The sequence below is a fragment of the Primulina eburnea genome, chromosome 12, assembly GCF_022965805.1.
Source record: "Primulina eburnea isolate SZY01 chromosome 12, ASM2296580v1, whole genome shotgun sequence".
Taxonomy (NCBI): domain Eukaryota; kingdom Viridiplantae; phylum Streptophyta; class Magnoliopsida; order Lamiales; family Gesneriaceae; genus Primulina; species Primulina eburnea.
The window spans coordinates 28,811,628-28,883,716 of NC_133112.1; the positions used below are offsets into that span (position 1 = coordinate 28,811,628).

General features: G+C 34.7%; 2 protein-coding genes across 5 annotated transcripts; one reads left to right on the forward strand and one right to left on the reverse strand.

The window, feature by feature from the left end:
• Positions 1-28,472: 28,472 nt before the first annotated feature.
• LOC140806754 (uncharacterized) lies at positions 28,473-29,754 on the forward strand. Its single transcript, XM_073163293.1, has 3 exons — positions 28,473-28,736; positions 29,205-29,300; positions 29,404-29,754. The coding sequence occupies exons 1-3, from the start codon at positions 28,473-28,475 to the stop codon at positions 29,752-29,754; spliced, it is 711 nt and encodes a 236-aa protein (XP_073019394.1).
• A 681-nt stretch (positions 29,755-30,435) lies between these two features.
• Positions 30,436-37,908, reverse strand: LOC140806896 (importin subunit alpha-4-like). 4 transcript variants are annotated; one of them, XM_073163423.1, is made up of 5 exons: positions 37,524-37,908; positions 37,314-37,418; positions 36,428-36,471; positions 36,081-36,207; positions 30,436-35,993 (listed from the first exon to the last, which is right to left on the reverse strand). In XM_073163423.1, the coding sequence occupies exons 1-4, from the start codon at positions 37,723-37,725 to the stop codon at positions 36,121-36,123; spliced, it is 438 nt and encodes a 145-aa protein (XP_073019524.1). In that variant the 5' UTR covers positions 37,726-37,908; the 3' UTR covers positions 30,436-35,993; positions 36,081-36,120. The 4 variants fall into 4 exon arrangements, 3 of the variants coding, with proteins under 3 accessions (XP_073019524.1, XP_073019523.1, XP_073019525.1); XR_012112597.1 differs by lacking the exon at positions 37,314-37,418; XM_073163422.1 differs by lacking the exon at positions 36,081-36,207.
• Positions 37,909-72,089: the final 34,181 nt, after the last annotated feature.

Sequence of the window (72,089 nt, forward strand, 5' to 3'; positions counted from 1 at the left end):
TCAAATAACATATGACACCAAATGATAAAATATCACTAAGGATCACAAATATCAGATTCCTCCCCTTCTTAGACCTAGTTAGCAACATAACGAAATCCATACACGTGTTCGACCATATCTCACTAGGAATAAGATGTAACTGATTCAAGACATATGAATACACTCGACATGTCTTTTTCTTGCATGTAATGTATGTATCCCAATCACACTCAACATATCGTATCGTACGCAACCAACACATATAATCATGCATTATATCTATCGCTCTAGTTACTTCATAGTTACCAATCAAACAAATATCATGTGCCTCCATATCAAGCAACAACTCATGCAATGGATGTAGGATGAAAAATTTATTTTCTTTAAATAGATATTCATCATGAACAAAGAAATAATCATGTTCATCCTTGCACCTCTCAAAACCATCAAACAAACATAAATCATGCAAATAGAACACCCTAAATGTACTATCCATGTAATCATTTAACACTTCATGAAGATTTAAGCATAATGCATACCATTCATGGCCATGACTAAGTTTTATCAATTTGAAAGCTTTTGAGAAATCAAAATAGTAACATTTGAACTAAACTCGATCAATGCCACACCACTCTCACCTCCATGACTCCTCGACAAAAACGCTAATTCAAAGTTAGATCCTTTGGACATCACATTTTTGACACTCACTCCAAATTCTTGAATACAACACAACAACGAATTAAAATAAAGACGAAAGTCATACCTCATGGTTTTTGCGTTGGCAACTAACCTTACATCACCTTTCTTAGTTCCAAATTCATATGGATCATCCCATTGTATTCTCACACCAATAACACTATCTCGCCTCCTCATCATGACTTCATCAGATTCCTGCAAAGAAGAATTAACATCGCTCGGGATTAGAACCGGCTATATCATCACAATGACAATAAACCACTTTGTACAAAGGTACTTTAAAGGGTTTATTCAAAAATACATAAGTTTCAACCTCACTCTTTTTAATCTTTTGGGCCTTTAATTCATTTTTCTTTTCTTTTTCTTTGGCCTCTTTTTCTTTTATCTTTTTTTTTTTATTTTCTATGGCCATCTCACTCTTTTCATCTATCTTTCTATCGGCCATTTTAATTTCTTTTTCACTCAATTCAAGAAAAATTTTCAATTGATCCTCAAGAACACTTGGATTCAATTGAACCAATGAAACATTTGGTTCCTCAACAAATTTGTGTACAATAACTTCTCCTTGCCTACTTTCCTCCTCCATAGTAGGCAAATTAAGCATTTCTTCTCCACTTAATGATTCATTCTCCGTTGTATATCGTTCAACAATATTCAACTCACCAACTAGTGGAATAACATAATCTTCAACTATATTCATCACCAACTCAAATTTATGTTCAAGTTCACCAAAAATCTCAACTTCAGATACAGATTCAACAACAACCTCAACATCCAATTGAGATTCAATCTCAACAGAAGAATCTAATATTGTTAGCTCCTTACGTTGACATTGGCTAGTATCATGCCCAAATTTTAAACACCAACAACATATAATATCACGAGTACTAGAATTTGAGTTTTTACTTGTACCTTGATAATCATATTTGCTAGCTTCACATCTCGACTCCTCCATTGGCCTAGCGATCATTTTCTCTTTCAATCTCGTCCTACACGTTGATGCCAACGACTCCCGATGCACACCACGTTCACCTCTCCGGCCAACTCCTCTATCCTCCTTACATCGCCTATCATCATCCCGATCCAAATACAATGATCTATTCCCTCCAAATCTTCTACGTCGCATATCCTCATCATATTGCCTATCATGTATTTCCTCTTCTTCACTCCGCCTATACCTCTCACGTAGAGGCTTAAACTCCTTCTCCCATATTTTATCCAACCCTTCTAACATTGTTGAAATTGACGATCGTCAATTATTATACCTGCAAGAAAAAGGTTAGTATAAAACAATAAAAGATAAGTTTCCTCACCACGAATCATCACTGATCACTCCAATGGAAATTCACTCGACTCACCTCTTTTTTTTTTCTCACTACAAAATACTCACCGGTCACTCCAAAGAAATAACGCTCTCACTCAAGTGTTTTCACTCGAATTTGATAGTTCTATCTAAGATGTGCTCAAGCTTTGTACTTGTATATCAAACCAATCAGACTCAACTCGTGGACACTCGCAACTGTCTCACTTGGACTGCACAAAACAAAGAACGATAAAATAACACAGATTTGAAAACAGAACACAGGATAACAAAGATCTGATAACAGAAACGAAGGAATAACACAGATCTGATAACAGAACGAAATTTATGTTTTTCTTTTCTTATATAGAAAGATTTGACAATAGAAACGAAAGGATAACACAGATCTGGGAACAGAACGAAATTTGAGACAGATCTGAAAGTAGCAACGAAAGGATAACACAAAACTGAAACAGAACAAATTTTTGCTTTTGTTTTTGATAGATATGACAATAGAAACACAAGGATAACACAGATCTGATAACAGAACGGATATTTATATTTTTATTTGATTTTTAGACAGATCTGAAAATGAAGAACAAGATACTTACTTGATTTCAATGAGCCAAAGCTCTGATACCAAATGATGAGAATCCAACTACGAATGAATAGCAAACACGATTATCGAAATCGCACCCTCAATTCAATAACAAACAAGGATCTATTATGTTGTCCCGATATTTTGAAACAAGTAAAGATTTGTGATATTCACCTCTAAGTGATTAACACTTAGCAACAAATATCAACGATGATAACAATCGAATTTCGTACGAACCTTCAAAGAACTTGTTTTGACAATCCGTGCGAAGAACAATCGACAAACGCCACAAAGATGAAAATCTTTGATAAGTTTGATTTGGTTTTCTTCTTGTGAAGAACAAAGCTAAAAGCTTTGAAAATTGAGAGAACCTCAAGTTTTTCTTATATCATTTAATTATTCGTTCATCAGTCATATACATTCAATATATAATAATCAATACATGAAAAGTAGTGCACAAAAGTCATAAAGAAAGTTGTGAAAAAATTCTACACGGAACTGGACCGCGGGTGCGCTGCAGACTGGACTGCAGGTGCGGTCTGGCTTCGGGAAAAAAAAATTTTTAAAAAAAAAAACTTTTTTTTTTAAACATGACCGCGGGTGCGGCCCTGTTTTGAGCGCGGGTGCGCTAGACCTTCAGCAATTGGACTTGAATAACATTATAATGACCTCCAATATCATTCCCATGATTCTCAACCTCCTCTAATTTAAGCATCCAACTTGTAGGACTTCCTTGATAGCTCATCATGAGTCATTGAAGTACATCTTTAAACTTCTTGCTACGTCTCTTCGTTATAGGTCCTTTGGTATACTCTTTGTTGTACTCCAGCACTTGCATGAATATGCTTGATTCATCATTATTAATCACAATCATACTTGAAATTCCAAAACAACAACGCCACTTAAATCTTCCTCCAATCATTTGCACACGGTGCCTAGCCAGATTCATATCAACATATCTTGTTTTGGTTAGACATACGATGTTTTTTCATGGATTCATAGCTTTTTTTTTATTTTCATTACTTGTTTTATGTCAGGTGGTTAATTTAAATGTCAAATATCATTGTGCACAACGTAGATGAACAAATGGAAGAAGAAGAACTGGGAGAAGAATTACATGAAACTATTGAGTATTTGTGTAGTGCCCAAATTCAGTACACGTATAACCCATGTATTTATTTAATTGTTAAATATTTATTTAAGTTTAAAATGAATTTAGTGATGCATGATTTATTTAAAATAGATTATTTCAAATTACTTATGTTTATGTGATGCACATTAAAATGTTCTTCAAGTTTCATGTTTCAGGCGATTATTCTATGCGGGACCGAGAAAAAGAGATCGATGACGAGTTTGGCAATTTCTAAATACGGTATTTTTATTTTAAGTTGAGGTTGGGGAATTTTAAATAATTTATTTAGTTTTAGCATTTTATAGTCTAATTTAATTATTAGGTGACTTTAAGATTTTAAAAGTTAAAATTAGTGTGTATTTATTTTTAATTGAGGAGTTTGGTTAGATTAGTGTGAGTTAACTTTTGTTAGCATTTTTAATTAGTTAAATTGGCACCAATTACTCCTAATTAAAACACACACACACACACGTTACACACACTCACACACACTTACACATTTTTACACACACCAAAACACACAACACACACCTACACATTTTATTTCAGATTTCTATTATTTTGAGAGGAGAGAAAAACCTAGGGTTCTTCCCCAAGTGAGCATCCACCCCTCCCCTTCAGTTCCAGCAAAGTTTTGTTGAATTTTCTTCAAAGAAAATGGCTCCACGTTCGTCCCGGATCAACCTCGCTTTTTTCTCTGCTTTGGTATCGCCGTTTCGATAAAGTTTATCATCAAAAAACACATATATTCTGTCATTTCTGCATCGATCTCGTCAAATTATGTGTTGTGTTATTTTTATGCGTAAAAATTTAAGTGTAACGTTCGTCGTTTGAGCAGAATATGGTTTGGATCAGTTTTGAGATAAATTTTAGATCTGAAAACTCGTTTTTGGTGTCTCTTTTAAATACTTCGATTTTTTGGTCGTGATTCGGAGAAAACTTTCAATTCAAAAATTGTAGAAATTTTTGATACCTTCGATATGACAGTAAATTCGAAATATTTGGGTAAAAATTGAGTGATTTATGACATTTTTCGTAGGACTGCTCAAACTATGTTTTCAAAAAATTATGTATTGATGTGTTCTTGAGATTTTATTGTTGCAAGCTTTGTTGGGGATCGACGGGTGATCTTTGCTGCGTCTAGGTATGCTTAGTTTGATGTTGGGTTGTTATTTGATATGTCGCTTAGTGTCGATAGGTGCTCGAGTACATTAGAAGTCCTAGGAAACGAGTTGGGGTCAATTGCCACGATTTTGAATTGTATGTGTCGTAGGGTGGACGTCGTTGCTTTGGGTGTTTGTACGCATTTGGTTCGAAGTTATGGCATGCTAAGATGGGTCTCGGGGTGTCGGTTCATGGTCCGTACAATCGAGTCTAGGATGATAAGCATTGCATGTACAGAAATTCGTGAGTTTCCGTCCAGCGAGGGTACACGGACCCGCACACGGACCCTTACATGGGGTCCGTGCCTTCGTTTTCTTCTTGGTGTCATCCCTGCGAGCCCACACGGACCCCCACACGGACTAGGGCACGGTGTCCGTGCCTTTGTTTTTTTTTGGTGTCCAGTTTGCTCACACACACGGACCCCCACACGGACCAGGGCACAGGGTCCGTGTCTTCCCTTTTCTTCACGACACATTTCACCGCACAGACACGGACCTGGAGCCGGACCTGGGCACGGGGTCTGTGTGTTTGTTATTTTGGGAAAAATTTTATAGTATGCTTTGAGGTTTCATGTCTTGGTTTAGTGTGATGATTTAAATGAGGTCAAGTCACGAGTGTTTTAGAATGTCATTAAGTTATTTATTGAATTCGGGGTGAGCACGAATACCTACGTCTAAGTTATGCAAGTTAAGTATGTGAATTCATGTTTGTATGTGCAGCAGCGGCCCCAAGCGAGATCCAACGAATCCCTCAACGCCAAGTAAGTATGTTGACGTGCAAGAAAATATTTTCAAGTTTTTGGGGTATGCTAAATGTCTTATGACCAATTTATGTATGGGGTTGGAAAGCGTTAGATCATGAACGGGGACCAATTTATATATGGGGTTGGAAAGCGTTAGATCATGAACGGGGACCAACCCACCCTGTTAAATTATGAAGGGTTTAGATCAGGATTGGAAAGCGTTAGATCATTAACGGGGACCAATCCGCCCATTAAAGCATGAACGGGAATCTCATGTATGTGGCAGTGGATACGTCCTTGTCATCCTAGTACTGTGGTTTAGTCTGATCAGGCGATTATGTTACAGGTCACTTGCATTGAAAATATCTCTACGCAAAATGATGAAGTTATGTATGTTCAAGTATGCAAGCATGTTTAAGAAAATTTTATGTTGATGGCACGTCTAAGTATGTATGTACGTATGTTCAAGTTTAGTGCAAGTTCAAGTTTCAAGTATGTATGTCATATTTTAAAGTTGCATGTGATCTTATTATGTATTATCTATTACTTCCAGTTTATACGTGTTGAGTCTTTAGACTCACTAGACTTGATCGATGCAGGTGAGGATATTTATGAGGAGGCTGGAGGTGGGGACCAAGGAGCATGCTTGGACTGAGCGGGAGGCTAAACCCGAGGACCGCCCATGTTTTGAAATTTTTATGAAGTGATCAAATACTCTGATTTTATGTCTTGATTTATGATATTTTGAACAAGTATTTTATTTAGCAAACTTTGTATCTGATCACAATTTGAAAGGGTATTTTATACTTAAGAAAATTTTTAATTTTTCCGCAAATTTTAAGTAGCAAAAGTACGGTACGTTACAATTTGTTGATCCAAATTTTTGAGAGCCTATATGTGCTAAATGATCACATAATTAACATACATAGAGAATGTTTCCATCCTCCCTTAACTAAACGATCAATAACTACATGTGGATACGATTATATTAATAGAATATTAAAAAGGATCCAACAAAATTTCGAGAAAGTTATAGAATGTACCCTGATATTTTTTTAAAATTATGCACCATTATTAGAGAAAGAACACCCTTACAAGACACAATATACATTTGTGTTGAAGAAATGATTGCTATCTTTTTATTTATTATTGGTCAAAATACTCGATATTGCTTGATTCGTAAAACATTTGGTCAATCACACTACAATACTAGTCAAAACTTTAACAAGATATTGAGAGCATTAAATATCATTGCATTAGATATGATGACTAAACCTGGATCAACTTTACCAGAAAGAATAAGAGGGAGTACAAGATTCTACCCTTACTTTAATTATTATTTTTGTTATTTTTATTGTTGTAATTATTGTTATTGCTATTCATGTTATTGGTGTAGGATTGCATTGGAGCTATTGATGGAACTCATATTCCAGCGACAGTGTCTGGGCCTGACAATAAAGTTACCATAATCGCCACAGAGTAATTTCTCAAAATGTGTTGGAAGCTTGTAACTTTGATTTCGAATTCATTTACGTACTTAACGGATGGGGTGGATCTGTTCATGATTCACACGTATTGACTGCTACTTTATCAAGAAATAATGGACTTAAAGTACCACAATGTATATATTTGTTTCCTATATATTACATGACTATTTATATTTTTTGTAATTTTCAAAGATTATGTATATTATTCATTAGTTAATTAACTTTACAAATATGATTTGATATGTAAATATTTTTTAGTGGATGATGGATATCCAAATCGACGTCAATTCTTGGCTCCTTTTCGAGGTGTACGTTATCATCTTCAAGAATTCTCATGTCAAGGTCGTCACCCTGAAGATGCTAAAGAGTTGTTCAATCATCGTCATGCTTCTTTGAGGAATGTTATAGAGCGGACATTTGGTATATTTAAATCACGGTTCAAAATATTCAAGATGGCTCCTCCATTTCCATACGACCCAAACAGAGCTTGTATTTGTTATATTTAAATCACGGTTCATATGTTATGCCTCACATTTTATATCTATATATCCACATCCATGAAAAAATATAATATGTAGCGGTTCGACCCGTATCAAATATATCATACATAACCCTAGAAATATTTTAAGTTATATAAAACTTCTTAAAACCCCACCCTCCAATATGATATATATCATAAGTTGTTTGGAAATGTTAACATTGGGGGTTATAAGTTGTTAATTAATGGGGAATAATATAAAACAATTTTCAAATTTTTGGTCTTGTTAGGTGACCGAAGTGTTGATGTTTATGAGTGAGACATTATATATATGTATATATATATATATATATATATATAATAGTAAGTTTCTGTCAAAATGATAAATTAGAAAAAAAAGAAAGATATATTGTTAATCTCGAAATAAGTGTACGACAATAAATTATTAAAAACATTTAATTTTATGAGATTTTTATTTATATTTTTTTAAAAGAAACTTCTTTATTTTTTTTCAAAAAAATTCAAATGTGAATCGAAGACATTTGAAAACATAATCTTCAATTATTGTTTGAATTGATTATATTAAGGACAACTTATTTAAAAATACCCAACCCCCCTTTCAACTTTGTTTTTACTATCCATCCCCTCAAAACTTAGTTTTAACTACCCCAACTTTTGAAAATACCAATAGTACTATTTTCCTCTAATTATGGTATGTGACATTGTTATCTCTATGGAGTGTGTTCTTAAAGGTATATAGCCCTAATTTGCATACAGTTACGCAAAGTTTCTAGCTTATACACCATACTCAAATGATCGATTTTTTTAATTATATAAAAGGTCCATCATGATTCCGTATGATAAATTGATTTGTTTACCTTTTTGACCAGAGTGTCACCAGGTTATATCCACCAATTTTTATAGACTGTTCCTCACAGTCCAACCACATAATCGCAACTAATGGTTTCTGATGCATATTCCTTCAGCAACACTTAGCACTACCCTGTTTCGTTTCCTACATCAGGGTGTAGAGTAAAATAGTTCAATTTGAAACTAATACCTGAGAGGGGCAAAGGTCTTGGTTCTTTTATTCAAACATACGAACTATTATTACATAGTGGACATATGAAAGAGAGAATATTACAATATTTGAAAAAAAAATGAAGAGATTGGTCGATGCCTTCATCTTCCTTCTGCCTGATTTTTTATAGAAGTCCCTGGGGATTTGTATTTCGGACTTCAAACTCTTACTATAATTTGATGCCTTCCAGCTGTGGTTGGCACTATCTGGTTAGTGGTTGAATGGTCCCTCGACTTTTCTTGATTTGTCTTTTTTCTAGATCATTAATCTAGAAATGACTCGTTCTTCTGATTTTATCCTCTAGCATAACTAGTAGATATGCATTTCTATTATCTCAACTGATATTTCATTTTCTGATTCCTTCATCCTTTTATGAAAATCTTTGAAATTTTTCAGCTCTCTTCTTATTGCCTTGATGTTTCTTTTTGAAACCATCAGATAAATGAAATACATTTTCTTTAGGTTCCGACTTTTTCCTTGTGTATTTTACTGGTTCCCATTTGTTCGTTATTTATAGGTGAATCTGAGTCCTATTTTTCCTATTCATTTAGTGGGTTATTCATATGTCCACTATCTCGTCGAGGAATCTTATACTTTTGTTATTCCCAAGGAAAGGTGATTAGGTTTACATGTCCATTTATTTTTGTCGAGGAATCTTAAACTTTAGATTTCTCCAAGGAAAACGTGGTTGTGGTCCTTCACCACTTGGTCATGTTTCTTCATGATGCTTCTTGTCTGACCGAGGCCTGAAGCCCTTGCCGAATTCTGGCTCTTTTTGATTTGGGCACTCTGGGCAGGTTTTTTCTGAGCATCTTCCCACATGAGACATATTGCAGAATTTTCGAGGAGTTTCTTTATTCCCCGGTAGCTTGCTATTCCACAGAAGATTTATTTTCTTTTCGAATAGATCTTCTATAAAACTTGTTTATTTTGTCGTAGTATTTAACATGAATGATGCGTTTACCGAATTATGATAAAATTTAAACGAAAACTTGACTTTGTCCATCTCAGTTAGACATACCCATAAACTCCATGCTCTTCTGGTAGAAATATTGTCTATCTTGATCAAATGAAAGGCTTTATGAGAGCCTTTTCCTACTGGTTCTGGTGCTGTAATGAAGAAGTATAGCTCCAAAATATCTCATCTGGACAAATAATCGTTATTTGCCCAAATTTCATGAACAGCTTCTTGGATCTATTTTGGTTGACCTGAAATTTATGAGAAGCTTGGTGATGTGGTATAAACTGAGGCATGAGCCCCGAATTCATACCAAGCTTTAACCTCCTTTGGATATGAATTTGGTTTCATTCATACCTTAGGATATTTTTCTGCAACATCAACCCTGATAGTAGTTGGGTTAATGCCTACTCTTGTTTTTAATTTCTCCCAGTTTTGTTGATACACTTGAAATGGAGAAATTGTAACTTCATTAGTACCAACCTTAGATTTACCCTTGTTAGTATTGGGTCTAAGGTTGATCTTTCCCTCTTCAATCCCCGAGGTGAAGGGTTGACTTGAGGGCTCGAGATAAGGATCTGGAGTCTCACTTTTTTTTGTTTCAACCGACTCATCTAGAGATGATCCCGTCTTAACACTTGTGGTAGGGGTATTTGAATCCCCTGATCTAGGTATCGATTCTTGTACTCGAAAACTCTCCATTTGGGAAACCATTGGCTTCTCAATGCCTTGGAGGATAGGCCTTTGCATTACAGCCCATAACTGAGTATAAGCATGTGAACATCCTGTGATTCGATTAGAGACAATTCTCTTATTGGCTTGTTGTAGTCTTCTCGCAACTTCTGGATTTAAGACCAGCTTGTTAAACTCGTTTTGAAGCATTTCAAGGTGTTCCCTCAACTACCTCTGCATCTTGATGATGACATCGATATCATAACTGTCCATCTCTTGTTAAAAAATCTGCAAGAATATTTTCATTAGATTTAATTATCACAATATCAAAAATATAATTTTGACATAGTCCTTGCCATCTTAATAATCTGGCCTTCTCAGATTTAGACTCAATTGTATTCCTTACGAAAGCTTTCACCTGTGTGTTATCAACTTTTAAAGTAAATTTCTTTGCAAGTAAAAATAATGGCCATTTTTCAAAAGCCCTTTTTACTTCATAGAATTTCTTTTCGTTGATATGTCATCATATGGCTTCTGCATTCGAGAAAAGTCCACTGCAATATCTGCATTGCTGTTCTCCTTCTGTTGTGAGCTTGGTTAACACTGCCGCCCACCAATGATCAGTGGCATCTGTATACAATACCAGATCATCTTCATCCTGAGGAATAGCCATTTTTGGAATATTTTGACAAATATCTTTTAGTTGAGTAAGTCCATGTGTGTGTTTTTTCGTCCATATACATTTCGTATCTTTTTTTTTTTAGTAATGGACTGAACATTTTCCTGTGTTTTTCTAGGTTTTTTATAAACATCCTAGCAAAATTAACAACTCATAAAAATTTAAATTTGTTTATTTTCTTTTAATTCGTTTGAAAAATTTTGCACTTTTTCTACTATATGATTTTGCAAAATTATTCCTGACTCATCGATTTATATTCCAAGGAATTCAATCTTTCTTGTGGAAATAACTGCTTTCTTTTCTGATAGAACCAGTCCTTTTTTTTTTTTTTGCAAACATCAGAGAAAATCTCTAAATGTTTAATATGTTCCTCCGTATTTTTAGATGCAATAGAGACAAACATAAACTTAAAATAATCTTTAAATAGATTATCCATTTACCTTGGAAATATCTGAGGTGAATTAGCCAATCTCATTGGTAATACTTCTCAAATATAGTGTCCTTGTGGGGTAGAGAATTCTTTGAATTTCTTGCTTTCCTCCTGCATCCGAATTTGATAAAATCCGGATTTGCAATCAAAATTAGAGAAATTCTTCGCATTGCGTATGCAACTAATTGGATGTTCTCTGCTAGGTATAAAGTATCCATCAAACTCCAAAATCTTATTAATTTCTTGGTAATTAATAACTAGTCTAGATTTATTTCTTTTTATCTTACCATGATTTCTTGCTAGAAATCTCGGGCTGCTATATGGGGAAATTTCTGCTTTAATTAAACCAAAGTCCAGATGTTCCTTGATTATAATCTGCATATCCCTGTGATCAATTATGTTCATTGGGATAGGCTTGCATCAAACTAATTCATACTCTTTTCCTTCCTTAATTTTAAGGCAAGCTTTGAGTTTATTTTTGTCCCACCATGCCAAATGATCTTCAATATAATTTTCTTTGATCCTTTTCTTGACATGTCTAATGATACATTTGATTCAAACCCTATCTCATTCTGTTGTACAATTATTTTAAGGCATTCTATTTCTCGTAGTTGGAGTTCTTTATCTGCTCTTAGTTGGAGCATTGTTTTTCCAAACCGTCTAGAATCCTTCATTTTCGAGTTCATAAGTTTTCCTTCATCACCACGCTTGTTACGAAATTGGATGGGCAATTTTCTGTAAAATGCCTCTCATAATCGCTGGACTATGATTTTATGATTACAGGGTGTTGTGAACACTAATCGCCTATTCTCATTTTCTTGAGTATATGACTTGAACATTTGTAGGAAATTATTTCCTAGCAATATGTCAGCTCCTACATCATGAAAATAAATCGGCGGTGTTTTTACCTTATATCAAGGCGTTTGTCCATCACTTCCAATTACGATTTCGGTGATCTTAATCCCTTTACATAAGATTAAGATTCTTCTAGAGAAATCTCTCCCAGCAATCTTTGATAGTTCTTCTTCTAAATCATTTGGAAAAAATTCTCTTTTTGCGGAACAGATTCCAGCGCCTGAATCAATATATGCAGCAAAATATTCTGCCTTATATGGTTCGTATAACATTCCTACTAGAATGTATATCGAGAAAGGATTTGTGGTTATTGGATCTTCCACATCCTATCTTCCGCCATAAATTACATTCCATATTCTAGACGTTTCCAAGGTTTATGTTCCTCGAGAAATGCTAGTCCAAGAACCAATCTACCTGGTTCTTTTCTTGGAATTCCTTTTATATGAACTTCCAATTTTCCGATATTGTCATTACTTGGTAAGTTCCTATCATAGGTTGTTCTAAATAGTATATGGTATTACAAGAGAATTGATTCATTTGTTTCGTAATATCAAATATTATTTCTACTTCCTTCCACCCTTCTAGGAATCTTATCTTTCCTATTGTGAAAAAGTTTTTGGGCTCCGGTTGGGTTTCTTGGACAAATTTTTTTCCTTACCTGTAACTTGATCGAGCAAAACTTGCACTGTAAAATCCTTAATAAAAATATGATTTTGTATGCTCAAAAATTAATCGCAAATGCACGATGTCAAGTAATAGTATAATGTACGTGAGTACGAGTATCTTTTCACTGAAGACTGTATTTGACAATTATTATTTTCAGTTATTAAATCTTTAGCAACGAAAATTGGTTGATTGATTATTACTACTATGATCAAATAAATATGCAAATAAAATTATTCAATGATTGATTAATTAAATCTAATATCTAAAATGGTTGATTAAGAATTCAATGAGAAATGTTGGGAATATCGGTTCACCTACCCCTCGTTTAATTAACTCGTTCGATAATGATTATATGTTTCCGACATGATTTCCTATTCAATTGAACACTCTCTCTCGAGCTATGCCAAATAGGGATGGCAATGGGCCGGGGCGGGAGCGGGTTTGCCATTACCATCCCCATCCCCGAATTCCATCCCCACCCTCATACCCGCCCTGATCCCTGCTTTTCCGGGTTCGGGGAATCCCCAAACCCGAAACTTCGGGGATCAAATTCCCGTCCCCATCCCCGTTTCAAAACTATTTTTATATGGTAAGACGACGACAAATTCGGAGATTTTCTCAAACCAAAAGTTATTATTATCTATTATTATTAGAGACAATATTCATATTAATATCAATATCAATATTAATAATAATAAGATTATTAATATTTTAAAAAATAATATGATTATTATTTTATTAATATTAATAATACTATTATTTTATTATTGATATTATTTTCGGGGCGGGTTCGGGGATTTCGGGGATGAAGATATTAATCCCATACCCGCCCCGAATTACATTGGGGATTTAAAAAAATCCCCGAAACCGAACCCAAACTCGAAAAAATCGGGGATCCCCATTCCCGTTTCGGTTTTTCCCCGCGGGGCCCCAAACCCGTGGGGAAAATTGTCATCCGTAATGCCAAACTAATTCTACTCAATGAAGTAATTAAATGTCTTTAATTATTCATCAAGAGTGAATAACATGTAGATCTATGAAATCCCCTAGTTTTCGCCCTACCGGACTATGACTATCGGCGTGTATCCAATTTCATATGTCTATGTAAATTGTAGTGTTACGGATTATACCACTCGTTCCTATCACAAATTATTCTCTCGAACTCACTCGCAATATAAAATTGTTATTAACGCTTTAACAACACGATAAAACAATAGTATAATCCAGAATAAATCAGAAATCGATATGTGAATTAATTTAAATCAAAGTTCGGGGTAGGATCCCCTTAAATCCCAACAAGTAATTACGTTTAGCTACTCAAATTCATAATGGACATAAACACAAAAATGTTTAAAAGGTAAAAATATATTAGAAATACTAGATTTGACAAAAATTGCGAGGAAAGACGCCCGGAAATCTTCGAATCTTCAACTCCAAGCGCAAAATTATCTCCAAAGCTTGCGGCGGCTCTCCAATGAAGTCTGAATGAATGAAAAATGTCCCAAGATCCTTTTCATATCATCCACATCCCAAGAGTAAGGTAAGGAATCAGCAAAGATTTTTTTCCAAAAATAGGTGGCGCTCGGGCGGTAGAACATTACCGCTCGAGCGCCACACTTTTTGTAAATTGTTTGGGGAATGCAGCAGTCGCGCTCGGGCGGTAGAAAATTACCGCCCGAGCGCTGAGTCTTCTGTAAGTTTTCTTCTCGGATATCATTTCTCGTGCCCGGGCGGTAGAGTATTATCGTCCGAGCGCCATCCTCTATGGAGATTTGCTGCTCGGATCACCTCCCGCGCTCGAGTGGGTATTTGACAGATCTGTCTGCTAGTTGCAAGGACATCCTTGTTGGCTTAGGTTCTCCTAATCCGAGTTTCCTGAATACAGATAACGGCATAAAATTTATACTTGCTCCAAGATCACACAAGGCTTTACAAACAACAATATAACCAATCACGCAAGGAATAGAAAAACTCCCTGGGTCTTTTAGTTTCGGTGGTATCTTGTTTTGTTCTAATGCAGAGCTTCTCAGTCAAGTTTACCGTCATGTGATCCTCCAACTTCCGCTTGTTAGATAAAATGTCTTTCAGGAATTTAGCATAGCTCGGCATTTGCATCAGAGCATCAGCAAAAGGAATATTAATGTGCAATTGTTTGAATATCTCTAAGAACTTACCGAATTGCACATCCAATTTCGTCTTTTTTAAAGCTGGAGGGAAAGGTGGGGGAATTGCAATTGTAGATTGTGCAGCGGGTGCGGGTGTAGATTTAGAAGATTTACATGTAGATGTGTCAACCGCTCCCTCTCGTTGATCTTCTTTTTCAAGCGCTTTTCTGCTCCTCAACAATATGGCTTTCACTTGCTCTTTCGGGTTGGTTTCCGTGTTGCTTGGCAAGGTGCTTGGTTCTCTGCTCGTGATCATTTTAGCCAACTGACCTATCTGATTCTCCAAGCTCTTTATTGATGCATCCTGGTTTTGCAGTCTAGTCTCGGTGGCTGAAATGAACTTAGACATCATTTGCTCCAAATTAGATTTCTCATCTCGAGGCTCATGTCGATACATCGGTTGCTTACTGTACTGCTGTCCTCCTTGTGGTCGAGTGTGACTGCCTTGACCACCCCATGAGAAGTTTGGGTGTTGTCTCCATCCAAGATTGTATGTATTTGAATAAGGATCATTCCTCCGACGTTTTGAAACCCCACTTGATTCACCGGTGCCTCCTCGTTCACATAGAAAGGACCACTGTCTTGAAGTCCTTAACATAGTGCTCTCCTCCGAATTTTTCACAAAATATCTCTTGCAGGCACATTGTTGTCCCGTTTACGTTCACGTTGTCTATTTTCCTGTTAAGCGCTTCTAATTGTGCAGTGACAGCTGAAAAATCAGTTACCTGATGTACTCCTGCATTCCTTCGCTGAGTGTTCCTCTCAGATTGAGGGTGATAGCTGCTAACAGCCATCTCCTCCAGTAACTCGTCCTCGGCCGTTTTCCTCAACAGATTTCCACTGGCCGCAGCATCTATCATGGTACGGGTAGAGGAAAGTAACCCATAGTAAAAAGTCTGGACAACTAACCTGTGAAGACCCTAAAACTGCTAGCTTGAAAATTTGCGGAAAATTAAAAATTTTCTTTTTTAAAATAACTGAAATTGCCTCGTTCATGATTAAACTTATAAACAAAGTCAAAGTTTAAAATATCGCAGCGGAAGAAAATAAAGTTGCCAAAAATCACAATTTAAAAATATCCAACGACTGATAAAAATATTGTTTGAGAAATAAAATAGCAACTGCTGCACTGAGGCCCTCGGGTGCCACTACTGCCGACCCAAGCTAGCTCACTGGTCTCCGCCCTCGGCCCTGACCTCATCAGTACCTACAACAATCAAGTCTAGTGAGCCTAAAGACTCGGCATGCATATATCGCAGGTAACGAATAAAATCTGAAGTAAAATATGCATGGGGTAAAATATCATGTCGTGAGGCATACTGAAAATGATCTGTAATCATGCTGAAATTAAACTGATCTGGGCAATTATAATACGTGCATAACTGAACTGATAATCATAGTAAAAATATTTGCTCCTTGGAGCCTGTACTGAAATAACTGGTAAAATTTTCTGTTGAGATTATGTTTTACGCCTGTGGCCACTGCACTAAGCTGAACTGATCGGTAACTGACTACCGGAGAGCCTGGAACTGAGCTGGCGGTCACTGAAGGCCCGATGGTACCATCCTGAACTGATCGGTCACTGGCGACCGGGTGGTACCAACCTGAACTGAGCGGTCACTGGCGACCGTATAAATAATGCTCCCACATAGTGAATGCACCACAAGCCATATCGCATAAATCTCAAAAATAATCATTTTCGTTTTCATGCACGTAATATAATTAAATGGCATAATTAAATATGAACAATTTCGATCTTCTTGCATTAAAATCATGTACTTGCTATATTTAAAAATACCTATATGACTTGATTGAAGAGTGAAAGAAGATATAAAATGCCTTGGTTTGTTTTGACTGAAACCAAACAAAATAATGACGCGGCTCGGCGGAGACGGAGTGCTCTTCACTACTTCACTTAATTCCTTTAAATTAAACATGCGCCATAATTATTATAATAGCGAAAAAAATCGTAAACGTGATGCATGAACATTTAAAAATATTATGATTTGTGCTTGGGGCGCTGCTATGACTAAAATCTCATCCCGGTTGCAAAATGACCATTTTGCCCCTATAACCCAAAATTACCGTTTTACCCTTGGACCTCTAAAATTGATCCGGAGCTTACCAAAACCCTTAAAATGTCCCAAAACATAATTAAATATTTCCTAGACGTAATTTCGAGCCTAAAACAAAATTTAATCGATTCATTTTAAAAACTTGGACCGATGTCTCGATTTTAATCCGATTCGACTCAAAGCTTACCCAAATTTTTCCCAACTTTTTACCATACCTTAAAAACACTATAATGTTCCCAAAACCATGTCAATAACATCCTACACACGGTTTAAAGGTTCCAGAACTCCCTAACTCTCGGCCCACCTCGTTTGCACTCTATTTCATCATCTTCTCCAAAAAAAACCAAAAAACTCACGTCCTTAGCCTACCCCGACTGCACCAACCCTGAACCAGCCTATCATGGAACTAGACCAGACCCTAGAGAACGCCCTGAAACCACGCCACTGCCCCCATGCAGCCTGTCCGCGGAAACCGAACGCAAGAACCCCAAGCCACCCCCATCGGGCCCTCTAAATGAGAATCCTCTAATCTGCCCTTCGCTTGCTGCAACCCACGACCACACTAAACCCCGATCCAAACTTTTGACACTACCAGAAGCCCCTAGACACACCAGGACCGCAGCCCCTTGCATCAAGTTCAGAAAATCGTGAGTCACACATAGAAACGAGACATACAAGCGAAAAGAGAAAAGTTCTATCATGGAGGCGTTTAAATCGAAACGTTTTATGCATGACCGACAACAACAGTAAGGTACACGGTTATGATGCAGAAAAGAGAGAAAAGAAATGGTGCAAAACGTGCCTCAAATGATGTACCCACCTACGAGGGGCCGAGATGAAGGCCGTAGAAACTTCTTTGCAAGAACAAGTGGGAAAGCTAATGGGGTCTCTAGCTATAGTTGCTAAAAGCGAGGGGTTCTTCAGCTGAAGGGAGGTGTCGGCTGAGAGAGGCAATTAGGTTTAGGTTTAATGATGTTTAGCCAATATATATATAGCTAACAATCCACTAATGGGCCTTAAATTAACAATTAAAGTTTTATAAAGATAATTAAGCCCAATAAGCTTAGAATAGGCCCATTAAATCCGAACACGCTCCCGAAAAATATATCGAGTTGAAAATGTTTTGAAAATAATAGCCGAACCAATAAAAAGTCCCCCGATTCGATAAAATTTGCGTAGCGTTAAAAATAAAGTCCTGCGGGTAAAAATGCCCAAAAAATTCTCCTTTTTGAAAAATACAGTTAAAAATGCTTTAACTTAATTTACAAAAACAAATCATGTAATAAAGTAATTTAATTTTCTGAAAATTCTCCGGTCTCTGATCCTCGCTCGAACGTGAAATGCAACTTAAAATTCTAATGCACGAACTTTTAAAGTGTAATGAAATGAACATGCTATAATACCACTTTTAATTTATCTAAATACTCCATCTCCGGTCCGGCCTCACTTATTTAACTGAAAAGGTAACAATTACTACTGCGTAAAATAAATAAATTTAAAGAAACGCAATTTAATACTCATGCAATGAAAAAAAATCATTTTAATTTAAATCCTAGGAATTATGCATGGTTTATACGTAGTCTAAGTTACAGGTTCTACATAACCCAAGAGGTAACTCATGGTGTAGGCATCTTTGTAATAAATCTTTGTAGCATCCCATAGAGTGACTGCTGCTCAAATTGAGAGAAGGTGGTTATGTTCGCTCGCAGCTTCATGGTTTTTGATGGAGGAATGTATTTCAAGAGGAATGCCTTGGCCATATCTTCCCAAGTTGTGATTGAACCTACAGGCAAACAATTCAAGCAAGATTTAGCTTTATCACGCAAAGAGAACGGAAATAAACGTAGTCTAACAGCATCATCTGAAACTCCATTAAATTTACAAGTATCGCAAATTTCTAAGAAGTCGGCGATGTGAGTGTTCGGATCATCTAGCGCATTCCCCCAAAATTGGACGTGTTTTGGATCATTTGAATTATGGCTAGCTTGATCTCAAACTGGTTTGCCCTGACGGTTGGTCGCACTATGCTTGGACGTGCTCCATCAAGCAATGGTTGCGCATACTCAAGCATGGGTATGTGCCTTGGCTCTTCGACCCTCAGATCTTCGTGATACTCCTCCTCACGCTCGTTCCTGTTCATTATGTCTTTAAGCCTCTGCTGTTGTCGTCTCCTGCGTAAGGTTCTTTCAATCTCGGGATCGAATATCTCTAGTTCAGACTCTAGATACCTTGGCATGCACAAGAGAGATACCTGTGAAGAAATCAAAGGTGTCAAACAAAGTAAAATAGAGAATGCTAAAGTAAATAATTGAAAATAAAATTGTAGATTAACAGTCCCCGGCAACGGCGCCATAATAAAAATATGATTTTGTATGCTCAAAAATTAATCGCAAGTGCACGATGTCAAGTAATAGTATAATGTACGTGAGTGCGAGTATCGTTTCACTGAAGACTGTATTTGACCATTATTATTTTCAGTTCTTAAATCTTTAGCAACGAAAATTGGTTGATTGATTATTACTACTATGATCAAATAAATATGCAAATAAAATTATTCAAGGATTGATTAATGAAATCTAATATCTAAAATAGTTGATTAAAAATTCAATGAGAAATGAATTTGTTGGGAATATCGGTTCACCTACCCCTCGTTAATATATTAATTCGTTCGATAATGATTATATGCTTCCGGCATGATTTACTTTTCAATTGAACACACTCTCTCGAGCTATGCCAAACTAATTCTACTCAATGAAGTAATTAAATGTCTTTAATTATTTATCAAGAGTGAATCGCATGTCGATCTATGAAATCTCCTAGTTTCCGCCCTACCGGACGATGACTATCGGCGCGTATACAATTTCATATGTCTATGTAAATTGTAGATCCACGGATCATACCATTCGTTACTATCACAAGTTATTCTCTCGAACTCACTCGCAATATAAAATTGTTATTAAAGTTAGCTACGCTTTAACAACACGATAAAACAATAGTATAATCAAGAATAAATCAGAAATGATATGTGAATTAATTTAAATCAAAGTTCGGTGTTGGATCCCCTTAAATCCCAACAAATAATTACGTTTAGCTACTTGAATTCATAATAGACATAAACACAACAATGTTTAAAAGATAAAACTATATTAGAAATACTAGATTTGACGAAAATTGCGAGGAACGAAGCCCGGAAATCTTCGAATCTTCAACTCCAAGTGCAAAATTCTCTCCAAAGCTTGCGGCGGCTCTCCAATGAAGTTAAAAAAATTTTAATGAGTTTTTCATATATTTTTTTTTGGAAGTAAAAGATATTAATGTAATTTTTCATAGTTGGAAAAAGTATTAGTTAAAAATGATTATTTATTAAACATTTTATTTGTGAAAATCATCAAATTTTAAAGGCTAAATTAGGTAAGTATGGACGAGTTTTACGAGTTAGTGCGAACCATAGAAAACAAACAAACATGAAATTGATAAGATTATCAGTATAATCATAAGTTTATCATAGGAAGTAAACATAACCTTAAAAAAGGATGAAATCAAAACAAGGATTCATTTACAATAATAGAGTACAATGAATAAATTAGAACCAAGTTCTCATCAGGGGCATAATTAGTATTTTATATGTAGATGGGATGAACTAGATATAAATTATAAAATTTTATATTAATAAAATTCATCCTCAAAATTTGATGTATCAAGATAATAATGAATATCACATATCATAACATGGATATAATATTTTTACTAAGTGCACGAAAAAATAAGTAGAAAATAAGAAATATACATTACATTTTTCAATCAAATAATTTCACTTATACTATATTTTATTCAAAAGTCTTCTTATGTAACTTAAAAATATCATTTAATATGTGCAATTTTTATTTTATTGAGGATATTATGTAAATTTTATTACATTTTGTACATATGTTGAAATGCTTTGATTTAGGTATTTTGTACGTGGGAAATTGGATTTATCTTAGTGCTCTGATTTGTGTGTGTATAAAAAGGGGTTTTTTGTGATAATAATGTTTGAAAAAAAGACGTATTTATACTAGTTAGTGGTAATTGCAAACCAGCTTGTGATCTATTTTAATTTAGACGCAGTTTATTGAGATATTTGTTATTCTATTTCTTGATTCTCTATTTTCTCCATAGCTTGATAATTTGCTGGAAGATGCACCAACGACCTTCATTATGCAACATTCAGCTAGGATTTCTGGCATTAGGAAAAGGGTCAGAGCTTTAAATTCTGTTTTAAAGTTTATACAACAACGGATGGACAATATGTATCGAATTATATCAGCTGGATTCATGTGTAGTGCGATTCTATTTCTTTCTTATTCCTACTATCGTTTTTAATTTTGTCCATTTAATCAAGTGGATTGGTTGAAAGTCGGTTGGTGGTTAGCAGCAACACCAACTATTAAAAGATGTGCAAATGAATAGAACCAACTTGATGAACCGGTTATTTGAATTCAAAATTTTCAGTAAAGGTGAGTTTGAATTTGAAATTATTTCAAGCCAAAATTATTTGTTTGTTACATGGTAAATGCTAACCATGACTGCCGTAAAGCTAGAACCAAAAAATTCTAACTTGAGCGAGCATGAGATCAATCTAGTTTATTTTTTTTAGCTTCGGATGTCTCTACTAAAGTAAAACATGGTATCAGAGCCCAGGAATGAACATCTGGAGCGTGGAGTTTATATATATTGTTGTAAACTACACGGTCCAGATGTTCATTCCTGGGCGTGAGAGGGGTGTGTTAAATGTCTCATATCGGTTAGATAATTAACCTTTGAGTGGTATATATGGAATTGGACAATCTCCCCCCTTGAGCTAGCTTTTGGGGTTGAGTTAGGTCCAAGTTCTAATCTTAACAAACTCGCCGAGTTATAATACTTGGCTACTGTTTTATTTCAGTTTTGCATATTGCCAACTAGTGAAAGTGTAATAAATAATCGGATTATTTTTTGTCTCAGTGAGGTGGGTGACGAGAGGGATGAGTGAGGGCGGGGAAAGGGGAGGTGATGGTGGTGGTGTGGATTTAGAATGAAAAATTATTCTAATGCTAATTAATTGCACGGCATATGGAGTACAAATCTTGAAATACTGGTTGTTGTTTATGAACTAAAGTCTGGATATTTTCATGCAGAGTTGCGGGACATTGCATTAATCATGGCTACATAAAGTTGCCTTGGAGTTTTTGGTTGACTGCGAAAATGGTGGTGTTTGATGTGGTGAAATGTATTTTTTGTCTTTGATTGCATAATTCACTTGCATTTCTGCATTCTTCTTTTGTGCTTTATAATGATTGATGATTAAGAACTGTATATTTCCTTTCCATTATCTTGTTCCCCTGGTTATTTCAGATACCTGATGAAATTGTTCCTAAAAGCACTAGGTTATGATGTGAAATTTTTCCTTGTGATATAAAATTTAAAATGTCCAGAAATTGTTTGTTTTAAGATGTGCCCAGATTCTAGATTAATAGGTTACTTTTATTAATGCTTTCTTTTGCGAACCCATAAGTAAAACATACCATCAAAATCTGATTGCCTTTTTCTTTAAGAAGAACCACTGGAGCTACCCTCCTAAAATCTACTCTCCCATACCTCTGATTCTATTGTTTTTCTTTGTTTTGTATTACACATTGTCAAAAAAATCTTTTGAGCTTGTCCAAAGTTTCTTAAGAACTATGTTATATGTCTTGTATTCGAAGAATGGTATCACAAAACAGTGGACAACAATAACAACAATAACATGACATCTTCAGTTGCCTTTTCTATTTGATCCACAACTAATAAATTTCTGCATTTCAGAAAATACTACGCATCAAATAATTCAGAAGACAAGAATGTGACATTAAGAGTCGAATTGGTCATGCCGCTCATGAAGTTGACTTCTTGCAACCTCGTTTCGTTTTTTTGTTTATCGAGTAAAATTTTTTGTTAGAGCATTCATGCTTAAACTCAATGCTATTGTGGATTGGAAGCATTGTAAGAGGAATTCATTTGTGTGATTTTCATAAAGGTCTATTTTTGTAGAATTTAGAGTCTTTGTTGAGATGAGCTTATGCGTGTTAAGTGTATATTCTTTTACCAGAATCAACTCGAAACCGGACTGTGCTCAATGGTCCTAACTAGGCATGTTACCGGATTGGATTAAACCGGTTCCAAATTACAATGCAATGGAACAAGAGCTATCATATGGTATGTTGGGTTGAGCCGATTCCAAATTTATTAAATTGAGATGTGATCTAATGCAAAACCAAAACAAAATTGGAACCAGATTATAATCATTTTTTTATTTACATGTATTATATACCAAAGAATATATTTAGTAAATAAAGAACATAAAAATTAATTATCAAGTTTAGAAGTATAACTTATACTTGTTAATTAAAGTTGTATTTGGATTTGATGAATTTGATTTAAAAGAGTATTTAAATGATTAATTTTTTTTAGTGAATTTGAAATTCATCATAATGAATGAAACAAAAAATAATAAGTTGGGGATTTCAAATCCGTTAAAAATAGATTTGCTAAAATAGATTAGTGAATTTGTTATTATATTTTTGAAATAATTATGTTTAAATCATAAATCCTAATACGAACAAAAAGTTTACTTTTGGATGTATAAGCAATTGGAGATAACAAGAAAATAATTTTGGAAAAGGTTTTTAGGATAATAAAATGATGAACTTAAAATAATAATTTAAGATAAAGATTCCCAAATTTAGGAATCATCGGGTTCTTCTCCTAAATCCTACCACGGTTCTCTCATGACAATAAATCGAAACGACAACAATATATCCCAAGCAGAAATCATTTTCCAGTTTTGATTTCAAGCTAGAATTGGAATCGAGAAATTACACTTCAGTTTGGAATCCTAAAAATAAAAACTGGAACTGTAATCAGATCTATAATTAGGATTAAATTTTGTAGTGCACATAAAAAATTAGGAAAAATTATATTTATGGTCCTACAATTTTGTTTCAATTGTGATTATGATCATCTATATTATCAAATTTCAATTTTACTCTTGCGTTTTATTATTATTTTTGGTCATGTAATTTAGCCTTTTTGCCATTTTGATATTCTATGTAATTAAATTTCAGTTTTGGTCATGTATTTTATATTTTTGACAATTTCAATTATTTTCCTCGATAGTGTTGATGTGACACAATACTCAGTACTGCATTGGTGTTTAACTAATTTATCTCATTCATTTATATGGTTTAATTAATTATTTTTTTAATAAGTTTAAATAATTAATTTTAATCCCCATTTTATAACTAATAAGAATTCTGATTATAAATGTATCAAATTATCTACATAATTGAAACCTGTAAATAGGAGTGTTCAGCTGTAAATAAAGTAGTTCCTACTCATTCCCAATTTTCTATTCTCTATCGTTAATTCAAAATTTATAATGGTCTCACTCATAAACATCAACACTTCAGTCACCTAACAAGGCCAAAATTGTGAAAATTATTTTATATTATTCCCCATTAAATTATCAACTTGTAACCCCAATGTTCACATTTCCAAACAACTTATGATATATCATATCGGATGGTCTTAAAAAGTTTCATACAACTTAAAACTTTTCTAGAGTTATGTATCATTGATGACCGAAAAAAGAGATTCATCTTACAAAATACTACCCGTGAGACCGTCTCACACACGTTTTTGCATAGAAAAAGATATGCAAAATACGTGTTTAATTATGAATATTGATATTTGACTTAAAAAATAATAAATTATGAATATTAAGTAATTAATCAAGATTCTGAAGTATCTCACAAGATTCATTCAAAAAAATGTTGGTTAGATAATAATCTACAGAATATACACCCGGCCACCTCCAACGACCTCGAAATACAATTGATTAGTATCGTCTGAGGTGATATGCTCGATCGCGGGTACGACGGAAGATGAGGAAGACTGTAAGGCATGCAGCATCGATGAACATGAAAATTATGAGAAATGCCATGATTAGTCAGATTTCTGTGAGGCTAGCTCGAGTTACCATGATGGGAATTAAGTTTGAGATTTGAGGGATGCATGATACATGTTTGTTGAAATAATTAAGAAAAGAAAAAGTGTTAAAATCATGATTCTTGAAATGTCTTAGGTTACTGTGCAGTGCCACTTTTACTTGTTAATTGTCTCAGTATTGTTTGCTATGGGCCTTTTGATGATATTATTCTTGAAATAATAAACAATGTTTAGATATGAACATCAGAAACTGAGCTTTGTTTATATTTATTGGCAGACGTGTGATGAGTATTCTGACCCGCAGAATTGTGAATGTGGTGGAACGAGAACACGTTTTATTATTGAGTCATGAGAATTGACAAATGATTATGCGAAACTAGCCTTAAATTTCTACAATCAGAAAACAGTTGGAGACAAAATATCTAATGTTCTTGACAGTCTTGATTATTTAATACGCGTAATAATTTAATGTTGGTTAATAACAAACTACTTCGAACAACAAAACTAGGATATATGACGGACTCATCGGATGTAAAAATATTTATTACCTATTTTAGCATGAAATAAATGAGAAATGCTTTGTTAATTGGTCTCACAAACGACACCGCATGACTATAGCCTGCAAAGTTTACTGCAATTGATAAGTTTTTCAAACCATCAAATTAATATATAGTGACAACAATTAAAATATTCTAGTTCTAGTGGCTATGAAAGATATGTTCGGAAACACATGACATAAAATAATATTGCCAAAGTACATTCGTCGATTTAGAATATACAATCATATAAGACATAGAACAAATTAATCGGCAACAATAACCAAGTAACTTGAAACAACCTTCAACCTACATCCCATTGCTAAATATTGACAACTAAAAACTCCATGCATGTAGTAAATGATAGAAAAATAGAGTTCATACTTCATACAGAAACCATCTGTAACTTTGATAATGTATATTCAATGAGACATGAGTTTGCAAATACAAAAAACTAATTTTTTTTCTTTGATATTAACATTTTTAAATAAAATAGGGACTTTTCATCGTTAGGACCCAATTCTACTCCAAAGTAAGAATATCGCATTTCATGAATGGTCTAAATCCGCAAAACTAAGAATTAAGGACTGCTAGCTATTAATAGTCTAGCCTTAAAATCACAGCTAAAATGTATGCCAACAAGGATTAGACAATATAAATACAACTATTCATAGATTATACCTAAGAAAAACAAAATTGTTATTTCTATATTTAATCTCCAGATCAGTAATAAATTTCTTGTCTCAAGACCAAACCTTTAACCAGATCAACAGTTGTCAATAGCGCTTGTAGCACTCGCTATAGCGTGTAGCGAGGCGTAGCGCTGCCTAGTCGCTACAGGGGGCTACGCACAAGCCACTTGCAAATAGCGAGTGCTATCGTCGCTTTCCTCGCTATTTTGGTATTGTTGTAGCAATGAAATAGCGCTCTATGTTGAAGAAAGCTTTGGCCACTTTTTTCACCCAATTTTCGGCCCATTTTATACACCCAATTTTAGGCCCATGTTGCTCAATTATTTAGGTCCATGTTGCTCAAATGTTTAGGCCCATTCTGCACAACCCTACAGATAGTTTATACATCACGTCTCTTCTCCACTTCTCCAAGCATCAACAACACGCCCAAGAAAGCTTGCCTTGCACAGCCGACCACCGGACATCCGCCGGACTTCTGGACACTGCTTTGCATCGCTGCACTTCGGTAATATTCAGCTCTTTTTATTTTCCTTCTGATTTTTGATTTTTTTGGACACCTTGTTGAGAAGAACAATCTCTATAACATATTAATTCTATTTGCTTATAGGTCGATTCTATAATATTAGTTACTGCCATTTGATTATTGGAATATTAGTTACTGCCTTTGTACTTACTGTGATTTGCTTAAGAATATTGATTCTATTTCTAAAATATTAGTTAATGCCATTTGCTTATTGGAATATTGGATTTCCACGATGTATAATCTCTATAACAGAATGATTTTATTTCTGGAATATTAGCTACTAGCCTACTGCCATTTGCTTATTGGATTTGCTCAATGTATAATCAATTTTATTTTTCTTAATTTCAGAGTTTATAAGATGGAAACCCTACAAAAAAAAATTGAGAAAAAAAAAATATTGGATGGAACTATGGCATGATGGTTAATCCAGACAAGATTTCTGATGGAATATTATGCAACTTTTGGCAAAAAGTTACAAAAGATGGGATAACAAGGCTCAAACAATATATTGCGGGAGGATTTAAAAATACAAAACTTTGTCCAAAAGCCCAGCATTTGTTAAGCAAGAAATCAAACATCGCTTTGAAGAAAAGTTAGCCCAAAAAACTGTCATGGATTTCATGCCTCACTTTGATGATATTTTTGATATAGAAGAGCAAGGAGATGATATTGATCTACACGGAGATCCATCCTCTCGTGGAAATCGGTCGACATCTATTTCTTCCTCGGGCAACTCGTCAATGTTAATGCCCAAAAAACCACAGTCATTGGGTCCTATAAATGCTTTCTTTAAGCTAGATTCAAAGAATCAAGGTAGTAAAGCACCCCAATTTAATGAAGTTCAGAAAAAGTTGAGATCTGATGCAGTTCAAAAATTTGCAATGTGGATGTATGAGGCAGGGATCGCATTCAATGCGGTCAAATCTGACAGCTTCAAGCCAATGATCAAAGCTATTGGACAATATGGTCCTGGGATGAAACCACCTATTTACCATGAGGTGAGAGAACCACTTTTAAAGGAGGAGATCAACCATACAAAGCTGATTTTGAAACAAAATGAAGAGGAGATGGCGAAGAATGGTTGTACTTTGATGGCTGATGGGTGGAGAGATAGAAAGAGGATATCACTTATCATTTTCTTGGTGAATACCCTAAAAGGCAGCATGTTTATTGAATCAGTTGATGCATCTAGCTACCCTCACACGGGTGAGAAGATGTTTGAGTTACTTGACAAGTTTGTGCAAAATGTTGGGGTGAATAATATTGTTCAAGTGGTCACCGACGGTGCATCAAATAATGTTTATGCGGGTTAGAAAATCTAATATACTAAGTTACAACGTCTTTTAACTTTCGTTGATTAGTTTCATTTTCATTAACTATCATTTTATTCTCTTGTTCTTTACAGGAAAGAAGTCGATGGATAAATATCCAAACTTGTATTGGGTCCCGTGTGTAGCACATTGTTTGGATTTGATGTTTGAGGACATATTAAAAATGCCAGATTTGAAGAGGGCACTTGAGCGGGCAATTAATGTTAACATATAGATTTACAACCGAACTATGTTGATGAACATGATGAGAGAGTTCACCGGCCAAAGAGACCTTATCAGGCCAGCTAAAACTCGTTTTGCCACCGGTTTCTTGACAATGAGAAGCTCTCAACAGCATAAGCAACATTTGAGAAAGATATTTACTTCAGAAAATTGGAGTAAAAGCAAATTTGCAAAGGAACAGACTGGTAAGCAAGCACAGAAAATTATTTTGATGCCTTCGTTTTGGAATTCTATCATTTATGCTATGAAAGTTGGTGGCCCATTATTGAAGGTACTTCGGTTGGTGGATGGGGAGAAGAAGCCTGTCATGAGTTATATATACGAGGCAGTGGATAGGGCTAAGGAGAAATAGCAAAAGCCTTTGGTAATAACGAAAATAGGTGTAAAGAGGTTTTTGAATAATCGACAATAGGTGGCAGTTGCAACTCCATCAAGATTTGCATGCAGCGGGTTATTTCTTGAACCCTCGGTTCTTTTACTCAAATTCTGAGATAGAACAAGATGAGGAAGTAGTTACGGGGTTGCACAATGCAATCAGTAGGTTGACTTTTGATACTGAGACGGAGAGAAAAATACATACAGAGTTGTTAAAATACAAACAAGCCGAAGGTCTTTTTGGGAAGGAAGTTGCAATTGAAATGAGAAAGTTTGTATCACCAGGTATGAAAATCAAGTTTTTCCTTATTTTTTTGAAATAAATTAAATGAGAAATATTATTATAACTATTGTTATTAACTAGCTGCATGGTGGAACTCATATGGAACTTCGACACCAAAATTGCAAAAACTTGCCCAAAAGATATAGTTGCGAGCGCAATTGGAGTGTGTTTGAACATGTAAGTTTTTATAATATTACAATTTTTACTTTCTATTACTGTGAAGTTTTAAGAATTTGTTCTCGTGCCACGTGCCTTGATAAACATATATAAATAAATGCAGCTTCATTCCAAGAAAAGGAATAGATTGGAGCAAAAACACCTGAATGATTTGGTGTTCATCAAATACAACAGAGCTCTGAGGCGTAGATACGATAGTCGTGATACCATCGATCCTATCATATTGACTGAAGTGGATGATGGCAATGAATGGCTGCTAGGGAGACCGGAGGATGAAGAGCCTGACTTTGTTCATGATGTTGATGATTTGACTTGGCAAGATGTTGCAGATGTTGTTGGAGTAGATGAAGTTCCTTATACATTGAGGAAATCCAAAAGGCCTCGAAGGCGACCCCTACATCTACACGAAGCTCGAAGGCGGCCACATCTAAGTCTAGAGGGAAAAGGCCAATAGAAACATCTTCCACACTTAATTTTAAAGATGATGATTAATTTGACTTTGATGATGAAAGTGAAGAAGAGAATGACGCCGAAGGTTATGCAATTTCAAATGAAGAAGATGGTCTCGATCTTGATGAAGAAGATGAATTTTAAATTATGTTTTTCTAGTTTTAAAATTGAGGTTTTATATCCTTTGACTTGTATATTTGTTATTTAACAATGAAGATTGAATTGATGTTAGTATATGCTATATATTATATATTTATATGCTTGTGGCGCTTCACTTTCAAATAGCCCTCGCTACGCGCTTCGCTATGCGCTTTAGCCACGGGCAACCTCTGCGCTACAGGGCACTACACGCGATTGACAACTATGACCAGATCATGATCACAGCAGAGGAAATGAGAAAACGATAATACAACAAGCGGAAAATTTATGACATGTGATAAATAAACACATTGTTTATAAAGGTCATGAAAAAGGAATGTAAAAAAAAATCTAGTTAACAACATAGATTCTTACATCATTCTTATATGTCCAACTGTTTCCGTTTGCGAATAACTTGTGGACATGGATTATTCTACACAAATAATATTAGATTGTATGAAAATCAGATAACTGCCGATAGATACACAAAAAAGATGAGATAATTGTTTAAAAAATAATAATTTAGATAAAGAGAAATTTCACATACCTCAATTAAATGGTCAAAGTGTGGTGAAATAATTGATAGCCAAAACTCTGTAAACAAGTTGTTGCAGTCAAAGGGCATTGCCACAGATCCCCGAAAACCATAACAAACTCCAAGGCTATTTCGAACAATTAAGTATTGGTTATCTCCGATTTCGTTTTGAAACTTCCTACTATCAAAACAATATGGCGACCCCGGAATATACATCTCACACTTTGGCCAGAGATAATAATGTAGAGCCTCAGTGTTGTTCCGAGTCATAAGGATTAATCATGTACAATCACAACTATGGACGATAACCACTTGGAAAGTCCGAAAGATTGATGTTCAGTACAATCATCGTATAATTACCCATCTGCATGATTGGACATCTTTATGTCCTTACCATGAAACACGGTACATAACATCACAGATGTTAGTTTTAATCTCAATTGACATTTATCCTTGTTTTAGGCGGCTGAATCGACTAAGAACGATTTTAGAATATACAGTGTTTACAAATGAGTTTCAATATCGAATTACGATTCATTTGTATTAAAGTATATCAAGGACTTTATCTATGCTGATTGCATGGTTATACAGATAAAGTAAAATGAAACCACAAAAGATTAAATTATATTAAAATAAAGATTGTTTATTACACTTGATTCAATAAATTCCCTAGCCAACCGTTGGCTTGCAGAGCATCTACTCTAACATTAACAACATACACAAGTGAGCAATTACCTGCAAACATTTAAGCATGTTGTCATACGCAACTATGACAGCAATAACGGGAAATGATTTCAAGCATCTAATCACCTCATGCGCTTCCAATGCTCTATGCATACTTATATCGCATCTAGTTTTACGGTATTTACGTGGCTATAAAAAATATTATTGATTAAATGCATAAATTTAAACACAATAATTTCTTACTGTCAGTGTCAAAGTTTGCTATGGCCATCAAGTTCCTTTCCTGTGGATCTCTACAAGATGAACATGGTAGCAAACTTTTTTCGACAATAAATAAAAGAACATGTAGTATTCTTGTGCATTTAAGACTCATCGTTTCGAGTTGTTTTGCTTGAGCATTTGGGAGATCTGGGTATGACTTGTATAAATGATCAAAACAATCGGTGATGTCAAAAATAACGTGTCTGACCAACCACGAACGTTTATATTTAAGATTTTATAAAGCATTTCAGTGCAATCTACTCCTTGAACATATGAGCATGCACCCAAACCTCTCTGATTTCTGACAAGAGATAAACTCTTGTGCAAAAAAAATAAATTATGTGATTTCTGTTCCAACATCTATAAAATATTACTCAATCCGAAAATACACATCATCAAATATAGTGATGCACGTAAACAAAAAACACATATCATCAAAGATAGTGCTACATATCATCATATGAAAATTTACATAAGTATCTAGCTTAGAAACTAGAAAGAACCATTGATGGCGAAGCCTTCAACCGTGTGTAGCAAGGATGGAGAATTGCTTGAACAAATTACATGCACCACTGTTTAACACACACAAAAAACCAAACTAACTTTATTGAAACTAAAAGAGAGTGAAGTATTATTTTGAAATAACATTGTAGTACCGGAGTTGGATTACCATCTTTGCAGAAGTTGACCGGTTCTGAAACGAAGGATAACAAACCAAGTTAACGACAGTGTAATAAACAAGATATGATTTAATATTATTATGAAATAATGTTGATTTTCTTAACATTTCTGCACTCAAATTATGGTGAGTGGTTTGGCCAGAGAGGTGTGAGTGTGTGTTTAGAATGTGGGTGTGTGTTTATTGAAGAAGAAGATGAAATAGTGGGGTGGGTCTGAAGGTGGTGTCGTGTAATCATCTGCAGGCAGTGGTTGCCTTTTCTGACGTACGTATGGGAACAGACCTTGCATAACAAACAAATATTTTTTAAATTTTTAATATTTGAAGAATAATTAATATTAATCTCAAACTATATACGTATAATTGGTTTTGATCTACAACATTGAGAGAAAACAAAAGAAGTTGCTAATTGGAAAATATAGAATGTCTGCCCAACATTAGTATGACAGGGACCACATCAGAGGATTTTTGTGTCTAACATTTATTATTCATACGACAAACAACTCGTTTTCTGAAAAGTTGGACTCAGGAGCAATGATCCAACGATAATTTTTATACTTCCATAAATGTAATATCAATTATAAATAATATAAGGTTTGTTTAGTTGGTTCATGACATTGTTAAGTTATAATCTGAATATTAAAATTATAACATGTTCCAGTTAATTATTATGGTACATTAAAATTCACAGTCACTCACGGAAAAATTAACATCCCTAGACGGAGCCAGATATACTAGTTGGTTCATGACATTGTTAAGATAAGTAATAATCTAAATATTAAAATTATAACATGTTCCAGTTAATTATTATGGTACATTAAAATTCACAGACAGCCACGGAAAAATTAACATCCCTAGACGGAGCCAGAAATACTCTATAATTGATAATAAAAATTATCGTTGGATCATTGCTCCAACTTTTCAGAAAACAAGTTGTTTGTCGTATGAATAATAAATGTTAGACACAAAAATCCTCTTATGTGGTCCCTGTCATACTAATTTTGGGCCGACATTCTACACTTTCCAATTAGCAAGTTCTTTTGTTTCTCCCCCAATGTTGTAGATCAAAACCAATTATAAGGTTTAAGCTTGAAATTAATATTAATTATTTTTCAAATATTAAAGATTAAAAAAATAGTTGTTTGTTATGGAAGGCCCGTTCCCGTACGTACGTCAGAAAAGGCAACCACTGCAGATGATCACACGACGCCACATTCAGACCCACCCCACTATTTCATCTTCTTCCTCAATAAACACACACTCACACTCCAAACACACACTCACACCTCTCTGACAAACCACTCACCATAATTTGAGTGCAGAAAATGGTAAGAAAATCAACATTATTTCATAATAATATCAAATCATATCTCGTTCATTACATTGTCGTTAACTTGATTTGTTCTCCTTCGTTTTAGAATCTGTCGACTTCTGCAAGGATGGCAATCCAACTCATGTACTACAATGTTATTTCAAAATAATACTTCAATCTCTTTTAGTCTCAAAAAGGTTAGTTTGGTTTTTTTGTGTGAAAAAGAGTGGTGCAGGTAATTTGTTCAAAATGTGAATTTCACCCCTCTTTTCTTGTTAGAAAGGCTGTTTATGCTACGGTCGCTAGTCACCTCGGCAGCCATTTTTGCGTTTTGTGTTTTTCAATTGGGAAAGTGGAAGATGGTTTTCAAATCTGAATGAATAATCACTAATGAAAGTTGGATGGTGAGGAAATTATGGAAGAATGGGAATCTATTTATAGGGGACGAGACGAACGTTAAAGGAGTTTATATTAAAAAAAAAAGAAAACATAGTAGTTGGTATTTGTATTTAAATAGAAGTTTTCACTAATAGAATTAATATTTGAGATCCTCTCAAAAAAATATTATATCAACTAAGGTTTGATTTAAATTAAAACTAAACCACAGTCAATATTACCGAGATTTAAATGAGAATTGAATTTTTGGTGTTGGGAATCGACTTGTTTATTATAACAAATGATTTTGATGATGTTTATTTATATTTGAAATTTTACAAATGTCAAGTTATTTGGATATTATGTATTTGATATATCAAGTAAGTAGTTAAAATAAAAATATCTTGTTCGACATATTTATATAAATATACTAGTCATTGTGCACACAAACAAAATAATCATACAAATATCATGTATTGTGTATATTTTCTTCTTAAATTTTATTATTTAAATATAATATTCTACAAAATAAATTAATTGTGATATGAGAGGATATGTAGAACTATATTTGACGATATGTGATTTTTGTTTACGTGCAGCACTATTTTTTATGATATGTACTTTCGGATCGGGGAATATTTTATAGATGTTAGAACAGAAATCACAGAATTTAATTTTTTGCACAAGAGTTTATCTCTTGTCAGAAACCAGAGAGGTTTGGGTGCATGCTCATATGTTCAAGGTGTAGCTTGAACTGAAATGCTTTATAAAATCTTAAATATAAACGTTCGTGGTTGGTCAGACACGTTCTTTTTTGACATCACCGATTGTTTTGATCATTTATACAAGTCATACCCAGACCTCCCAAATGCTCAAGCAAAACAACTCCAAACGATGGGTCTTAAAGGCACAAGAATACCATATGTTCTTTTATTTATTGCCGAAAAAGGTTTGCTACCATGTTCATCTTGTAGAGATCCACAAGGAAAGAACTTGATGGCCATAGCAAACTTTGACACTGACAGGTCATTGTCTTTTAAATTTATGCATTTAAGCAATAATCTTTTTTATAGCCACGTAAATATCGTAAAACTAGATACGGTATAAGTATGCATAGAGCATTGGAAGCGCATGAGGTGATCAGATGCTTGAAATCCTTTCCCGTTATTGGTGCATAGCATGCTTAAAAGTTTGCAGGTAATTGCTCACTTGTGTATGTTGTTAATGTTAATAATGACTTTTTTACTCGTTTTTTAAATTGCTGAAAAGATTTGCAACTAGGTCGTATATAATGGGTCAACTGCAGAAGAAATCAAAAAACGAACAACTATCTGGGATCGCCATGTTGTTTTGATAGTAGGAAGTTTCAAAACGACAATCGGAGATAACCAATACTTAATAGTTCAAAATAGCCATGGAGTTGATTATGATTTTTGGGGATATGTGGCAATGTCCTTTGACTGCAACAACTTGTTTACAGAGTTTTGGCTACCAATTATTTCACCACGCATGGATCATTTAATTGAGGTATGTGAAATTTCTCTTTATCTAAGTTTTTTTAAAAAACAATTATCTCATCTTTTTTTGTGTATCTATTGGTTATTATCTCATTTTCATACAATCTAATATTATTTGTATAGAATAAACCATATCCACAAGATATTCGCAAACAGAAACAGATGGACAGATAATGATGTAAGAATCTGTGTTGTTAACTAGATTTTTTACATTCTTTTTTCATGACCTTTATAAACAATGTGTTTATTAAAATCTTGTGTTGATGTTATTTGTGTTTATTATTGAATTAATATTGTATCACACGTCGTAAATTTTCGGCTTGTTGCATTATCGCTTTCTCATGTCCTCTATTGTGATCATGATCTGGTTAAAGGTTTGGTCTTGAGACAAAGGAAGATATTACTGATCTGGAGATTAAATATAAAAACACAATTTTGTTTTTCTCAGGGATAATCTATGAATAGTTCTATTTATATTGTCTAATCCTTGTTGGCATATATTTAACTGTGATTTTAACGCTAGACTATTAATAGCTAGCAGTCCTTAATTCTTAGTGCAAAATGGCGAGAATCGTACCTTGATCTCACAAAGCAACACTTGTGGCCAACCCACCACATAAACAGCGCCTCAAAAAAGAGAGCACTCATCACTTTCAGCATTATGTGCCTTGAATGTCATGCAGTAAAATGCAGATGTTGTGCGGTTGAGCTTCACAACCTCCTTGAGATTGAAATTCTTATGCTGTAAACCAACCAAAAAAGACACCAAAATTAAATTATCACGTGTATTATATAATCAAGACTTTCAATTTAGATAATTTGTCTCAACTGTTTTCTGATTGTAGAAATTTAAGGCTAGTTTCGCATAATCATTTGTCATTTCCCATGACTCGATAATAAACGTGTTCTTGTTCCACCACATTCACAATGCCGTGGGTCAAAATCTCATCACACATCTGCCAATAAATATAAACAGAGCTCAGTTTCTGATGTTCATATCTAAACATTGTTTATTATATGCATATTTAATAGAGTATAAGTATAGATATGTAGAAAATAAGAAGTTCTCAGTAAATTCCTCTTTCCCCGATTCTGTGCATCTCCAAAGTAAGGCAAAAAAATCTATGATATCCAAAGCATCGAATCAAATGGAGTAGAAAGCAAGAAACAACATACCATATGCAGTGTTGGCACATTGCCAAATTCCATCTGATGAAGCCCTGCAAGTTTATATACTTTAAAAAGTTATTCAAATAAAAACATAGAATGCTGACATGATGGCATATGTTCCCTAATTGTTACACCCAATCCCTAGTAGCACTGCCACTCCGCATATCCATCCCCTTCTCCACTTATCGTACGGTTTGTAACCCACACACAAAACAAAAAAAATTGCCCAACAGAGTGAGCACAAGTTCAATATAAAATGACCTAATGAACAAGTGCAAGTGTAATACATGATGCCAGTAGTATGGATAATCGACAGATGAAGATCCCAAAAAGATGTGAATACTACTTTGATCAGTATGATCGTATGGTAGTTGCAGTAAAATTTTAGTTTGCGTCTTAATATCATCAAAATGCCCATAGCAAACAATACTGAGACAATTAACAAGTAAAAGTGGCACTGCACAGTAACCTAAGACATTTCAAGAATCATGATTTTAACACTTTTTCTTTTCTTAATTATTTCAACAAACATGTATCATGCATCCCTCAAATCTCAAACTTAATTCCCATCATGGTAACTTGAGCTAGCCTCACAGAAATCTGACTAAATCATGGCATTTCTCATAAAATACCTTTCAACCATAAGCATCAAAATACCGTCTCAACAGAGCATAATATTGAAGTTGACCTCTGTTAATAGCAAGTTTCCTACAAGCTACAGTTTGTCATCCTATTACTGCTCAAGAGCATATACATGAGTGAAAATAAGGACAAAAATTAAAACCCACGTTCAACAATACATAACAAGGTTACAGAATAAAATATATCTACAAAATTAATCGTGTAGACTCGGCCAATACGAACCCGAAGAAATATTCATGGAAAAGCTTACCGGAGAGGGAAAGAGGAGATCGAAGAATACAAGGAAAACCAGAGTCGACGGGAAGCCGAGGGGAAATTCTATGGATGAATGAGGTTAGGGCAAAGCAGCGTTGGACTAAAATGAAACACAGAGAGATAGATCGGAAACCACCGAATCGATTCATAACAAAAGTACACCTATTTACAAACACAGTAACTAAAATGACGCGAAAGTAATCACCTTTTTCTCGATTGCCGCGGGGATTGGGAAGGATCAAGAGGAAAGAGCTGTTGGGGGAGACTTCCATTGGGAACACCCTCGCGCCGCTTCTTGAGAAGATTATCTTCGCGCTTGCTCTTCCTGATCTCCACCAGATTATCCTCCCTCCGCCGCCGAGCTTCCTCCACGTCGACTCCAATTTTGTAGTTCTTCTTCCGAACATCTGCCCTGCTGCCCGGCCGCAGCGACATTTTCACTTGTTTATGGCGCAATCGCACTCCTCCTCCTCGAGTGAGTGTATGCAAATTGTTCGAGGAAAGTAGGAAATAGAGGGAAATTGACGGAGCGAAAGGGGGAGAATAGAGTTAGAAAAGGTAACAGTGTGAGGCTGCTGAAGCGAAGGCTCAGGGTTATGGGGTGGGCTTTGGAACAATATTAGAGTTAAATTGTATTTTTTTACTTTTTTTAATTCGCGGTCCATTGATTATTCCAGAGTTTAGGCGCTACAATTTAAAAATCGAAAGAGATTAAAAATTAATTATCAGTTCATTTTCTACGAAATAATTAAGAGAAAATAAAAGTTAAGAATAGTTATTTTTTTACTTCACTAAATATAAATTTTAATTTTTTTAACTATTTACTTCATCAAAACTCTCTTTCAAAGTAAAATATAAGAAAAATTAAAAGTGAAGTCCGTGTTTTTTAAATTTCGAAGTAAAAAAATAATGTTTTATTTCGCCGGTATTATTACCGAAGTTGGTCGGCTATACTACTTCATAATTACTAATCGGCGAAGTAACCAGTATGAAGTAAAAACCAAAAATTCTACTAGTGAGCCATCCTCCTATTTATATTTCAATTACCTATTTTGTCCTCTTCAATCTCGGACCCGATTTATAATTCTCTTAAATTCTGTCACTATCAAAATTTAGGTGTTTCTTTTTTATAAATGTTTCTCATGATGCTCACCTATTTTGTACAGAAAGTAACAATGTTTCAAATCTTGATTAATGATGATGGGGCTGGAGTGGAAGTGCAATTTTTGAGACTCTTGAGCTAAGTGGGATGGAAACATGAGTTGCGGTTTAAGTTTATTTGCCTGCAGTGGTTGCGTGTAGCCCATGCCTATTTATTATCATCTTTGCAAATATATATTAATATCATTTGGTGATTCAAGAAGAAGGCCCGTGCTTCATGTGGAAAAAGTTAAATCCTGTGATGTAGTAGTGCATTTTGAAAATAATGATGACAATAATTTTTTGTGGGGGTGGTGGAGGAGATCATATTTTTGGATTGGTTACTAATGTAGAACACCGTAAGGAAAAAGATTGTGGGGTTGACGTTGATGTTGTTACCAATGAGGTACGTGATGAAATTTTTAGTTATATCATATTATCAAATGAATATGATCTTTCTCACGTTAGAACAGAGGATGAATTGAAGAAAAAATGATTGTGGCAATGCAAATACACTTGGAGTACAAAGTCCACATTTAGATTGCTATCATTTTGATCAAGTTAGAGATGGCATTCAAACTTTTATGTTGGATAATGGTTTTAGTGGTAATGGTGGTGACGAGACATACGTCTTCACCGATGGATCTAATTTATCAGTTGTGTTAAACAACAAGAAGATGTTGTTTCATTGATTAATCTCTGCTCAAAGAGAGAAAAATATTCGCCTCTAGGATCAAGGCACTAAAAATGAAAATGAGTTGTTCTGCTATAAAAAATATCAGAAAAAAGATTTATATCGTAGACTAAAGTATGTGTAGTGGTAAAAGCATGTTCCGCTAACATGTAATCACCAACACTCCCCTCAAGATTGATGTAGATTCAAGACACCAATCTTGGCTAACAAAAACTCATGTTGATCATGACAGAGGCTTTTGGTAAAGTTGTCTGCCAATTGGGCAGAGGTAGGAACATGAGCAATTGTAATGATCCCATTTTTAATCTTTCTCGAATCAAATGACAATTAATCTTGATATGTTTCATATGCTCATGATAGAGAAGATTAACAGCAATGTGCAATGCTGCTTTATTATCGTAATATAAGATCAGTGTTGTAAGCAATGTAATGCCCATGTCTTGGAGAAGACCAATAATGTAGACCCGAAAATCATATTACGTATAAGCCATGCATAATTGCTACTATTTAAATTAAAAATGAATATTTCATATAAATATGAAATGTTTGATTTATTTTAATAATTTTAAGTCATGATTATTTATTTTAAAAGTAGGTGTTTATTTTTATCTTTTCAGGATAAATACGCGAGGCCGGACCGGAGTTTGGAGATTAGAGATAAGATTAATAATAAGAAAAATATTCCTAAATTTAATTTAAGTCAAAGAATGATTTAATTTAAAGAAAAAGAATGTCTTTGAGATTTAATAAATTAATTAGAGCTAAGTTAGTAAATAAATTCATTTAGGTTCAATATTAATTAAAGCTTAAATTAAAATATGTGAACAAATGTGGATGAATTAATCTAGGTATAAAATATTCAAGAAATTAAATATAACATTTAAATCTTAAATTGGTAACCATGCAATGCCATACAAGAGTTTATTTTAAATTAAGGTGTAAATTCACTAAATTATATAATAGATGTATTAAACCTCAAGCATTTAAAATACAATATTTAAACAACCTTGTACCATACAATATTAGTAGAAATTCAGTCAACTCCTTAAACAAAATTCAAATGCTTAATAAACCTCATTAAAGTCACCTCCTTCATGGTGTGTTCATTTCTCACTTTTAAATTCGATAATTATGGGTAAAACAAGCACCATAATTCACCTAATAGCTCTTCAATCCATTAGACTAGTAATATAACCGTGCAGCAAGAATACAAGAATGAGAAAAGCTACAACCAAGAGTGTGAAATAATTCAAATATCCTTCAAAATTTCATTCACTTGTAACCTTCAATTAAATGCACTTCAAGACCCATTAATCCCCACTTATAACATTCACCTTCATTACTTACATATCCTACACTAATATGCTCGAAAAATCAGAAGGGAATAGCTGAGAAAAATCGTGAAAAGCAGCAACAATAAAACAAGAGAAGAAGAAACATTTCAAACCCATTCAAATTCTTGACTTGTAACCCCAAACTTAATGGGTATTATAGCACCTTTAACACCTCCTATATAATTCACTTTCATCCCTTACATTTCCTACAACCATAAGCTTCGAAACATATCAGAATTAGCAGCTTAGAAACATGATAACAGCAGCTAAAGTAAACGAGAATATCAGCAGAAAATAAGAAGAGAATCCACCTCGGTTCCACCGCTCGTATTCGTCGTATTAATTTGTTTTCTTCAAAACAAATTACAGGCATGTATATATTGTTTCTTTTCTCTTCAATCAAGTCCTATAAATATTTTTAAACATTATATGTGCAAGATTCATGATGCAAAACGAATTTATGGCAGCAACATTTTCAAAAAAATCTACACAGATTTTCTATGCTCTTTTGGTTCAACTTCACGGTTTGGTTGCTTTTCTGGATTACAGGTAGTTGCTTCGGTTCCAGGCTCTCAAGGCTGATTATATGAATGATTTAGAGTATGTTAGGGTGTTTTTGGTGCATTTGTTTCAGCTCATACAGTCAAGAACGAAACAATGACAGCAACGTTCCTTCCTTAGCAGCAAAATGAGTCACGGTTTTGGTTCTTTGAATGGTTAAGGTGTGTGTTCGAATCTTGGCTATCCTAGGGACTGTAGCCACGGTTAGAACACTCCCTTAACATGTCTAGGACGTGACCAAGGTGTCCTTTCTGAAGAACCTAAAGGGGGGGTGAATAGGTTCTTTAAGGCCCTTTAGCGTTTTAAAACGAGTTTGCAAAAATTGCAAGCGGAAGACTTGAGGGACAATCACAAATAAAAATGAATGCGTAAAGTAAGTGCGTAAAATAAATGCGTAAAGTAAAGAGGGATAGAGATGTTTATGGAAGTTCGACGAAGAATCGTCTACGTCTCCCCTTCTCGATGAGGATCGAGGTATCACTATGACGACTTGGCTTTAGGAGCTCCAAGCTAGCTTTTACAACCACGCCTCGATGCGTCTACTTGGCCTTGAGGGCTCCAAGGATAGCCACGAACTTTTCAACCCACTCGAGAGTATTACTTTCACTCTTTTTCTACAACTCTTTTGATATTACAATTCTTTTAATCAACGCACACAAGAGATAGTAGAAAGCTTTGTAAGAGACAAGAGAGAGTGGAGTGGGATGATTGAGAATGCATCCTCAAAGGCCTATTTATACTAGTCTTGGACGCCAAGGTTCGGATCTTCTGTTTATACTTCGGAACGTCCGATGTGATTGAAATCAATTTGCGTAATTTCTGGAATGACTTCGGATCTTCCGATCTTGACTTCGTAGGGTCCGAACATATGCTTCGGAGGGACCGATCAAACTCCGTTTCTTCCGAACAATTCTTTCAGACAGTGTATGAACAGCTTCGGAAGGTCCGAACTCCAGTTCGTACCGTCCGAACATTCCCGCGTTTCCGGAGATTTGAAATCTTCAACACTTCGTAGCTTCCGATCATGTCCATCGTAGCATCCGAAATCTACTCAATCAAATCAGTCAGATCAAATTGTCTCCGAATTGAAGTGATTTGATTGCTTGTGTTCGGAACGTCCGATCACGTCTTCGGACCGTCCGAACTCGCTCCTCGCAGCTTCCGAACAGCTTCTAATTTGCTTCTGATTTGCACAATTTCGGAACGTCCGAACCAAATTTCGGATCTTCCGAACGTAACCTTGTTCTTAATTTTCTGCATGCCTCAATATAAAACATTAGTACATTTTTAATCCAAGTTTTGGTATCATCAAAACAAAAACTTTGGGATATGTTACAGCATTAAAAACATTAATCTCATCCTTGAAATTTGTATGCGTTTAAGGCGTAACACTTTCTAAGATCGGTTCACGGATATTTAAAATTTCTACATAAACAAGACATGAGTCCTTCGGTTTTAAGATTTTGAAATTCTGTAGGAGTATGCTTTCGGTTTTTGGATGTTGTGTGGATTATGGTTGGCTCCTAGCCCATATTCATGGTTCATACAACACTCCATCATGTTTAGATCGAGCCACGGTCGATTAAATGGCCACTGGAATGACACAAGACAACCAAATATTCATTACATCACACTACACCCCAAAGGGTGCTCTCGGGTGGGAGCTGTGCGTGTCATAGGTAATGGCTCGGTTTGTGATTGGCTTTTAGCCCTTAGCCATGGTTCAAGCCATGCCTTAGAACGTCGGTAAGAGTCCTTGGGTGGTGGTTCAAGCCATTGGTCAATAAATTTCAGAATTACAGGACAAACACACAAGTGCCACTGCTGGATTTTTTACAGCAACTTTCATCTTCGGTTTTGGAGGTGGTTTGAGTTCTTGGTTGGCTTTTAGCCCATGGCCTTGGACTGGACAGTACCTTAATGAGTTAGGAAAGTTGTGTTTTTGTCTGTTCGTGATTTGGTCGAGTTTAGAGGTCATACGAGAATTTACGGTGAAAGGTGCCAAAATGACTTTCGAAAGAGCGTTTTATGTTTTTGGATTCCTTTCATCTATTTTCGTGTTTTACAGTTATTATGCATATTTTTCAGTATGTTTGGGGTATTTTTAATCATGGTTAAACGTCGGTTTAATGTTGGTTCGGGTTGGTACGAAGCCATGGTCAAAAATCAAGTTGTTGGTCCGAATCGTCTCGTTTTTGGTTTTATTGTTTAGTTTTAATCAAGTTAAGATTTATTGCATGTGTCACATATTAGAATTAAGTCGTAGCAAGCCTGGAATCGATCCAACTCATCCGGTAAAAATAAGGTTATGATTATATTACGTTCATAAAATATAAAATGTTTATTTTTGAGATATATGCTATATGTCTTGTGGCCACTTTATGCTTATGGGTTTGGAAGTCGGTAGGCGCAACCGAGGACCTCTCCACCCGGTGACATACGACCGGTTTATGATTACGTATGGGTACGGACATCGAGTCCAAGGGCTGTGATTGATTTCTACCGCCCAGTATACTGTGGTTTAGTCTGATCAGACGCTTACGTTATGTTATGGGTCACTTACTTAGAAACATTATCTCTACCAGAAAAATTATGATATGTTATGACAGAGCTCTATTGAGCAAAGCTTTTACGTATGATTTTCAGATATGCACGTAGTTATAATTATTCATGATACGATTTTCACCGTACGCTTTACGATACTTTATTTTTACGTTGCATGCGATTTTATGATATATTTACTTGTTATTCCCGATATATACATGTTGAGTCTTTAAACTCACTAGACTTGATTGTTGTAGGCAATGTTTTCAAAACCGGACCGGACCGGCCGGTTGGACCGGTTCAACCGCGAACCGGTCTCCAGACCGGTCCGGACATAAATAAAAACCCGGAAAACAGGTTTAACCGGAAAAAACCGGTTAAAACCCGGTTCAACCGGGAAAACCGGAAACCGGCCGGTCTTCAGGAACCGGCCGGGTCTGTGAAATTATAAAAAAAATTGCCCAGAGATCGGCGACGGTTATTTCAAAATCCGTCGCTATATAGCAACGGTTAAGAATAACCGTCGCTATTTAGCGACGGTTTTTTTCAAACCGTCGCTAAATAGCGACGGTTTTTGCAACTAGACACTTTTTTTTTTATAAGAAACTTGATGTTTACTACTTTTTTTATAATTAATCTTGATGTTTACTTGGACACTTAAACTTGGTCATCACTATTTGGTTACTTTTTTTAATAAGAAACTTGATGTTTACTACTTTTTTCATAATTAATCTTGATGTTTACTTGGGCACTTAAACTTGGTCATCACTATTTGGTTACATGTTATGTGTAATTTGGATTTTTGAATTTGAAAAGTGATGTTTATTTTGATATTTGTTGTAATTTTCATCTTAAAAATTAAATAAAAACTATAAAAATATAAATAATCAATATTTTACTATTTTATTTATTATATAAAATAAATAAAATATTAATTTTATTGATCCGGTTCGACCGTCCGGTCGAACCGGTTGAACCGGTTGAACCATTTTTTAAGGCTTGACCGGTTCGATTAACGGTCCGGTTATAAAAACACTGGTTGTAGGTATTGATGAGGTCGAGACCGCGGGCGGAGACCAGTGAGCGATCTTGGGACATCAATAGTAAACCCGAGGACCTCATGATTTAATTTATGCATCTTTTATCATTCAAACTCGATTTTAACATGTTGGATTATTTATAAATTGTTGTTTGAAATACAATGTTGACTTTCGCTGTTATTTTAAAGTTCAAATTATTTACATGTTTATTTTATAAATTGGGCAAGTTATTTATTTATTTAGAAAAATTTTAATAATTACGCAAAATTATGAATACGAAATACGGGCCTTTACAGTTGGTATCAGAGCCTATGATCTTTAATGCTCTCGAGAAGCTCATGAAGTCACGTCTTCGGTCTGTAAGTTTTACATTTACGCATTTTATTTAAAGCATGAATTATTTTAATAGCATGTTTTAATGAAATGTTTTTACGTTCAGATTTTAATTGTTCAGTGTTTATTTAAATAAAAAATAAATAAATTATGGAATTATGAATGTTGGGTATGTTTGGAATTGGACATGTATAAGAATTCGAATATTGAGCTTTAGGAGAGGTTGAAAATGATTTGACTATATTAATTTTTAGGTCAGTAGTGTTGATGTCTTCCTTATGGGTTATAAGTTAATCTTGAAAATTATGAATGCTTTTGAGACTTGTAGAATTTATAAGAAATTATTAATGGTTCTTGGTTGCTAGTCGAGTAAATTTTTGAGGATTTCATATAAGTAATAGCGATTCGAAGACTACGACAATCTTTAGGATTATAAATGTACAATTTGAGGATTTTAAGTACCTATGGAAATGTAAGATTAATTATGAGAATTTATTTAGGATACATGCTCTACCTAGTTAGATTTAAGGATGCAATTGCATGAACTGAGAATTTTAGGGACCTAATTGTAATAACTAATAATTTGAGGACCTAAGTGCAAAAAAAAAATCTAAGGGACTATTTTCGAATTTACCAAATTTTGGGATTTAATTTCGAGTTCGAGGATCTAAAAGTTTATTGAGGTAAAGATGTAAAATTTTATGGGGACAATGATGCAAATTTCGAAGAGTTGTAGGGCCAAAATGTAAATTGGGAGAACTGTAAGGGTCAGGCTGTAATTTTCAAAATTTTAAGGATTAAATGCGAACTTTTGAGGAACACTTAGGATTTTAAGTATTTATAGAAATGTAAGACGTGTTGTAACGACCATGGGCTATCCCGATCTTGGGCTCCCTCGGGGGCCTTGTCCCATCTTGGGTTCCCACTGGGGCCTTTTCCCTCACGGGCTTTCCCATGCGTCATTACTCATAGAACTCTCCAGCCCAGGAACTGGAGCTTGAGGCTCAAGCTCCAGTTCCTGGGCTGGAGAGTTCTATGAGTAATGACGCATGGGAAAGCCCGTGAGGGAAAAGGCCCCAGTGGGAACCCAAGATGGGACAAGGCCCCCGAGGGAGCCCAAGATCGGGATAGCCCATGGTCGTTACAACAAAAGGCGCCTTTTTTTTGTAACAATCATGGGCCATTAGGCTGAACCAACAAAGGCCTCGGCCCATACCCACGCACCACTACTGGTCATGGGTCGTTAGGATGGTCCAGCATGGGCCTCGGCCCATAGCCATGCACCGCCACTCACAGAATATCCCACTCCTGGAAAGTGGTTTCTTTCGCCTTCCCTAACACTTGAACCTAGGACCTCCAGGATAAGTACCTAGATTCTTAAGTGTTGGTACCAGCTGTAAAAGCCCGAAAATACTTGCTTTGAAAATTTGCGGGAAAATAAAATTTTTCTTTTTAAAAGAACTTAAATGGTCTCATTCATAAAATCCACTGATAAATCCAGTTCAAAGTTTAAAATATCGCAGCGGAAGAAAATAAAGTTTGCCAAAAATCACAATTTAAAAATATCCAACGACTGATAAAATGTTTGCGGAATAAAATAACAACTGTTGCACTGAGGTCCTCGGGTGCCACTACTGCCGACCCAAGCTAGCTCACTGGTCCCCGCCCCCGGCCCTAGCCTCACTGAAATAACTGAAATGCTAAAGAAAATCAAACTACTGAACTGAAATAATAAAATAATTAACTTCAAAGAAATGCATTTAAAATAATCATGCAATGAAGTCAATTAAATTTAAAAATATAGAATTATGCATGGCTTATACGTAGACTGATTTACGGGTTCTACAATCAACTGGTACCAGGATTGCTGCCAAGATTTATATAAGTCCAGGAGGTCTTGGGTTCTAATCCTGGGGAAGGAAAAAGCTCCAGTGCCTGGGCTGGAGAAGTTCTATGAGTAATGGGTAATGGGATAACCGTGAGGGGACTTACAGCCCAATCGGGAACAGCCCATGTGCATTACACGTGTTATGGGAATTAATTTTGGGTATAATAAACTTAATACTATTGAACCTTATGATACGGGAAATCTATAAAATGAAATTGAGAATACTGAGGACTCATGGGTAATTGTTGAAATTTCGAGATTTAAGGAAAAATTGGATGATATTCGAGAAAAGTAAGAATTAATTTTCAAATCTTAGGAAATTTGAGAACTTTTCTAGTAGTAAGTGAAAATTGAACGGTTTAAATGGTAGGAATTTTCGGTTATTTAGGCTCGAAGGAAATACAGAATATTTAGATATTTGGATTATAATGTTATAATGAATGGTAACCAAGGACATTGTCGGATGAATCAATCTTAGGCATGAAAATTTAAGCGTTAGTGAAATCATGTTGTGGCAAATTAAGGATTTAAAGTTATGACGATTTAAGGTAAATTTGATCGGTTAGTTAAGTTATAAGGATAAACATTGAGTTAGTAAATTTTTGGGAACATAAGTTTGATGTGTCACAAGTTTTAGTCATGATCTTAACATTTAAGATTATACCTTGTGAAAATTTAAATTTTTTAGGAAAGTTGGGTACGATGATGGTTAGTATAATTGGTAGACACACGTAAGAGGTGATGTAGACACTTTGTCTTGAGAGATTTTGGAAGTCATTAACAAACTTGGGACTAAACAGATATGCGTATTGAATTATTTTATTCAAAGCTATTTGGATTAGGTAAGTTTGAATTTTAAATTTATGGGATATTTGTTCATACGAAAATTTTGAGTGAAATAAAAACAAAAGGAAATTAGTTGTGTTCAATATAAGTTATCAATTGATGAATATTAAGATTTTTATCAAGTAAGGAATCTAAAAGCTTGATATGGGGATTCTAGAATTCTATGGGTTATAAATGAAATTGATTTATTAGAGTTAGTCTAATGCTACCATGGGCTAACTTATTAATTTTTATACGCTAGTATTAATTAAGCATTAAGGATGCGTAAGGGTGCGACGTTCGCTTCAAGAAGGAAAGTCTCAGGGTCTTAGGTCTCAACTTTATTCTAATTGAAAAGGAAATAGTTTAAGCATGTAATTTGTGCTAGAATAATTTTATTATTTAGGTGGAAGATCGGTATCGTATATTTTGGGTTTTATGGTTTAAGACCGCTCGAATTTAAGATTTGCAACAACGTTATATTGAGATGCACTTCTAAATAGTTAGATTATGTAAGTTTGGAGCGGTAAGATAAAGATTCGATTCAAGGATCTTAGTCTAATATTATTATGGGGTTAAGATAAGGTTTAAACTTTTAAGTGTTTTACTAAGACCTCCTAAGTCGAACGGCATGAATGCCAATACTTGGACCTGAAGCTTTAACATATCTTGAATTCAATAAAGTTAAGAAGGGATGCTGTTAAGATTTCAATATTGGAATATAATATGTCAATGAACATCTTGGATATATTATAAGGAAAGTAAGACGCGTTAAATTTGGGCATCCACCTCTAGTAAGAGGAATTACGGGATAAGTCAAAATTCGGGGCTATAGTTGAATAGAACTCCGTTACCATAAGTTGTTTTAAGTTGCGATTCACAAACGAGGATTTTGGTAGACAAATTTATTTAGGATTGAGGAAACGTAAGGACAGCTTAATATTTATCTTATCAGAGTAGCGCATCGTAAGCGTGGATTATTAAGATTCTAGAATTAAGAGTCTAAACTTTTTGTTTATCAAGGATAGGCGAATTTCGAGGACGAAATTTCTTTTAAGGGGGGTAGAGTTGTAGAACCCGAAAATCAGATTACGTATAAGCCATGCATAATTGCTACTATTTAAATTAAAAATGAATATTTTGTATAAATATGAAGTTTTGATTTATTTTAATAATTTTAAGTCATGATTATTTATTTTAAAGGTATGTGTTTAGTTTTATCTTTTCAGGATAAATACGCAAGGCCGGACCAGAGTTTGGAGATTAGAGATAAGATTGATAATAAGAAAAATATTCCTAAATTTAATTTAAATCAAAGAATGATTTAATTTAAAGAAAAATAATGTCTTTGGGATTTAATAAATTAATTAGAGCTAAGTAAGTAAATAAATTCTTTTAGGTTCAATATTTAATTAAAGCTTAAATTAAAATATGTGAACAAATGTGGATGAATTAATCTAGGTATAAAATATTCAAAAAATTAAATATAACATTTAAATACTTAAATTGGTAACCATGCAATGCCATACAAGAGTTTATTTTAAATTAAGGTGTAAATTCACTAAATTATATAATAGATGTATTAAACCTCAAGCATTTAAAATACAAGATTTAAACAACCTTGTACCATACAATATTAGTAGAAATTCAGTCAACTCCTTAAACAAAATTCAAATGCTTTGTAAACCTCATTAAAGTCACCTCCTTCATGGTGTGTTGATTTCTCACTTTTAAATTCGATAATTATGGGTAAAACAAGCACCATAATTCACCTCATAGCTCCTCAATCCATTATACTAGTAATATAATCGTGCATCAAGAATACAAGAATGAGAAAAGCTACAACCAAGAGTGTGAAATAATTCAAATGTCATTCAAAATTTCATTCACTTGTTACCTTCAATTAAATGACTTCAAGACCCATTAATCTCCACTTATAACATTCATCTTCATTACTTACATATCCTACACTAATATGCTCGAAAAATCAGAAGGGAATAGCTGAGAAAAATAGTGAAAAGCAGCAACAATAAAACAAGAGAAGAAGAAACATTTCAAACCCATTCAAATTCTTGACTTGTAACCCCCAACTTAATGGGTATTATAGCACCTTTAACACCTCCTATATCATTCACTTTCATCCCTTACATTTCCTACAACCATAAGCTTCGAAACATATCAGAATTAGCAGCTTAGAAACGTGATAAAAGCAGCTAAAGTAATCGAGAATAGCAGCAGAAAATAAGAAGAGAATCCAACTCGGTTCCGCCGCTCGTATTCATCGTGTTGATTTGTTTTCTTCAAAACAAATTCCAGGCATGTATATATTGTTTCTTTTCTCTTCAATCAAGTCCTATAAATATTTTTAAACATTATATGTGCAAGATTCATGATTCAAAATGAATTTATGGCAGCAACATTTTCAAAAAAATCTGCACAGATTTTCTATGCTCTTTTGGTTCAACTTCATGGTTTGGTTGCTTTTCTGGATTACAAGTAGTTGCTTCGGTTCCAGTGTAACGCCCCAGATTCGACGACTGTCCTCACTGTACCAAGACGAGTCATTCCAGCGTGCTTATGTCCTCACTCACACGCACCCTGGGAAACTTCCCAGGAGGTCACTCTTCCCAAAATTTCCCCAAGTCAAGCACGCTTAACTTTGGAGTTCTTATGTGATGAGCTACCGAAAAGAAGATGCACCTTCGTGATATGAGTAGTACCAATCAAATCTTTTAAGCCCTCTTCAACTGTTCAGTCCATTACATTGCACAGTCTCGGAATCCCTCTCATTCCCGTGTGGGTTGGTTCATTCATGTTCCCTCCACCTAGAAGCCTGCCAGGAGCCGCTCATTGTCCGTGCAACTGATGGCACCGGCGATCACCCCCCGCCCTCTTCGGCCCCGAGCCTCACATGTCCACCAGCTTCCGCTTGTTCGTCCCCGAACCACACCGTACTAAGAGAGGTCGGCTCTGATACCACTTGTAACGCCCCAGATTCGACGACTGTCCTCACTGTACCAAGACGAGTCTTTCCAGAGTGCTTATGTCCTCACTCACACGCACCCTGGGAAACTTCCCAGGAGGTCACCCATCCCAAAATTTCCCCAAGTCAAGCACGCTTAATTTTGGAGTTCTTATGTGATGAGCTACCGAAAAAAAGATGCACCTTCGTGATATGAGTAGTACCAATAAAATCTTTTAAGCCCTCTTCAACTGTTCAGTCCATTACATTGCACAGTCTCGGAATCCCTCTCATTCCCGTGTGGGTCGGTTCATTCATGTTCCCTCCACCTAGAAGCCTGCCAGGAGCCGCTCATTGTCCGTGCAACTGATGGCACCGGCGATCACCCCCCGCCCTCTTCGGCCCCGGGCCTCACAGTGAGCCATGGCTTAACATTATAAACTTGAAAAGACCTATTGACCATGTCATATTCCTCCAACATTTAGTGGAGAAAAGTATGAAAGACAAGCTCATAGAGAGTTTCTTTAAAAAAAAAACTCAAAAAATATGAGCACTCCTTGAATTAAAACAGCTTTGAGGAATATGAATTTTGACTTCCAAACTACACACGTCTCATTATCTGGATCTGTTCTAGTGGATGCTTGAGTTGTAAAGTTGTAACAAAAGTGAATCTTATGATTTTTGAAGTGTCATTTTTTGATTGAGTGTGACGGAATTTGGAATGTTAAAAAGTGTTGATTGTGTCAATTTTGTGGTGAATAATTGAATATTCCTTAGTTATATTTTTATTCTTTTATTTTTTCGAGGACAAACAAAGGCTAGGTGTAGGGGGATTGATAAGCCCAAATCTTATAGAAATTAGGGATTTAACTTTATTATATTTGTGTTTATCTGTAATTATTATGCTTAATTGTGTGCTTATCTGAATTAATTTTATAATATTTGTAGATTTGAATAAAAGAAGAAAAATGTCTAATTTGGGAGATAAGATGATTTTACAGAACTTTGAAGGAAACAAAATACGAAAAGAAATGAAATAACATATTATTATATTTTATTATTTTGATAATATTGAAGTTTTGGAAGAAAATCTATGCAGATATGATAGTGAGGAAGCCTCAAAACCAAAAAATAAAATCTCTGCAATGTTTAAAAATGAGATGGGCTTCAAGGAGTTGGAGGATTAGGCCCATGAAAAAATATAAAAGACATAGCACGAAAATTTAATGGATTTAGATCTAATAAAATTCAATAAGAAATAATTGGACTGTTAGATTTAAATATGTTTATTAACTCGAGGAATCTTTTAATAAATAAAAATGGGGATTTCACCGTGACTGTCAAGAATTAAATAATTAATTGAATTTTCACACGTGTCAACATAGTATAGTTTGGTACCATTGTCTGTCTTAGTTATTTATTTGAATTTAAATCCATCCTTGATCGTGAATCATCATTTTTAATTGTAATTATTTTATTTAATAGTTTAGATTAATAATTCACATATCATCTTTTTATTTATTTTATCTAGCTTAAATTAAGTGATAAAAATTATAGTAATTAAATATTTGTCTCTGTGGTATCGATACTTGAACTCATCATCTATTTACTATAACTTGACCTAGTCATCTTGCTAGATTTATTCCCAACCGAAATCGTTGGTCAGGAGGTCCCGTACTTCTTGACTGGCTGAGAGCTTTGCTGGTGTTGCTGCCTCTTGAGCTCTATCTCAAAATCAATATATTTCAGAGCTTACTCATCTTGGAATGCACAAGTGGTGGCAGCTGCATATTTCGCAAGTCGTATCATCATCAAATCACATCATATGGTAGATCGAAGGCCATCCATAAAGTGCCTTAGTTTCTCAGGAGCATCGCTATAAATAAGGGGCACAAAGTGACAGCCCCTATCAAACTTCCTAACGAACTCAGCCACAGTCTTGTCTCCTTGACAAAGATTCATGATCTCCTTCTTCAAGCATCCTCGTACGTCAGCAGTAAAATACTTCTCGTTGAAGATGTTTTTGAACTGTAACCAAGTGGGAGTGGCAAGACTAATTCCATGTTCAGCTCCTTCCCACCAAAGAGAAGCGTCATCTCACAGCATATACGTAGCAAACCTAACTCAGTAAGCATCCCCCATATTCAGGTAACGGAAATGCACCTCAAGAGATCAAATACAACCCTCACCAGCAAATGGATTGGTGGTGCTAGAAAACTCCTTCGACCTGGCCTCCGGAATTGATCATACATGTCGAGCTGTGGCCGCGGAGCCTACTGCTCAAAGAAGCGTGTCATGCCCTGTAGAAAATGAGTAGCAGCAACCCTATTAGGAGGCGGGGGTGCATTCCCTTGACGATCCTCATTAGTCCCAGATTGCCTATCGGTACTAGGTGCGCGTTTAGGAGGCATTATTTCTGAACGTTTTACAAATCTATAAAGTAACCAACATGCATTTAAACCTAAGCTTCTGACCAAGCAGCATACAAAAATCATTTACTGATCAAATTAAGCATGAATATCAATTAACTTTCAAAAGCTTTTAAACATGCAGGTTAAACATATGAATCATGTAAACATGTAGGTGTCATCAATAAAATCATGTAAAACATTTAAACTTACAGACTGGAGGCTTGACGACTCAGCTTTTCGGAACTGGCGGTGGCACAACCCTTTGCAAGAATGTTGCCCTGATACCAATTGAAACGTCTACTATTCGATTTTCTTTAAAATATACTAGAAATGTTTTTTCCTATACCATTCGGCCGAAATACACTATACATTTATATATATTTTGCACCATTTAAATTAGACTCGCTAACTAATTATTTGAATATCCAAAAGAACTCAATCAAAACATAAAACGTAAATCGTCAGCCACACCCAAATTTAACATTTTTCTTCAAAATAAATCATAAACTCTTAATCTCTCAAAAATCACTCAAAAACATAAAAGTCATAAAATCTTTAAAGTAAACATGAATCATAAACATAATTGTGGAAAACTAGAGACGATCATCGGGTTATGTGCACCTTCAGTCCAGCTAGTTCAATCATCAAGTATTCCATCAAAATCTGGCTCATATGCATCAATCACACCTATTGAGTCTAATGACTCAACAAACCTTAACCACGATAATAAATAGTAATAAACATTCACAAACAACATTGAAAATACTTTTAATAAAATATTTTTTCATGAACATACATTTTAAACATTTTCTTTTCATCATATACTTTTTTCATGTCATCATATACATATACGTTTCCCTTTTATTGAATTCAGATCATTAAATTGTGAGTTCGTTTTAGTTGTAGGTCGATTGATCTATCTACGTATAACCATGGTACCAGACGACGGGAACATCCGCGACACTCTCACCCATCAACTGAGCATTGGCCTTACATATCATCATATCATTTCGATGGAACACTACAAGAAAATATGCCTTCAACAACACTCAAAAGACAACGGTTTTATTGGAAAATCGTTGTGTTTTTACTTTTAACAAAAGTTTTAACAAAAACTGTTGTGAATTAATGAAACATCTACTCATTTAAAAGTGCGGAATTTTTTTTTTTTTTAAGCTCTCATTTTGAAAATAAACATTTAAATAGATTGCATGCATACGTTCCTACATAGAAATCATCATTTAAGAATTTCCATAAGCAAATACCAAAAAAAATCTAGCGGAGTAATAATGAGTAAAATCCTAACATCCAACAATAAAATAAACAGCGTAAAAATTCTCATATCCTCTCCAAAACATAGAATCATAAATGTGCGGAAAAATCATAGGTCCTCGGGTCATGTCACCGCACCAGGTCTGCTACTCAGAGTTTGGCACCTCCAGTCCCCTCATCATTAAGCTCACCTGCATCACACACGCCTAGTGAGTCTAAAGACTCAACACACCTGTACCGTTGATAGCAAATACATATACATAGCACACAAAAGTGAAAAATACCATACTCAACATACCTTTCATGAACTTTAAAAATGTAACATAAACGTGTCGTGTAAAATCATGATGTGTCAAAACAGCTCATCGTTAATCATCATTCATCGTTCAACGTTTATCATTTATCGTTCATCATTTATCATTTATCGTTCATCATTCATCATTTATCATTTATCATTTATCATTGGAGAATTCAGTTCATTAGAGGTGATTATCGTTTATCATCATTTACGATGGATCCATCATACATAGAACCGCGGTACCGGGCGGCTGTCGGACATCAGTGACAGGATTACCATCCACTGTGCCTAAGCCTCATCATCATCATCATCATCATCATCATCATTTACATATACATATTAAACATTTACATATACTTCGATAGCCACAACTAATTCTCATCATTCAAAACATTGCCATTTTCATCACTTATAAAAATCATGAAAAAATGCAATTTTTCTTAAATCCAAGCATGCGACGTATATCATCATGAAATCTTAAAATCGTGATCATGATGCATAAACATTTAAAATATCATAAATTTGTGCTCGGGGCGCTGCCAGGACCAAAATCTCAACCCCGAGTGCAAAATGACCATTTTGCCCCTGGACACCCAAAAGTTCTCGTTTTAACCCTGAATCTCTAAAATTGACCCGAAGCTTACCAAACTCCTTAAAATATCCTAAAACATTTTTATAAGCGTTCTTAGACGTAAATTCGAGCCCATACTATAACTTAATCGATTCGTTTTTAAACTTGAACCAGGGTCTCGGTTTTAACCCGAATCGAACCGAAACTTAACCAAAACCTTCCCAACTTTTTATCATCTTTTAAAAACAATATAATGGTCTTAAAACCTTATCCTCGAGCCCTTAAACTTACGGCTGATGGTCCAGCAAGGCATACAATTTCTCGACCAACACATAACACATTTCCTATCACAACACATGGCCCCCAATACTTAACCATTCGGTCCTCTCTACACCCACCAACTGTCCAGCCTCTAAACACTCTTCATTAGGACCTAATGACCCTTCTAAACTATGCCTAACTCAAACACAAAGCCTCTGAACGAGATACACGCAGGGATTGCTCGATCCCCTCACAACTTCGCTCGATCGAGCCAAGCCTCCAAGGACCGAGCTTCTCCCTCGATCAAGCACCTATGGCTCACTCCTAACATCATACCAGACCTTACCAGTACTGAGACATGGCTGGGTTCGAGCCCATGCATCGCAGCCTGCCCCAAAAATCTTGCCAAACCGAAACACCCAACAACAAACACCGATCGGCCCCTCAAAGAAAGACACCTAGATCGATCAAGCTTCGACTCCAGCTACTATTCCCCATCCCTCTCGACAACAACAGCTCCCTGATGAATATATACAGCAGCCCCCTTACACGAAAATTCAGAAAGATCATGAGCACAACCGAGGGAAATGAAATAGACACGTAAAAATCGTAAATCTTTAATGCTCATGGCTGGATCGATACTTTCAATGCAAAAACACATTCAGTAGTATATTAAACGAGTGTGATGCAGAAGAAATGATACAATGCGTGCCTTAGACGATTGAGGAGCAAGAACGAGAGGTAGGAGGCGCCGGGAGAAGCTTTGCTGCAAGAAAATTTGACAGCCGAAATCTTTCTTGGAGAGGTGCTACAAAAACCGAGAGAATACGTCTGAAAGGTGGTGTCGGCTGATAGGGAGTGGTGAGTGATTAGGTTTAGGGTTAGGTGATAATTAAGTCATATTTAAATAGCTAAAAAAAATCAACTAATGGGCATTAACTTGATAATTAAAAGTTTAAAAAGATTTTAAACTCAACAAGCTTAAAAGTAGTCCCATTAATTTCAAACGCACTCCTGTAAAATAATTCGTAATGAAAAGGTTTTGAAAATAATAGCCGAACCCTTAAAAAGTCCTCCGATTTGATAAAATTTGCGTAGTGTTAAAAATAAAATCATGCGGGTAAAAATACCCAAATAAAATCCCATTTTCGAAAAATACACTTAAAACGCTTTAAATAAATTTATAAAAATAAATCGTGTAATAAAATATTTTTCTGAAAATTCTACGGTCTCCGATCCTCGTTCGAACATGGAATGCACCTAGAAATCCTAATGCGTGAACTTTTAAAATTTCATGAATTAAATCCTATCATTCATGAATTATGCATAAAATGCATAAAAATAATTAAACATAAATTAATAAAAGGAACATGCATTTTAGGCTTTAAAAAAAATTTAATAAAATACCAAAAAAATTTAATAACTTGCATGCATGTGGTTCTCGTGTGCCTTCAGATTTTCGGGACGTTACAATTAACGTGTTTTTTGGACAAACAACTATTTTGTAAAACCGTTGTGGATTAACGTGTTTTTTGGACAAACGACAATGATTTTAAAAAACTTCTGTGGATTAGCGTGTTTTTTTGGAGAAAGAAAACCGTTGTCGATTAGTGTGTTTTTTGGGGAAATGACAACTGTTTTAGTGAAGCGTTGTGGATTAGTGTTTTTTTAGAGAAACGACAACGGTTTTAGTGAACCTTTGTTAAAATAGCGACAGTTCAAAAACCATCGCTATTAGTGACGGTTTTTGTTTGAACCGTCGCTAATTTAAAATTTCTATGTTTTAAACAAAGACCGTCGCAATTTTAAATTACCGACGATTCAAACAAAAACCGTCGCCAATAGCGATGGTCTCTCTTATACGATTTTAGTTTCGATTTGGGGTAAGTTTTTTCGCTTCAATTCTTAGTAAATTTCTAAATGTTAGTTAAGATTATTAATATTATTAGCTTAGAAAGATTGTAAGTTTTTTTGTTAGATTTATTAAATTATAAAAGTAATTTTTTTATTTTACTTAAAAAATTAGCGACAGATTATGTCTAAATTGTCGCTAATTCACGCCGGTTTTTGTGATTCTCTAAACCGCCGCTAATTAGCGACAGTTTAGTCCAAAATCTTCGCTAATTAGTGACGACTTAGTCAACAACCATCGCTAATTGTAGTGAAGGTATAACTTAAATCGTCGCTAATTAGCGCTGTTTTTTGTAGCGACGGTATATCATAAACCGTCGCTAATAAGTGACGGAAAAAACCATCGCTAATTATCGATGATGTTTTAAAAAACCGTCGTAATATATAGCTATGACAACGGTTTACTTTCAAGAATACTATCAATTACAACAGTTTTAAATGACCTACGACAACAGATTTTATCCGTTGTCGTTGGGCGTTTTTGTTGTAGTTAAAATACGATCGTCGAGTTCCTTCTAGGGCCTTCTCTCATAAACGGGCTTCCTCTGGGGCCTTTTCCTTCACGATATCCCCAATCTTATCTTTTTGGGTCACCATTAAGTCACATCCTTCAACCTTTCATTATTTTGATCACTTATAAAAATCATGCATATATATACATATCATTTTTCTTTTAAAACCAAGCATGCAACACGTCTTTTAGCATTATCTTTTTATCATAAAATTCCATTAAAATTAAAATAAACATTTTAACATTCATTATAGCATTCATGGCATTGCTAGGACGTCTAATATTTTTTCAGGTATAAAATGAGCGTTTTGCCCCTGAAACCTCAACTTTCTCAATTTATCCTTAGACCTTAAAACGACGACCCAAATCCATCCAAACTTAATGTAACGCCTTACAATACACCAATAAATATTTTTTTAAAATAAACTTAAGCTTCTTGACTGATTTTCCAATTCGTTTTAAAACTTAAACCTACATCTCGGTTTTAACCCTAATTGCCTCGAAACTTAACCAAACTTGAACCATAGTTTATTAACACCTATCCATACCCTATGCAACCCAAATCAAGCCAATTAAACCCTTTAACAAGCCTAAACCAGCGGCTGAAATTCTGCCCTATCTTATTCGAATCCTAGCTTGAGGATTCGAACCCTAGCTTAAACATACCCTCGATCCCTTCGACCCTAGACCATGGCCGACCCAACCAGACCATATCTGACCATCCTAAGACCTTGACCGAAGCCTTAGGACCCTACTGGACCAGCTTCTACAGCCCCTATAAGGCCAGCCCTCAAATCCAAGCCCTTCAAGCCATACGCGGCCCAAAAGGCTAGCAACCTTCCACCTCCCATTTCTACCCCTTGCACAGCCCATCCAGGACCATGAATAGACTCTCTTAGGACCCTGAACACATCCGAAACAACAGCCAACAACGGTGCCCTCCTAGAACCCAAGTTTGAAACCATAGTCCCATGCAAACCCAATTTTCGTTCATCATGTCACCCTATCTTGTCCAGCTCTTAAACATACACCTAAGGACCCTTAAACATTTGGAAAAATGTCCATTCCAATAGACCTACCATGGCAGCCCCTTTGTCCATCATAATCATGAATTTAGAAGTATAAAAACTCAAGTTTTGTGCATGTTATACCATAAAAACGAAAATATACAAAGTGTGTCATATTTTCCATGCAAACATGTATCAAAATATATAATATGGTATGAACAATGATTGAAGGAAGATTAAGACGTGCTTATGCGTATTTCATGCACGAAAAACAACTTGCGATGCAAGAGACGCTGGCGGATAGGGACAGGGGATTGCTGCATTTTTTATCTTCAAAGTCCACGTGCAACTTCAAAAAGTGTGGTGTGTGTTGGTGTGAGTTTGAGAGAAAAACGTAGGACTCTTCCTAGGTGTGTGCGTGAGTTTTATGTGGAAATTAGGGTTTTGAAAGCTTCAATTTTAATATAAATTAATAATTGATACAAGTTTTAGGCTCAATAACTTATGTATAATAGGTCCATTATAATGTAGGAAAATTATTTTATTTAGGAAAGTTTTCGAAAATATTAGTCAAGTTCACAAAAAGTCTTTATTTTTTACGAAAATCGATTATCTGTTTAAAATACGATTCGACGCTTTTAAACAACTCAAAAGTTATCATTATATGTAACGGTCATGTGCCATGGCATAGCATGGGCCTCGGCCCATACCCATACACCATTACGTATAAGACTTATCCAGCCCATGCACTAGAGTTTTTACCTTCCCAAGATTAGAACCCAAGACCTCCTGGACTTATATAGATCTTGGCAGCAATTCTGGTACCAAATTTTCAAGACATTATAAATAAATTTCCAAAACAGTCAAATCATCTATGAAAATTCTCAAACAATTTTTTCAACCATATCGCTAAAAATGCTTAGCATGCAAATTTGAAATGTTTATGGGGCATTGTGTAAACCAAATGACATCATTCTAAATGAAAATTTACCAAAAGGATATATGAATGTGGTTTTTTCTTGATCTTCAAGTGTAATGAGAATTTGATAATAGCCTGGATAACCATCAAGAAAACAGTAGTAGGGATGACATACTACTCTTTCTAAAATTTAATACAAAATTATAAAAGAAAATGATCTTTTTTAGTGCCATCATTCAGTTTTCTATAATCAATACGCATACGTCAACTAGAAGGAACTCGACTTGTTAACAATTCTCTTTTGTCATTTTTTATCACTGTAATGCAAAATTTTTTTGGAACTACTTGTGTCCGACTAACCCACTTACTATCAGAATAGGATAGATAATTCCAACATCAAGTAGTTTGAGAACTTCAGTTTTCACAATATCTTTCATATATTTGGGTTTAGTCTTCTTTGTGATTATTGGGATGTCTTAACGTTTTCTTCTAAATGAATTCTATGAGCGCAAATTAGTGGATTAATGCCCTTGATATCTTTTAGTGCCCAACCAATAGCATTTGTATGCCTTTTTAAGCATATCGACTAATTTATCTTTTTGAACACTTGCATGTTTAGAAGAAATTACCACCAGATATGTTCCACCTTCTTCAAGAAATGCATACTTCAAATCTTTTGACAAGGACTTTAATTCCAATAAGGGTGATTCATCTTTTTTATCATATCATGCCTTCACTTCTTTCTCTGATCCTAAAAAAGAGTGATACATGTTAAAATCATCAAAATTAATTTCAAAATTTTGTTTAAGAGTATCAAATGAACAAATATTCATAGATCACGAGTCTTACAGAAGAGTTTCAATAAGATTTTCTTTTTCACTCTCATCTTTGTCATGTGGTAGCTTACAAAGATTAAAAACATTAAGTTCCAAAGTCATGTTTCCAAATGATAACTTCATTATTTTGTACCTGAAATTTATCAAAGTATAAGAAGTTGCTAAAAATGGACGACCTAAAATTAAAGAAATTCAATTACAAGTTTCGGCATGTTGTGTATCCAAAACTATGAAATCGATAAGATATACAAATTTATCAACCTGGACCAACACAATTTTTACCATTCCTTATGGCATTTTAATAGATCTATCAGCAAGTAAAAGTCTTACCAACGTAGGATTGAACTCACCTTGGTTGAGTTTTTGAAACAATGAATATGGAAGTAGGACAATAATACGCTGAAAATGGAAGTAGGACAATAATAAACTGATCTAGCTCCAAGGTCAAGCAAGGATTTTTATAATATTTCTGAAACGTCTGCTATTCGTTTTCATAAAACGTGCTATAATATTTTTTTTTCAAACCTCACATAGCATTCGGCCGAACCATAAAATCTTTTTGACGTCATTTTAAAATAAATCAACCAACTATAATTTGAAAAACCAAAGGAAAAAGTTTAGCATACAATCGTTAAACTTTTACCAACCTAAAAACATTATTTGAAAAGTATAGCTCATACTATAACCTCTCAAAAACCACTCATAAATAAATCGTCGTAAAAATATCTTAAACATCATTTAAACCATGCATCGTAAACTAGTGCGAAAAACTAGCGTAGGTCCTCGGGTTATGTGCACCTTCAGTCCAACAAAGTCAACCATCAAGACCTCCATAAACATTATTACCATAATCACCTGCATCAATCGCACTTAATGAGTCTAAAGACTTAACACACTATAATCTTGATAACAAGTAATATATATACATATCACATGCAACAGTGAAAAATACTTTTACTTAAAATATCACTTTCATGAAAATGCATAAACTTAAACATGAACATTTTCGTAAACATTTTCATGATGCATTCTCATATGAACATGCATATCTTAAACCTCAACATTTTCCTTTTCCTCATTCACAACATGTATCCTTTCATCATGATCATAAACATTTTCCTTTTTATTGAATTCAGATTGTTAGTTGTGACTTTCCTCAATCCTCAAAAAGCCGATGAATCCATCTACATGTAACCATAGTACTGGGCGGTGAGGAAACCAACAACACTCTCACCTGTCAACTGGACCCTGGCCTATCCTCATCGAATGGAAATACGATCGTCGGCTATCTCTGGGGCCTTCTCCCATAAATGGGCTCCCTCTGGGGCCTTTTCCCTCACGAAATCCCCATTCTTATCCTCATATCTTCAATAGTTACAATTACTTCACCTCCTCCAATGTTTCACATTTTCATCACTTTATAAAATCATGCATTTAATATCATTTTCCTTTTAAAAACAAGCATGCAACATATCTTTTAACGTTATCGTTTCCTCATAAAAATCCATAAACATTTTAAAAGAAATCTTTTAACATTTAAAATAACATTTTTGACATTTAAATCATAAATATTTAAAATATACCTTTTGACATATTAAATCATAAACATTTAAAATCACCATCATTAAAATTCATAAACATTTGAAATAATCATATTAGAATGTAAAACAACATTCAGGGCACTGCCATGACGTTTACTAATTTTTAGGTGTAAAATTACTGTTTTTTCCTAGACGTAAAATTCCACGTTTTTGACTTTTTCTTAATTTCATTGACTCTAACATATCCCAAATAATTATTTATGCTTACATGAATTTTTTCATATTTGTATTTAGCTTAAATCGAGTACTTTTAAATAAATCTTTAAATGTAACGGATTAATGCGTTTTAATCCCGAATTAAACTAAACCTTAATATAGAATTCCCAAATTAAAACCTTTGACTTTTAATAATTATTTGAGCTTAAAATAATTTTTCATAATTTTATAAAGCATAAAACTAGGAGTTTCAGATAATTCTTTAATTAACGTTTCGTGCGGCGATTAAATCTCGGATAAATCTAAAACTCATTATTTTAATCCCAAACTTTTAACATAGCATTTTTATTATTTATTCTACCCATCCAAGTCATGAGCCACCCGCGTGAACCCATGGTTCCAATTTTTGTTCTTTAATTTTTGTTTTTGACCTTAACCGATCAACCTGAGCCATCTCCCGATTTACTCCAGCCATGCCCAAGCCAACTCGAGCCAAACCCGAGCCAACCCACCTAGGGACCCTACTGACCAGGCCCAACCCATTAACCAGCCCTTAGAGCCAAGTTACAGCCCTGTACCTTGGAACCCAAATGCATGCTTGTGTGTGTGTTAGTATCCTAGGTGTATTAGTTTCCTAGTTGCCTAGGACTCTACCAGCCCTTAACCACTTGACTCCTCATGACCCTAACCTTCCATGGAACACGCCCAGACAAAGCCCAGACCAGCCCAAGCCCCTAAACCCGAGCAGCGAACCCCTGAAGCTTGACAGAAACCTCATGCAACACCCTTGCTGCCATGCACCTTCCTCTCGTTCCTCGAACCAGCAGCCAACCCAGTCGTCCCAGCCCCTTGCCCATCCCTTGTGCACCCTCCTAGGACCCTAAGGACCTAGCCTAGCCCAACCCAGACCCCCTGGCCGAGCCCCTTATTCCTGCATAAGCTACTGAACCTACGCCTCTCCTTGATAACTCTCTCGGGTGGAGTCCTAGCTTTCTAGGACTCCTCTCTAGCCCCTGATCTCGAGTCCTAGCGTGGCTAGGACTCTTCCCTCGACTCAACCACTACCCTGGCTAGCCCTATTCCCAAGCCAAGACCAAGCAAAGACACAAAAGCCAAACCCCTCCTCCCCACCATGACAGCAACATGTTACCAGCTTGTTTCCTTTGTTTTTGCAGCGTGTGTGGGGTGTGTCTAAGGCCTCAAACTCGTGTAAAACATGCCCTATATCATCCTAGTTCATGGCAGTCCCTTTAGGCACATAATAAACATGTTTTGGAATGAAAACCCAAGCCTTAAAAATCACTTATGAAGCATATACGAAAATATAACATGATGGCACTTGATTTTTATGTAAAATACAGTTAAATAAATAATATGGTGTGATAGATGTTTGAAAGAAAAAATATGGCGTGCCTTTGCTAATTAACGTACGATTATTCGTTGACGGTTGTGAAGAACGACGACGACAACTTTGGCTTGATTTTTCCTTGAAGACTTCGACTATTTTCTTTCAAATTGTGGTGTGTGTCGTGTATTTGCTTGTGAAAGAATTGTGATGCTTTAGGGAGTAGGGGAGGCGTGGGGTCATATTATATAGTTAATTAAGTACTAACCAAGCTTAGGCCCATTAACCACGTTAATTAGGCCCATTAGTTCTTAATTAAAATATTTAAGAATAATTTTGTTTAATAAAGTTTGTGAATTTATTAGCCGGGTTGCCAATACGTTTATATTTTTGTTGAAAAACTAACACCGATAAAATTTACGTCTCAGCATATAAAATCACTTCAAAACCCCTTATTTTCAAAAATATGAAAAAGCATCATCCATATTTTAAATAATTAAAAACAATTATTTTATAAAAATATTTTACGTTTTTCAGCCCTTGGTCTCCGTTGCTCGATCGTAACTCGAATAACCCTTAAAATACATTTTTCATGCAACCATGTAGAAAATATATTTTAAACATGTAAATATGCATAACATAATTAATTAATATAATTAAAACAATTAATTAAAATACAAAGAATTTAATAACTCGTATGCATGTGGTTCGCGTGGACCTTTAAATTTTCGGGGCGTTACAATTTTGTTATTCAATAATACATGAAATAATATTTATTTTGAATGATTGCACTTATATGTTCAGCTAAAATTTATTTCATCTTCACATTCAATTTTCTTTTCACAATGCACAAGTATTTCGAAAATTTGGCATAAGATGATACCTGTTTTATTGCAACTAATAATAGAATATTGATTTTAAATTTTTAAAAATATCATATATATTAGATTTCAAATTTGATTTTTTTTTGTATTCTTCAATGCATGATAAAATGGTAACACCGCCTGTTGAACTTCTTCTTCGCAAGGCATGGATTCCACTTCATTATCCTTTAGATTTGATTAATCATCATCATCATCACAAATTTCAGGAATAGATTTTTCAACAATCATACCACTGTGATAGATAATAACAAATTTTACTTGATCCATCAATTGAGTTCTAGAAGTTCCAGTTTGTGATGTTCATTGGGATTAAGCTGCGGTTGTGAAGGAAATTTACATTTTTCATGAACATTAAGTCCATATGAAAATTTAGCAAAAGTATTTTTCAAATCTATCATGGTTTGAGCAGTTTGAATATTGATATACTCTTGATTTGTAATGAAAACATGTTTTGAAAATTTTGTGGATTTTTGATAGTTGGTTGTGAAAATTGTTCAGCATTATCATTCATTTTACTAAAATTTGGAAGATTTTGCGAACCTGCATTATAACTTTGAGATAATGGTTCAAAAATTGGCTTTTTGAAAGTGTTTAAAACATTTGTTTGATCAAGGAGACATTCTTTGAAAAAACCAAAGTGGGGCACTCTTTTTTAGAATGATCACTTGAATAACAGATGTGACAAGAAATTTTTGAACATATTTTAGTTGACCGCTCTTTTTTATTTCAAGTGCATCTATTTTTCTTACCAAAGATGCAAATCTGGCTTGGAGATCATGTTCATCCTTGATGGTGTACTCACCTCCACCACATGTTGGAGATTTAATCTTATTTGATGGTTCAATTGTGCCTATAGCATCCCAATTTTAAGTATTTTCAGCTAATAAATCTAGATACTCATTTGCCTCAGGTGGATCTTTATCTTAAAATGTTTCATAAAATCAACAATCTGCCTATTTTTAGGTGACAAACCCTTCATAAAACTGAGAAACAACTCTTCAAGTTCAAAACCGTGATGTGGATAAATGTTAAGCAATTCATTATATCTATCTCAATACTGATAAAAATTTTCCCCTTGTTTTTGAGTGAAAGTGATGATTTTCATGCTAAAAGAATTTATTCTTGAAACGGAAAAAACTTTTTCACAAATTTTTGTTGCAATTCATCCCAAGTTTGAATTAGCTTTATCTTTTAAAGAAAAAAGAAAAAGATTAAGTAAAATTGTATTCATGCTATAATTTAGATCATTACATAGATTGCACACTTCTTCGAACTCTCGTAAATACATGTATGAATTTTCAGAATCTAAGCCTTGAAATTTAGGTAAAAGTTGAATAATGTCAGACTTGAAATTAAAATGAGATACATCAGGGAGAAAAACTAGCCATGAAGGTGCACTAGTTCGTGTATGATTCGTGTGATCTCTAAGTGTTCTTCGTCTATTATGATCATGTTAAGATTGAATTTCATCATGATTTTCTTCATCTTCCAATTGGTCGGTTGGTTCCTCCATGTTTTGTAAAATACAGGGTTGTTTCTAATGAGTCTACTACTAGGTGAACGTGACCAAATCCTCATGCAAATGCAAAAGAAAAAATCACACACAAAAAAATTAATTTCTAAGAAAGAAAAATAAAAATTATAAACAAAATAAAATATACTTGAAATTAACATATACTTTCTCAAAAATGACGCCAAAAACTTGCCAATATTTTGATTGTTTGCACTCTCAAGATCAGGTTTTCTACAAGTAGTATAATTAAATGAGTCTGAATATCATATCCACAGAGAAGCTAAGGTAATTATAAGTCCACTATGGTGTTTGTTTTTAGCTTTTAATTATTTGAGCCTTATATGATGATTGTTATATGTTCAACTTTTAAATTAAATAGTCGAGATAATAGGATCCATTCTTGGTATTTAAATAAAGTTAAAATAAATGAACATAATTGGAATCCATTTGATAAAATAGTTCTAATATATTGAAATAATCATTATTTATTTTATTGTTTATTATCCTATTATACATATATTATATACATTAAAACTTATAAATGTTGTCAAATATTTATTGAGCTCTATATTATAAACACCAAATCAAGTCAACCAATTTAAATGGTTGGTAGTAATAAACTAATATTTAAATGGTATCAAGAATTTAATATTATGATAATATTAATATATAATAAATCAAGATAACCACTTCAAATTGTTACTAATACTAAACTAATATTTAAGTGGTACCAAGAATTTGGTTTAACATATAGCATCAATAAATCAAAACTTCGACTTATAAGTAAGGTATAAAAATGTCAATAAAAGAAACTAAATATAATATACATATTAATAATATAATTAAATATTATCACTATAATCTCATACCAAGGGCTTCACATTTTTATCTCGACTTTGGAATATTAGCTATTTATGATATAAATTAGAACTTGATATATATACTTAGCATAATAATTTTATTAAAGAGAAAAATAAAGAGAAAAAATTATGAAATCAATGTTTATTTCATTGAATGAGGGATGATTTACTTTATCGCAATACACTACTATTTATAGGACAATTTGAGGAGACAAAGAAAATAAAATATTATTTTATACATACAATTTGTGCAATTTTTTTCATGAATGACCCAAACTTTTATTGCATTTTATACTCTATCTTTGACAATCTATCTAATGGATTTGATTCTTTCACATAAAACAAACGTTGTTCATATTTACTTTTCTGAATTATGATAACTCATATATTGTTTTACAAAGTATTTTGAGAAATATGGTCAAACTACTCAATTTTGGTAAAACTATAATATTGTTAGTACCACTTTCACTTGTTGTTCAATATGACCTCAATTGTGAGAAGAATTTTATCTCAAACTTTTCATTCATATTGTGGATATTGAAATCAAATTTATACATGTTTAAGAATCTTCTCATTCTCATTTTTCTAGCCAAAATTATTCTTGCTTTACAGAACCTGTAAAAATAACAAAAGTACTACAATTATACAACACGTATATTTTTTATACAAATTATTATAAAAATTATAAGATTTAAATATTTAATACACTTTAAACTATAAAATATTTAATAAACATACATTTTTTTTTATATTAATCAATAATGGCTTCTTCCTAACAATTAGTATAAGAGCAAAGTCATGATATTAGGATCAGTTGGGTGTGAAAACGTATTTAGAAGGAGAGGTTGAATAAACACTTGACAATTTTCACAACTTCTTCGATAAATGAATCAGTTTAGTGATAAATTGAATTCACGAATCTTGTTGTCAATGTCAAGCAGTTAACTAAAAATAGTGCGGAAATAACTGAAGGATAGATAGAATAAAACTGATAAGAAAGAACACAAGATTTGTTGATGTTCGGAGATTTCAAATACTCCTATGTCACCCCTTCTATATCGAAGATAGGATATTCACTAAAAGACTTTGATCTATACAATGATGTGTACAAACACACTTTAGTTTGGACTTAACAATGTCAAGAATGAAACTCTTAGTATCAATACAATTTTATCAGTACTCTACTGATGTAAATTCAAAGCACAACTGATCTCTACAAGATTGAATAATACAACAATGAGTGTTTTGTGCTTAAGCTCAAAGTATAACATGAAAGCTATGAATATGTATGATAAGCACGAGCTTATGTAAAAACTGAGCTTTGAAATAATACGCGTAGAGGTTTGCTAAACTTGTAATGGGGTTGATTAATTTTGATTGGTCACTTGTTATTGATCGGTGACTTCTTCTTCAACTGATCTTCTCGGCTATTTGTAGGCTTTGCTTTCAATGGTAACAATGAATGCATTTGCATCTTTATATCCATTGTGTAGCCACACCAACATTCTTCTGACAATCGTATACTGTAGCTTTTCTGAAATGCGTTATTCTCACCGCTCTTGTACAAACCATCGGTTGTTGGCTACCTCCTTTTAATTGATGACATGTAAAGCTGATAAATCAGTTTACTCTTTTTATCTGATAGGATTAACTGATTGTTGTGTAACTGATAAGTCTTAACTGATTGCTGTGTAACTGTTCAGTCTAAACTCATCGTTCAGTTGGACTGCACAGGTTCAATTAGCCTTGATCAATTAAGTCGCCTTTGATTGTTTACGCATTAATCTTCAGTTCGGGCAACTATCAGTTACAAAACTTCAGTTTTCTTCGGTTTCATTCATCAGTTGTTCAATCTTTTTACGATTAATTTGCAAACTCCAAAATTATATTTCCAAAAATTTCCCCCTTTTAGGTGTTTGACAAAACTCGGAATTTCTGAGTTGATAAAACTGAATTCTTGTAGAAAAAGTAATCTTTTATTGATAACTCTTTCAATGTACAGATTCGTACACAGAATGAAAGAAGAAAAGAATGTCTGAATTAAAAAATCTTTTAACTGACTGAAAATTTTCCAAAACTCTCAACTGAATATAGAGGTCGTCTTCTAACTGATCTGGACTTCTTCATTATTTTGCTCTTTTATCAGCTGGTCCGTGATCAGTAGGTTGACTTGGGCTCTTTTTAGATAGATGTTACTGCTGTTCTTCTTCCCTTTTTTGTCAAACCCATAAACTTTGCTAGATAATGCACGGACCTCTGAGGTGACATTAGATATTGCATTCATTATTTGTTCTTGCATCAGATCCATTCTCTTTGTCACTACTGTTTACAAAAATTCAATGCGATTTTTGAACATGTCTTGAGTCAGGAAAAGTTCTTGAACTTTCACTCGATCTTTCTTCAATTGATCTAGTTTGAGAAATAAGGAAGTTATATCCTTAGTGACATGTTGTAGGCTTTTCATGGTGTTTTCTTTTGTGGAATCAATCTTCAAAGTGTGCAGTAGTTGAGTTGACTTCATACCAGAGATAGTTGAAATTAAATCGTGTAAACTGGACTGGATATCTTCTATCATAGTATCAGTATCTGTTGGTATGTGACGGGACATGGCTTCGGATGATTCTGGTTCTTGCTCTTTGTCTGCTTCATTAAAAATTACCAGGGCCCTATTTGTTGGTTTAGTCACAACTGTAATCATTTCTGGAATAATTTCTTCAACTACCTCTTGTTGAGGTTCTTGAGGTGGAGTTGAAATCTGAGCAGCAATTGAGCTGGTAGGCTCTTCAGTTGGGTTATCACCTGACACTTCAGTCGGCTCTTCAGTTGGCACTTCTTCAGTTGGTTCAGAGTGCAACTAAGCTGTGTCAGCTTCAGTTTGTACCACTTGTTCAGTCATGGCAGGCGATTGGACTGGTTTCTCAAATTCTTGTAAAATAGCCTCTGAGGCAATCTGATCAGTTATGCTATGGTCTTCAACTTTTTCTTCAGTTATAACATTCAGTTGGATGTCAGTGGCAGCTGATTGTATCACTTAATCGACATTTTCCAGTGAAAACTCAGCATCTGTATAAAGTTTAAGACCTGTTGGAGGAGATTGATTGTTCCGCAAATCCTTCATTTGATGGCTCTGGTTGATGGTTCAGCTTGCTCTTCTGAAGTTGGGCTTTGGGGATCTTCTGGAATACGCACTTTTTGACCTATTTCCCAATCTTTGATCTTCATCTGCAAAGATAAGAGATCCATGACCAACTGGTCATAAACTGGTTTGCCATTGAAGGAAGTTGGAATGGTAGGATCATAGTTCTTGCGTAGCTGAGCTATGACTTGAGATAGCTTCTTAGCACGCATCTGATCAAAGAAATAATTCTTTCTCTCAAGAGCTTGACCAATTGTGGTTGCTTTAACTACCTTGAGGACTATTGTTTCCAAAGCGATGAATTTGTCCAAAACTTTTGCCTTCTGGAATCGCTTGGCAAACACTTCAGTCCTGAATCTGACACATTCACTGTATGCTTTCAACTTTGATTCAGAAAACTCATTGACTTCTTCCCAAATTAAATCATTGTGAGTCTGAATCGGGTTGGTTGGTCTTGGATCTTCAATCATCTTGCCCTTATCTTTCGGGTCAGTGAGGGCATGAGTAATGCTCAGCCCTAAAATTGTTGAATCCAACTTCTCACGTGTCACCAAGCCCTTTGGTCTGGCATGAGGTAGCGGAGTTGGACCGATGATAGTTATCAGTGGTGCTCTCAATTCAACTTGTTTTTGTTTATCACCAGATTCGGTGATAGTATTATGTGAGGGAGCAGTTGGAGGAGGTTGTTGATGATCAGTTGATGAAGCAACTGGAACCGCACTAATCGGTATAGCACTGATAGGCTGTTGGGCTTTATTTGGCTTCAATCTGATAGGATCGGTTGTCGTAACAAGAGTGTTTAGAAGGGGGGGTTGAATAAACACTCACACTTAAAATTTGTTCTTTAACGATACTTGAGTTCAGTTTAGTGACAAACTGAATCTCGGAATCTTGTTGGTCAATAACAATCAGTTAAACTGGAGTAGTTGCGGAAAGTAACTGACTGAGAGATAGAATACGAAACTGAAAGAAATATGCAAGAGTTGTTTCTGGATGTTCGGAGAATTTAATTACTCCTACGTCACCCCTTCTATCACAAGGATAGGATATACACTAAAAGACTTTGATCAAGCACAACACTTGTACAGACCCACTTCAGTTTGGACTTACAACTACCAAAACTGAAACTCTTAGTTCTACACAGTATTCTCAGTACGTAAATGATATTAGCACAATTGAATCTAACAGTTTTTAGAGAGTGCTAATAAGCTCAGATTGTAGCCTTGGTTGCTACAAGTAATTCAAATGAAAGTGAGCTAAGATTTTGACAGAGTAACAACAAGCTTAAGATTGAGTAATCGTCTCTATGCTTCTTCTGCTGTTCTTCAGTCATATTTATACTTCTCTTTCAACGGTCACTTCGATATGAATTTGAATTCTAGTACCCGTTGATTGCCACTTCATAATTTGTTGGGCAATGTTCTCTTCATTGATTGTCATACGGCGTCTTAATTGCAATAGCCGAAATACGTTGTTCTATGTTGTAATGATTGAAATGTGGCTTTCCATATTCATTTGCTGTTTACTATGTCCTTTTGTCGGTTGATTGTTCTTTCCCGAGAATCATTTAGTTGAGATATGTTTGCGGCTGAGTATATTAACTGATCAGTTTCCAACTGATCAGTTTTCTTCATTAATTCAGCTGCTTTCAGTTGTTAAATGTTCAGTTGTCTCATAGTTCAGTTAATTTCTTCAGTTTGTCAAACTCCGAAATTTGGTTTCCAACAATTTTCCCCTTTTTGGTGTTTGACAAAACTAAGCATATATTATCTGAAGGATTGAACTTTTATAGACGGCTTCTTAACAAAAACTGTCTCAAAATAAACTGCTAAACTGCTAACTGCTCTTCAATGCTTTTTCTGAGTCATACTACACTTCCCTCAAACTGAGCCATGTGAAGAGATAATTGTCGAACTTCAGTAGATAAGATGCCGACATCAGCTGAAATACTGGAGATG

Excerpts from the sequence above, each read along its gene's own strand:
- LOC140806754 (XM_073163293.1), top strand. The coding sequence starts at position 28,473 with ATGTTGATGAACATGATGAGAGAGTTCACCGGCCAAAGAGACCTTATC. Across the intron at positions 28,737-29,204 it reads TTGGTGGCCCATTATTGAAG|CTGCATGGTGGAACTCATAT; the intron begins GTACTTCGGTTG and ends GTTATTAACTAG. Across the intron at positions 29,301-29,403 it reads ATTGGAGTGTGTTTGAACAT|CTTCATTCCAAGAAAAGGAA; the intron begins GTAAGTTTTTAT and ends AAATAAATGCAG.
- LOC140806896 (XM_073163422.1), bottom strand. The coding sequence starts at position 37,725 with ATGTTCGGAAGAAGAACTACAAAATTGGAGTCGACGTGGAGGAAGCTC. Across the intron at positions 37,419-37,523 it reads CCGCGGCAATCGAGAAAAAG|TCCAACGCTGCTTTGCCCTA; the intron begins GTGATTACTTTC and ends GTTTCATTTTAG. Across the intron at positions 35,994-36,427 it reads ATGTGCCAACACTGCATATG|CATAAGAATTTCAATCTCAA; the intron begins GTATGTTGTTTC and ends GTTGGTTTACAG.